Here is a 60,948-nt window from a genome sequence, read left to right on the forward strand (position 1 = left end):
TTAATTTTCTTACAGGACATTTCTATCTCTAATGTCACAGGTTAAACTAGATTTATCTTTGGTTACCTTTTCCGCTAATCCCAATAAAAAATACAATTATAAAGAGAGAATGCAAAGATGTTTTTGTTTCTGTTGTTTTGTTGTTTTTTTTAAATTGGCTTCTTTATTCATAATAGATAAATAACATTTTAAAAAAATCCCTTTGCACATTTTCCAGATCTCTAATTTAAAGAAAAATAAAAGCAAATCACTTTCCTTAATATATTTTGATTTTATTTCACATGTACTTCTTTTTTCTCCATGAAAAAAAGAAAGAAAGAAAAACATTTAGATAGAAAGGAAACATTTATGGACATTTTACTAGAAGAGAAAAACATAGTTCTTTAAAAACTTTCAAAATAAATTTTTTTTTTGTAAATTTTAAAAGAAATTGTGATTCTTTTTTCTTTCCCAATGAGTTTTGTATTTTCAAAATGTAAGTACTAATGAGGCTGTTCTACACTGAAAAATATTAGGGGAAACTGGACACTCCTTCCTGAACAGTTCTACACTCTCTGTGTATCAGAATTAGTTTTTCAGATCCAAAAATGAGTGATAACTATCTATAGACCTGTAAGACCTCCTGAACTAACACAGCTCTGAGAGAATAGCTGTAAAAAAACCCACTGTCAATGTATTTTAGACCAGTTACACCTGTCTATAATGAATGAAATCAACAGAAATACAAAAAATTAAAGGAATGGTATTCAACAGCAGTGACAGAGAGTGAAGGGGGTGGGATGGGGGATGCACAGTGGTCAGCAAGGGCGGGATGTGAAGGGTACAGGGTTGCAGAGGAGCACTGAAGGCCGAGTGTGAAAGGGACGTGGTTGTAGAGGGGTGTCTGAGGAGAGAGGCTGAAGGGTAACAGGATGCCCAGTGTTTAAGATGGGCAGAGTGCTGTAAGGATGCCTCACTCTCTTTCCCTGACCTAATGACTCTCCAGAGTCATCGTGAACGACTGTGAATTGCCACTATGCATTGCAATATATACCCTCTGGCCTGGGTGACAGTGAGTATTGCTCTACTGCATGGTCAGTCATGTGGTCACGTGAGATGTGGGAGACCCAAACTCAAGGTGCTGCTCTATTGGCTGTTAAATTATTTATATAAAAAAAGTTGAACAGCTTCTAGAGGAGAGACTGAGAAGAACTCAACCCAGTCAATCCCAAAGCCCAGTATCAGGAGTGTTTTCCTGTAACAGGGGAGAACATACAGAATAAGAACATGAGTAAATAAGGAAGTGTTATTTACTCCTTCTCATAATACAAGAACTATGTCATCCAATGAAATTAATAGGCAGCAGGTTTAAAACAAACAAAAGGAAGTATTTCTTCACACAACGCACAGTCAACATGTGGAACTCCTTGCCAGAGGATGTTATGAAGGCCAAGACTGTAACAGGGTTCAGAAAAGAACTAGATAAGTTCATGGATGATAGGTTCATCAATGGCTATTAGCCAGAATGGACAGGGATGGTGTCCCTAGCCTGTGGTTGCCAGAAGCTGGGAATGGGCAACGAGATGGATCACTTGATAATTACCTGTTCTGTTCATTCCCTCTGGGGCACCTGGCATTGGCTGCTGTTGGAAGACAGGATACTGGGCTAGATGGACCTTTGGTATGACCCAGTGTGGCCGTTCTTATGTTCTTAGTCCCACATTCAGTTCCTTTTTCATCATCGGGGGTGGGGGAGTGGGGAGGGGGATGAATACAGGTTTATTTGGTGAACGCTCTGACCACTGGGTGAAGCTTATGAGGGAGCACCCTACCCCTACAGGTTAGATCTCTATTCTATTCTATTCTATTCTATTCTATTCTATTCTAAGCACTAAAAAGGATCCCATCCCTGTTGTTGCTAAAGTGCCTGATAAAATTAGGAAGAAGGATGTTCTAACTGAGGTGTTTAGATCCTGTTAACATTTTAATTCCCCAAGTGCCTGCTGAGCCTCAGTACTGATGTTTCAGGTCTCTAATTGTATATTGGCTGCTGAGTCCGAAAGCCGACCAACTTTGGACTTTGATCTTTTAATCCTATTTCGCCAAAAAATTATCGGTCCTTTGGTAGAGCTCTTGGACAATGTCTGTCAAATGAGCCATGAGGGACCCTGAAATACAATTACCCCCTGCTCTAATCCTGGAGACTGTTTCCTATCTAGAATTTGCATGGGGACCAAGACGCCCTGTATTTTTTCTTCCCTGCTCTAACTGCTTGCTTGTCTCTCTCCATCTCAGTGCTGGGAACAAAACCCACCAGCCATGGGATTTCCTTTGCTTTGGAGATCAGTCAAAGGTCCAGTTCTTCCATTGTGTCCCAAACAGCCTTCTTGTGCCATCTCATCACCGGAGGGAATTTGCAAAGGCTCTAACATTGACATGGCTCATGTCAACACACATAGAGACTGAAATGTGCCGTGGAGTTATTAAAGACTCCTCTTGTGGAAGAATCCCCAAATCTCCAAAGCAGCAACTTCCTTGATTGTGCCTATTAAAACCCAAGGGGATTTCAGTGACTCTGCTCCTAGCACCAGTCTTAGTGGGGGTCAATAAGCACATAAGGGGAAGATTTCTGGGGCTGTCTCCTCCTTGGAACTGGGTCTTCTTCCTCTGCTGGCCAGGATTGCAATGGTCAGCTCTGAGGTTTGACTGCCCCAGGCCATCCTTTGGAGGCAGCCGGCTCTGAGGTCACAGACACGGCAGGTCGTGCAAGGTATGGGCTCTTGAATCAAACAATGTGCAATGTGATAGTAGGGGGAAGTATTGTTATTATGAGGAGGGTGGTTGCTCAGAGACCCCACTGATAAAGAAAGAACGACCTGGTTGGGGGCATAGTATTAAGCACTCACAAGTGAATACTTCTCTAAAGGGCTCTACAGATGTTACATGGGGTTTCCAGAGGAGTCTAAGTATGTTAGGAGGAAGAACAGATCACAGATGCTTTGCTGAGGTCTTCCTGTGCCTGGCTCCCTCAGACCAGGTTTCTCCAATGGCAGGGCTTTAAGAGGCTCAGATTGGAGAGAGATGTCACAGGGGCAGGGTGGAGGTGTGAATGAAACTGAGAAAGAGCCCAGGAAAGTGTCCAGATGTGCGGATAAAGCCAGAGTGAGATTCTAACAGTGGGTTTCTTGCTTTTAGAAAAGCTGACATTTTTGTAGTTTTAGTCTGGGATTTCAAAGCTATCAGAATTTCAGAGGGAGCTGGGCATCTAACTCTCTTCGTCTCCATGGAAACTCCCAGCCTAAAGTGCCTGAAATGTTCAAATGTCTGACAGGGACAGTGTGCGTCTTTGTCCCTTCGATTGGCTTCAGCAAGGACAGAGATTTATGAGTCTCCTCCAGCAGTGGTGGTCAGTTAGTTCAGCCATTAGACACTCAGGCTTTTACATCAAAATGTCTTTAGTTCAGTCCTTCGACATATACCCCTTAAACCTCCACACCTTAAAAGCTGCACCAACAGGGAGTCTCTAAGGTTTGCAGGATGGTGGTGGACAATGCCCCTCTGCCAATTTCACTGCTTTTCCCCAAAGTTATCCACTACTTCCTCATTGTTCCCTGAGTGCATCTCAGAGTATTGACCCTCACAGCCCTCTTGCCAAGCTGGGGAGCTGAAGAATTACACCTATTTTAGAAAGGGAAACTGAGGCACAAAGGCTGTGATTTTCAAAAGACACTGGAGTGGTTAGAAATCCACTGATCTATGGGAAGATCAAGGGGAATTGGTCACATAACTCACTTATTTTCCTTGGAAAATCCCAGACAAGTCAGGGATGTGAGTTATCCATGGGCACAAAGATTGTCTGTGGCAGGACAGATATTGGACCTCGCTCCCAAAGGCTTACTCACAAAGCCATTCTACCCCATTGCTCACAGCAGCATCCCACTCTCCTTTAAAGCCGGCTGATATTCTTTTACAGAAACAGACACGTAAATACATTTTGAATTTTTATATTTTCAAGTGGGCAAAAAAGCCATTTTTCTCACCTTCTCACACTTTTTTATCTCCCCTTCCTTCTCCTGTCTCCATTTTTCCAAATAGCAAATTAAAAATGGGAGAGAAAATGCCTGGGAGGATATGGAAAACAGAAAACCAAAAAAAGAAATCTAGAATGTTTTCTTTTTCAAAAGCTAAATCAAAATGAAAATTTCAGTACGAATGGAATCAAAATAAAAATTGGGCAGGAAAAGCAATGAAACGAACATTATCATTTTGTTTCATCTAAAAAAAAATCCCTGTGAAAAAAGTTTGAACCAAAAATATCAGATTTTTCCCTTGAAAGATGTTGCTGGAAATAACATCTTTTTCAAGCAGCTCTAGAGATTTTTCAAATTTTTATGGTGGGTGAGCAAACCATGCCTCCTCACCCCCAAGCTACCAATGCAGACCCCCAGTCAGTACTTTCCCCAGGAGTTGAAATTAGATCAAATGTACAGGGTTGGCTGGACTAAATTGACTACACAGTATGTAACTAGTTGACTACTGCAGTGGGGATGGGAGAGTTCGGGGTGTGTGAGTAGAGAAATCTCTGGCTCTTAGGGTCTGCTGAAGCAGGAGTCCCCTGCAGTGGGGCTGAGGGGATAGTATTTAATTTAGGAAAATACAGACCTAGCCAAACCCAAACCCAAACCCAATGTCTTTCTTAGGGTGCAGTTAAGAAGGAGTCAATATCAGTAATTTAAAGGTGGAAAAATTACAAGAAACTTTTATTAATTATTATTGTCATTCAGTTTCCAGGTATATTTTAAGCACACCAAATGGAGCAGGAGAACCTCACCACCACAGTGACAGATTTTGTCCTCTTGGGCCTCACCCAAAGTCCTGAGCTGCAGCGATTCCTCTTCATTGTCTTCTCCATAGTCTACCTGACAACCTGGCTCGGAAACTTCACCATCATCATCAGTGTGATAACTGACCACCAGCTCCACACCCCTATGTACTTCCTGCTGGCCAACCTGGCTTTCATAGATATTAGTGACTCTACAGTCAGTGTGCCAAAGATGCTCTTGGGTCTCCTCTCCCAGCGCAAAACCATCTCCTTCAATGAATGCATCCTCCAGATGTTCTTCTTCCACTTCATCGCCGGTGCTATGGTATTTTTACTTGCAGTGATGGCCGCCGATAGATACGTGGCTATCCATAAACCATTGCAATATTTGACTATCATGAACTGGGGTGTGTGCATGGGGCTAGTGGCCGGCACATGGCTGGGTGGATTGGCTCACTCTGCTATTCAAATTGGAATGGTCCTCCAGCTACCGTTCTGTGGGCCGAACATCCTGGACAATTTCTACTGCGATGTCCCACAAGTCGTGAAACTGGCCTGCACTGACACCCGCCTGTTTGAGCTGCTGATGGTCTCCCACAATGGGGTGATTGTCATAATTATCTTCATTCTCCTGCTCATTTCATACACCATCATCTTAGTCAAGATCAGGACACACCTTACAGAAGGGAAGCTCAAGGCTCTGTCCACCTGCGGAACCCAGATCATGGTAGTGTGTTTAATATTTGTGCCCTGCATCTTCATCTATGCCCGGCCCTTCCGGAAATTCCCTATGGACAAGGTTGTCTCAGTCCTTTACACTATAATCCCCCCGATGCTGAACCCAATGATCTACACGCTGAGGAATGCCGAGATGAAGAAGGCTATCAGGAGACTGATGAGCAGAATGGTCTTCTCAGGGAGGAAAATAAAGACATAATTTTTAAAAATTATGATTTCCCAAATTATTATGTTTTCAATTTTGTTATTAACACGGTACATGAACTTGTCATACAGTGTTAACGACTCTCAGTAGGCATCTGTGTTTGTTCCCTTTATAGGACCCATTGTGTTGGGTCAAGCTGTGATAATTTTCTGTGGGTTTATTTTGTTCAAATTCTAAAAAATATTATACATTAGAACATGTGGATGACCCTGTGATAGATCTGGCTTCCCTTTTCTTTTATTGGAAGGATTGTTGGGAAGCAGAGTCTGCTGCAAAGCTAGTCTCCAGGCAACCTAATGAGCACAAGAGGGGTGCCTAATTAGAGGCACCACCTATTTGGTGTCAAGAGTGAGCAGACTGGCTTTTAAGCCCAGCAGCCGCAGCAGTTCCACAGCTGCTCAAAGTGTTCACCAGTGGCTGGGAGAGTACCTGTCCTTTCTTGTTCCCAGCTGTTTCAGCCTTAGTCCTGTCTTGGGTCCTGCCTTCCCACACTCCAGTTTTCCTGGTCCTGAGCTGTGCCTACGATTCTTGACTTCTGACTTTGGCTCTGAGCCTTGGCTCTGATTCCTGACTACCGACTCCAGCTGTAACCACTAGGCCTGAGGCCTGCTCTAACCACCGGGCACAACCGCCCACGTCCCAGTCACTGGCAGGATTCCACATAGTTTATTCCTCCAAGCCACTAATGTGGCGGGATCTGTCCTTTTCCGAAAACAAGCTACCACACATCCAGCTACTCGCCGCAACCGTGTTATCAAGGGGTCCTTGCTGAGTCAATAACCAACACTGGAATTTAGCGATGGGCTTTATGCATAGCAGGGGCACTGGAAGGGGGGACTGGGCAAAGGGCCATGCCCCCCCCCACTTTTGGGGAGCTTCCGTGGCTCCTTGTGCATAGTCTTTCTTTCCTCGTTAATGGTCTCCAGAAATCTGGGTTTTGGACATGGGGTTTGACAGAAAGCTTCAGTTGCAAGTACGGCAAATCGGATATATTCATCTTCACCAAGAGTTTTTTTATGGTATCCGTTTCCATAACTGTATCGACTAATGGTTTTACATTCTTTTCCCCTCCGTAACTTCCTCTATTGGATTAGATAACCCAGGCTGAAACTGTGTCCTGTTTTATACAGATGTGAATCAAGAAGCGAAGTGGCTATGCCTCATCTCTGTCAAATGGCATAGCTGGGTGTTCTAACCAAGTAGGTTTGCCAATTTTGGTTGGACGTATTCTGGGAAATTTAATCACATGGTATAATCCTTAATTAAAGATTAATCTTTAATTCCTGGAGATTCCAGGCCAATCCTGGAGGATTGTTAACCCTGCACCCAAGGAGATCAGATACTGAACCCTCATGAAAACAACTTGCTAGTGAATGAATTATAGACCCAGGGCATGAGTCAGTGGGACACGTTGGTGCAAATCAGTGCAGCTCCACTAACACTAATGGGAAAGAGCCTCAGTTGGTATAAATTGGCCTTGCTCCATTGGAATCAATGAGCCACTTCCCCAGGAAGTGATGTATTTCCATTGTAGTCATTGGGGCCTGATCCCCATCTGGAGTAAAAGAACTTTGCCCCATTTAAGTTAATATTGAAAATACTCGGCTGGTGTTAATTTGTGGAGCTCTGTGGAAGTGAATGGGAAAGATCCACAGCAGGTGTAAATCAACATTGTTGCAGTAAAGATGTCCTTAGCTAGGCTAACATATTGCGGTTCAGTGAGTGTCTTCCACCAGGGAGCATGGGTGTTATTGCTGGCTGGGCTATCGCCAGCAACATTATGAGCTAAATTCTCACCATCGCCAGTGACACCTGTGCAAAACTGCTGAGGTCTGCACGAGTGCACAGGAGTACCTGAGAGCAGATCATAAAGGAATGGAATTGCACAGAGGGTGAAGGATGTAAAGGAGTTGGGGCCGCAGAGGGGTCACTGAGGTTGGACTGTGAAAGCAGCATGGTGGGATGGTTTGGGGGGGATCTGTGTTTACAAGTTACAAATGATGGTTGATGTTTTGAAATTGTCACTATTAAAACTGCCATGTTTCTGAATTCCTCCGAGGAAATGGGAAGTCCAGCATGTGCCGACAGGGATGCGTCAAGTGTCCGCAAGACCATGGACAATGATGTGTTGTTAGAAGCCAGTGACAGCCTACTGAAGGCAAAGCAGATTGGTTCCATGGGCTCTCTGGGGCTGAGGGTTTGGAGATGGAAAGTTACTAACAACAGGACACAGAGATAAAGGGGGCAAACCAGGAGGGTCTAAAAAGACTCACACTGAAGGAGATACACGGGAAGTTTTGGGCATGAGAAGTGTACCCCGACTGATCGGGGGAGATATTTATTTTGATACTCTACACAGTGATTTGATATGTTCTTCCTCCAAATCAGGCACCGCAATAGAATTATCAATAGAATGAGGCTCTTGACCAGAGCCCAAGAAACAAGTCACATCCTGTTCTCCCACAAGCAGTGGTGAGCTGGAGCTGGTTCCCACCGGCTCGCGGGAACCGGTTGTTAAATTTAGAAGCTCTTTTCGAACCGGTTGTCCCTTGTGGTTGTCCCACAAGGGACAACCGGTTCGAAAAGGGCTTTTAAATTTAACAAAAGCGCCAGCAGCTACCTGCCCTTCCCCCGGCCCCAGCTCACCTCACTCCGCCTCTGCCTCCTCCCCTGAACGCTCCCCCGGCTTCTCTTCCCCTCCCTGGCTTCCCGCGAATCAGATGTTCACGAGGGAAGCCTGGGAGGGCTGAGAAGGAAGCAGCGGCTTCCTGCAGGTGAGCTGGGGCAGGGGGGCAGGGGCGCGAGCGGGAGGAGGGCTCCAGGCGCACGGCTCCGGCCTGGACCCCGACCCTGACCCCTACCCTGACCGGCGTGTGTCTGGCCCCAGCTCCGACTGCGGCCCGCCAGGCAGCGCAGCTCTGGCCCGGCTCCCGGGCCCTGCCCCAACCTCGGCCGGGCGGCGCAGCTCTGGCCTGTCCCCTGGGCCCGGCCCCAACCTCGGCCAGGTGGTGTGGCTCCGGCCCAGGCCCGGCCAGCTGGGTGGCACAGCTCGAGTCCGGCCCTGGTCCCAGCCAGCTGGGCGCCTCGGCTCTGGTCAAGTGGCTCCGGTCACAACTCCGGCCCCAGCAGAGCTGGCCCGGCCCAGCCCCCACCTCCAGGCGGCCTGGTAAGGGGGCAGGGAAAGGGTGTTGGATAGAGAGCAGGGGAGTTGGGGGGGTGGATTAGTGTCAGGGCAGTCAGAGGGCAGGGAACAGGGAGATTGAATGGGGGCAAGGGCCCCGGGGGGCAGTCAGGAAGGAACAGGGGTTGGATGGGGCAGTGGGGGGCAGTCAGAAGAATACATGGTGGTCCCTTCTGAACTTAAAGTCTATGAGGCTCTGAGTTCCTTGCTTGACATCAGGTATCTCTCCTCTTTACTGTGATATTATAACTTCAGGTCAAACTATCGGCTAAATACAACATATGTAGCAACTACGTGCATCATCTTTTTATACGTAGGCCTTAGTTCTGCTAAGCTAATTGTCCTACAGGCTTGAGGCCTGTGGGCCCTTGCTTTACTCCTGTAGCAGTCTACAGAGGGACAATGGACTGTCCATCCAAGGTCAGAGACCATGAGCTGGAAGGGTGAAGTCTCCTTGTTTCAGAAGTGTAGCCATGCCCGGCTGCAACAGGATTGAGGATAGCCCCAGAGACCCCTAACCCTGGCCAAAAGAATGATAGTGACAGTTGAGGAAACTGAGGCAGGCAAATGTCTGTGGAGTTTATTGTATTGGAATATGTGATGTTGCACTCTATATGATTTTATGGAAATATGCTAATGTAACTGGAATATGCTTCATGCAAAAGCTCTCTTGTAAGGTATCATTGCAAAGCTTATAATCTACTGAGTGTGGTCATCCTATTTGTATAAATGTACCACTCTTGTATCTGAAACTAGAAATATGAAATATAACTTCCAGTCTGTGAAAGAGACTTTTTGAAACATCTTTCAGGGTGAGATTTTATCTGTACTCAGTTGTATTGCAGTATTAGGCTTATATTTGCATTTTTTATTTTATTTTACTTGGTAATTCACTTTGTTTAGTCTGTTATTACTTGGAACCACTTAAATCCTACTTTCTGTATTTAATAAAATAACTTTTTACTTATTAATTAACTCAGAGTATTTATTAATATCTGGGGGGGGGGGGAAACAGCTGTGCATATCTCTCCATCAGTGTTATAGAGGGCGAACAATTTATGAGTTTACCCTACATACAGGGTAAAACGGATTTATTTAGGTTAGACCCCATTGGGAGTTGGGCATCTGAGTGGTAAAGGCAGGAACATTTCTGTGAGCTGCTTTGAGGTAAACCTGAAGCTTTGGGGCAAGTAATTTGGACCCTGGGTCTTTATCGGAGCAGACGGGTGTGTCTGGCTCAGCAGGACAGGGTGCTGGGGTCAAGAGCTGGCAGGGAAAGCAGGGGCAGAAGTAGTCTTGGTACATGAGTTGGCAGTTCCCAAGGGGGTTTCTGTGATCCAACCCATCACAGCATAGATCTGTGTATGTCTCCTGCTGTTAAAGAAAGAGCAATAGCTACTACTGGGCTGTTCACAGTGCTCTACAGGACCTTATCAGGTGACCGATGAAGTAAAAGACAAGGCCACCCTTTTGGGGGAGATTTGGCACGAGTTTGGGCTGAAGCAATGTGGGGGACCAGGGGTCATCACAGGACCTCGGGACAGGGCAGTGGATCATGCAGTCAAACCTTTCAGGAGGGGATATGACATCTACACCCCAAAAGGGTCCCCAGTGGCCCAAAGACAGCAGCCATGCCTGGTCCATTCCAAAGACTGGAAGCTTAAAAGACTGGACAGGGGTCACTGGTGGCAGGGTGTGAAGGGGAGGGGGCTGCACAAGGGTCACTGAGAGAAGGGTGAGAAGGGGACAGGTCTACTTGGGCCTAAAGATTATTTTTTTCTTGGTGATGATGAATGAGGGGAGAAACTGTTTAGATAGATAGATAGATAGATAGATAGATAGATAGATAGATAGATAGATAGATCCTGCAGTCCATGAACTCATCATTAATACTAGAAAGCAGGGAAATAACATTGCCTCTTTTTACAGATGGAGAAATTGAGGGTCAATGTGCTGAAAGGGTTTGCTCAAGGTGATACCAGGAGGGTATGGGAGAGCCAGGAAAACAGTGCTCGGCATCTGTCTCCACTTCTCTAACCACTAGAATAAATTTGCAATATATCGCTGGAGTCTTGACTCTCAGTCCTCTGCAGTGACACCTGGGCTGGGGAGCATTGTCTCTCTAATTCCCTCATTGGAATTGACTATGAAGCTTCCTACTTGCCAGCATACACAGCACATGCATAATGCATGGGGTCCCGCAACATGAGGTCCAGTGTTCCTCTGCGGTGTCTTCAAAGTCCTCCGAGTCAAGGATTCAAATGTGAGGACACCCAAAGTCTGTTGTGTTTGTCTGTCTGTAAATAAACAATACTATTGAAGATTCCACCGACATTTTAATGATTTTCCTTGAGACTAAATCTCCAGATAATTAATCCTCAGCCCTCCAAAGCAGCAGCTTTCTTGATCACACCAAATATTCCTCAGGTGGATTTCTGAATGGTTTTGGCCCCAGTTCTAGTGTCAATGGGAGGGTAAGAATGATAAAAGGGGAAGATTTCTAGGGAAGCCTCCTCTTTGTATCTGTCCTACTTCCCTTGCCTGTTATGGGGAACCACACACAGCTCTGAGATGTTCAAGGAATCCGCTGGTGGTTGGATATGGTCGGGGAGTTATGCACAGAGAATCCGGTGGTAAGGAAAGAGAGCTCCTGTTAGGGGGGATAATCCTTAGCACCGGTAGACAGTTTCCTTTTCTAAAAGAAACAAATATTAACTGGGATTTTGAAAGTAGCCTAGGGGAGTTAGATGCCTAACCTATTTGAAAGTCAATGGGCGTTGGACACATACATCAATTAGACCCCTGTAAAAATACCAGCCACTCTCTTTGTACCCCATCACATGTTTGATTTTAACAATTGCTTCTAGTAGGAAGGGTTGAATGGGTGGTGGCTTTCCAGGTCTTGGCAAGGGCTGCAGACTCATGGAGTGGGATGGTTCTCGGAGTGTATGTCTACACTTACAGTGGCGTGTAGCGGACAGACACTCCATGCCCAGCTAGCATGGGTAGAGTTATCAGGGTAGACGGTGAGGCATGGCTTAGGTGAATAGAGTGCCCTACCTGCCTAAACCCTAGGGTACGTACCCTGCACAGCTCTCTACATGTCCAGCCAGTGCATCCCATGTCTGCACTGCTGTTTTTATCAGTCTAGCATGCCACAGCGTCCCTGCTGCCAGAGCCTTTCCCTGTGGCATGTGGCTTCATACCCCAGTGACAGGTGCCGTTCACTGCAGCCAGTAGCGATATGTGTAATGCCTGTGCTCTACGAACAGCTGCAAGGGTAGATGCAGGCTAAGTTTACGACTAAGGAGAAGGTCCAAGTGGGGATGCTGAAGGGAAGGTTTAGATTCTTCTGAGCTGGGGGAGATGCGGATATGAATGACGTAGACCCTTACCTTCAACACCTAGGCTAGCCCGTAACTGCATGTGTATGGACTGGGGCTAGTGCAAGGGCAGGTAAGGAGAACAAAGACTCTCAGGGCTGGAGTTGGAAGGAGGGGAGAAGTCAAGGGAGTGAATATTGCCATGATTGTCTGGTGCCATAATGTAACTACTCACTACTGAACCCAGTTTTCCAGCCAACACGGGGCACTCATCCCTCTGCTGTAGGTCAAAGTGGACCGAGCCATGTTCTGCTGATATCACTATTGTGAGTATATCAGAAAGGGCTTCTTGTTTGCTTGCTTTCTCATCCATTCCTGTCCATGAATTTCTATCTGAGTCTCTATGTCTCCATTCAGTTAACTGCTTGTTAATGGATGACCTCACGAAGAGAGGGAAGAGCATCTTTGCAGGCAGGCTGGCTAACCTAGTGAGGAGGGCTTTAAACTAGGTTCACCGGGGGAAGGAGACCAAAGCCCCGAGGTAAGTGGGGAAGTGGGATACCGGGAGGAAGCACAAGCAGGAGACTGCAAGAGGGGAGGACTCCTGTCTCAGACCGAGAAAGCGGGACAATCAGCGGGTTATCTTAAGTGCCTATACACTAATGCAAGAAGCCTGGGGAACAAGCAGGGAGAACTAGAAGTCCTGGCACAGTCAGGGAATTATGATGTAATTGGAATAACAGAGACTTGGTGGGATAACTCACATGATTGGAGTACTGTCATGGATGGATATAAACTGTTCAGGAAGGACAGGCAGGGCAGAAAAGGTGGGGGAGTTGCGTTGTACGTAAGAGAGCAGTATGACTGCTCAGAGCTCCAGTATGAAACTGCAGAAAAACCTGAGTGTCTCTGGATTAAATTTAGAAATATGAACAACAAGGGTAATGTCGTGGTCGGAGTCTGCTACAGACCACCGGACCAGGGGGATGAGGTGGACGAGGCTTTCTTCCAGCAACTAACAGAAGTTGCTAGATCACAGGCCCTGGTTCTCATGGGTGACTTTAATCACCCCAATATCTGCTGGAAGAGCAATACAGCAGTGCACAGACAATCTAGGAAGTTTCTGGAAAGTGTAGGGGACAATTTCCTGGTGCAAGTGCTGGAGGAACCAACTAGGGGAAAAGCTCTTCTTGACCTGCTGCTCACAAACAGGGAAGAAATAGTAGAGGAAGCAATAGTGGATGGGAACCTGGGAGGCAGTGACCATGAGATGGTCGAGTTCAGGATCCTGACACAAGGAAAAAGGGAAAGCAGTAGAACAGAGACCCTGGACTTCAGAAAAGCAGACTTCGACTCCCTCAGGGAACTGATGGGCAAGGTCCCCTGGGAGAATAATATGACGGGGAAAGGAGTCGAGGAAAACTGGCTGTATTTCAAAGAAACCTTATTGAGGTTACAGGAACAAACCATCCCGATGTGTAGGAAGAAAAGTAAATATGGCAGGCGACCAGCTTGGCTTAACAGTGAAATCCTTGCTCATCTTAAACACAAAAGAAAAGCTTACAAGAAGTGGAAGATTGGACAAATAACCAGGGAGGAGTATAAAAATATTGTTCAGGCATGCAGGTGTGAAATCAGGAAGGCCAAATCACACTTGGAGTTGCAGCTAGCCGGAGATGTTAGGAGTAACAAGAAGGGTTTCTTTAGGTATGTTAGCAACAGGAAGAAAGTCAAGGAAAGTGTGGGCCCCTTGCTGAATGAGGGAGGGAACCTAGTGACAGACGATGTGGAGAAAGCTAGTGTACTCAATGCTTTTTTTGCCTCTGTCTTCACAGAAAAGGTCAGCTCCCAGACAGCTGCACTCTGCAGCACGGTATGGGGAGGAGGTGACCAGCTCTCTGTGGAGAAAGAAGTAATTCGGGACTATTTAGGAAAGCTGGACAAGCACAAGTCCATGGGGCCGGATGCGCTGCATCCGAGGGTGCTAAAGGAGTTGGCCGATGAGAATGCAGAGCCATTGGCCATTATCTTTGAAAAATCATGGTGATCGGGGGAGGTCCCGGATGACTGGAAAAAAGCTAATGTAGTGCCCATCTTTAAAAAAGGGAAGAAGGAAGATCCAGGGAACTACAGGCCAGTCAGTCTCACCTCAGTCCCTGGAAAAATCATGCAACAGGTCCTCAAGGAATCAATCCTGAACCACTTAAAGGAGGGGAAAGTGATCAGGAACAGTCAGCATGGATTCACCAAGGGCAAGTCATGCCTGACTAACCTAATTGCCTTCTATGATGAGATAACCGGCTCTGTGGATGAGGGGAAAGCAGTGGATGTACTATTTCTGGACTTTAGCAAAGCTTTTGATACAGTCTCCCACAGTATTCTTGCCAGCAAGTTAAAGAAGTATGGGCTGGATGAATGGACGGTAAGGTGGATAGAAAACTGGCTAGATGGTCGGGCTCAACGGGTAGTGATCAATGGTTCCATGTCTAGTTGGCAGCCGGTATCAAGTGGAGTGCCCCAAGGGTCGGTGCTGGGGCCGGTTTTATTCAATATCTTCATTAACGATCTGGAGGATGCTGTGGACTGCACCCTTAGCAAGTTTGCAGATGACACTAAACTGGGAGGAGTGGTTGATACACTGGAGGGTAGGGATAGGATAAAGAAGGATCTAGACAAATTAGAGGATTGGGCCAAAAGAAATATGATGAGGTTCAACAAGGACAAGTGCACTTAGGATGGAAGAATCCCATGCACTGCTACAGACTAGGGACCGAATGGCTGGGCAGCAGTTCTGCAGAAAAGGACCTAGGGGATACAGTGGACGAAAAGCTGAATATGTGTCAACAGTGTGCCCTTGTTGCCTTGTTGTATAAGTAGGGGCATTTCCAGCAGATCAAGGGATGTGATCATTCCCCTCTACTCAGCACTGGTGAAGCCTCATTTGGAGTACTGTGTCCAGTTTTGGGCCCCACACTACAAGAAGGATGTGGATAAATTGGAGAGAGTCCAGCGGAGGGCAACAAAAATGATTAGGGGGCTGGAGCACATGGCTTATGAGGAGAGGCTGAGGGAACTGGGATTGTTTAGTCTGCAGAAGAGAAGAGAAGAATGAGGGGGGATTTGATTGCTGCTTTCAACTACCTGAAAGGGGGTTCCAAAGAGGATGGATCTAGACTGTTCTCAGTGGTAGAAGATGACAGAACAAGGAGTAATGGTCTCAAGTTGCAGAGGGGGAGGTTTAGGTTGGATATTAGGAAAAACTTTTTCACTAGTAGGGTGGTGAAGAACTGGAATGGGTTACCTAGGGAGGTAGTGGAATCTCCTTCCTTAGAGGTTTTTAAGGTCAGGCTTGACAAAGACCTGGCTGAGATGATTTAGTTGGGTTTGGTCCTGCTTTGAGCAGGGGGTTGGACTAGATGACCTCCTGAGGTCCCTTCCAACCCTGTGATTCTATGATTCTATGATTCTATGACCTACCTCATATGATGGAAGAAATGAATTCATTAAAACAAAATCTTCATAGATCTTACAAGTCAGGCTTAGAATATGACTCTGAACTGAAACAAAAGTTCCTGACTACTTGTTATCTAGGTTGCTCTTTGCTCTATGGGTTTAATTAAACCAGTATAACTTTCAGTGGGAACAGAGAAATGCTTTTTCACTATAAAATTCATTTAGGAATCTCTCTGTCTGGCCTTGAACTTTTATGGTGATAAATAGTCTGTTTTTCTTTCTTCCCTACTTTCTAACACAGCAGTCTTCATGAACATGTAATTTCCAAATATCGGTGCCTAGAATTAAACACTAGAGTCTCTACTAGAAAATGACTCGAGGACCAATCTTCAGCAAATAAGCCTATCTCCACATTACAATGTAATTACACTGCAATTACAACCAGGCCTAAGCAGATCTGGTGCAGGCTTTGGCTGGGGGTTTCAATAGGGCATAATGGAATTAGATATCCAAGTTTTGCTATCCTAGATGCCTTGCAATAGTGGCTGAGCACCGACATTCCCTTAGGCTCCTTTCAAAATCTCCACCTAAATTATCTGAATACCCCTGGAGTACAACCAGTGACACTACCTCCTTCAGCCATGCAAGCCCTCGCCAGTCTTTCTAAGCATCTTGGTTGGAGACTAGTTGGAGAAGTTGAGAGGACATTAAATTAAGAATGGCTAGGAAGGGAGCTAAGGAGGCAAATGTGGGAAAAACTCAAACTCAGTGTGTTGTGAACAAATTGAACCCAGGTGCTGAAGGTTGTGAAGAGATTTTTTTTTCAGTTGCCATATACCAGTGCTAGGTAACAAGCAAGAGGGAAGGGAAATTCTCACAGATGAGAAGAGTTGATAGAATTGCCCTTTTTGATAACTGATTGGGATGTTAAAATCATTGGTTATCACCTGCTCAGGAAGGAAAGAGTGAATAAAAAGGGGTGTGGTGGGGGGAGAGATGGGCCTATCACTCCACATTAAAGACACCAGTACCTGTTTTAGCGTTATTGATGATTCAGAACCACTAGAGCTGGAATGTATACAGGCCAGTGTTCTGACTAACAACACTCAGGAGGGGATATTGTTAGAGACCACTGAATCAAATCAGAGACCAGGATGAGTTTCTCCTTGAATACCTGTCTCCCATGTGTGGAAATAAATATGTTGTAATGGAGGAGCTAAGTTTGGGACACACATACTGAAAGTCTCATGCAGCCAGTAGTAAACACCTTTAGAGTTTCTAAAAAATTATAGATGATGATTTTCTAACCCAAAGGTATTCCATCCAACACAAGGTAACTCCATATTGGACCTCATTATGACAAATAAAGATGCATTAATCACTGGACTGGAAGTTGGTGATTTCCTACAGACCAGTAATCATGACCTGATAACATCCATTATGGGCAAAAAAGGGACAGTCTCAACCAGTAACAGATATACTTGGTGCTTCAAAAGAACTAATTTCCCAAAGCTGAGGAAAATTATGGACAAAACTGATTTGGAGGAAAAATTTAGACAGGAAATTGAGAATTCTTAAAGAAGAGTTTATTAGATGGTCCAAAAGCCATGATTGTGCAGTGAAGAAAAAGGACATCTTCTGTTAAAAGACAATTTTGGTTCAATAGCAAAGTGAAGGAAGAAATTAGAAAGAATTTAAAGAAAAGCAGTATGTAACAAAATGGAAAAAAGGGGGAAAATAAATAGCAATCAAGTACATACAATTGGTAAGAGAAGCTAAAGACATATGGGGAAAATCCATGGTTGGCAGGGATAAGGACAAGAAGAAGGATGTTTTTAAAGTGTGTTAGGAACAGAAGAAATCCTAGTAATGATATAGGCTCATTACTACATGGACATAATAAAATCATTAATATGATGCTGGAACGCAGTAGTGTTCAATAAATATTTCTGTTCCCTACGTGGAAAGAAACAGGATGATATATTTGTATGACTTGTGGTTGTTGAATTACTGTCTAGTCCTGCTCATGTTAATCTTTAATAAATCTTGGAATTCTGGGGAAACTCCAGAAAATGGGAACAGTGCTAATTAGAGCTGAGGGAAATTCTGATATTCCAATATTTCTTTTCATGTTAAACAGCGACAAAAAAATTGAAGTTTCAAAAATTTGTATGGAAGGTAAATTCTGAAATTTTCCAATTTGTAAATGTGGGAACACGTCAGAGGAGGAGCCAGGAGGTGATTTTACCTCCGTGCACAGGGTTGGTGAGACCAATACCGGACTACTGGATCCAGGTCTGGTATCCATATTTTAAACAAAACATACTTAAAATTTGGAGATGTTGCAGAAAAGAGAGAGAAAGAAAAAAGAGAGAGATGGAGATAATGCATGGCAGTGTAAGGCTTAAAGAGTTCAATCTGTTTAGTTTATGAAAAAGAAGATTGAGAAGTGATGATTACAGTAAAACAATACCTTTACCTTCTCTAGTGGAGAAAGACAGAAAAAGAACCAATGGCCCGAAGCTGAGGCCAGACAAATTCAAATTAAAACTAAGGCACACATTTTTAACAAGTGAGAGTGATTAACCATTTGGTGCGAAGTACCAAGGGAAGTGGTAGACTGTCCAGCTCTTGATGTCTTCAGATCAAGACTGGATGCCCTTCTGGAAAACGCTTTAGTCAAACACAAGTTATTGGGTTCAATGCAGGGGTATCTGGATGAATCCTCTGGCCTGTGTAATACAGGAAGTCAGACTAAATGATCTTCTGGCCTTAAAATATATGAACCTGTGAATAATAATTAATACTAGTGTTCCCTTTGCAGGCACATTTTAAGGTTGATCAATGGAACAGCAGAATCTCACCCGTAGAGTGAGAGAATTTCTTCTTGTGGGTCTAACCCAGAGTCTGGCACTGCAGAGATTCCTCTTTGTGGTCTTCTTCATAGTCTACATGATGACCTGGCTGGGAAACCTCACCATCATCACCACCGTGATCACTGACCACCAGCTCCACACCCCTATGTACTTCCTGCTGGGAAACTTGGCCTTCATTGACCTGAGCGAGTCCTCGGTCACGGTGCCCAAGATGCTGTGGGACCTCCTGTCCAAGCAAAAGACAATCACGTTTGGTGGTTGCATGTCACAGATGTTTTTTTTCCACTTCACAGGGGGCGCTGTGGTTTTCTTCCTCATGGTGATGGCACTTGATCGGTATGTGGCTATCCATAAACCTTTGCACTACCTCAGAATCATGAACTGGGGTGTGTGTGTAGGGCTGGTGGCTGGGGCATGGCTAGGTGGCTTTGTCCATTCCATTGTCCAGGTTGCTCTGACAATCCAACTGCCTTTCTGTGGACCCAATACACTGGACAATTTCTACTGTGATGTCCCTCAGGTGATCAAATTGGCTTGCACAGACACCTACATGGTGGAGTTGCTGATGGTCTCCAACAGTGGGCTGCTCACCATCATCATCTTCATCATCCTGATTGTGTCATACACAGTCATCTTGGTCAAGATAAGGACCCATGTCCCAGAAGGGAAGCACAAAGCCCTGTCCACTTGCGGAGCCCAGGTTGTGGTGGTGAGCATCCATTTCATGCCTTGTATCTTCATCTACGCTCGACCTTTCCGGAAATTTTCCATAGACAAAGCAATATCTGCTCTCTACACAGTCATCACCCCAATGCTCAATCCCATGATCTACACGCTAAGAAATACTGAGATGAAGAATGCCATCAAGCGATTAATGAACAGGGTCTTCTCATGGAGGAAACCAAATATGTAACATTTTTGTTAGTGGGTCAGTCTTATGTTTGCAACATGTAAAATTAAAGTAGGTGCCCTCAGTTTAATAATGGTTTTGGTTTAGATGAGGGAGCAAGAATGAATAAAATAAAAAAAAATCTTCATGAGAAACAAAAAGCAAAGTGCATTTCTATCTGTTTCCAACAGCCTGCAGCAACTTTGGCAACAAAATGGCTACCATTAGTAACAGAATTGTGAATATACATGATACAGCAAACAACGACTTAACAGTTACATGGTAACAAATTCCATTTAAACATTTTTTTTCTATTGAAAATAGGTTTTAGACATTTTCATCTACAACATTTAGGGTTTTGTCTAAAAACCTAAAATCTGAAAAAAATTGTTTTTGTCAACTAAATGTAGATATTTTTCAGATGTCAGGGTTTCAGTTGCAGTTAAAACCTGGGTGGGTTTGTTTTGTTTGTTTTCCCTGGGAAAAAATAAAGATTTGTAATATTTTAAATAGTCATCAATTGGGGGAGGAGGGAGAGGAAGGGGGAAATATTTCTCAGACAGCCCTGTTAATTGCTATTATTAATATCTCCATATATTATTCTTATTCACCACACAATGGTGGTGTTAGTGTAGTTGCAGGTATTTTCTCTTATTATATGTTTGTAAGAGAGCTTAATACAATGTGGCCATGATCCTGATTGGAGTTTCTAGGCACTATGCAGGGGAAAAAAACAACAACCAATATTCATATTGTTATCCCCTATATATCCAAACTTATCATAGAATCATAGAATCTCAGGGTTGGAAGGGACCTCAGGAGGTCATCTAGTCCAACCCCCTGCTCAAAGCAGGACCAAACCCAACTAAATCATCCCAGCCAGGGGTTTGTCAAGCCTGACCTTAAAAACCTCTATGGAAGGAGATTCCACCACCTCCCTAGGTATCCCATTCCAGTTCTTCACCACCCTACTAGTGAAAAAGTTTTTCCTAATGTCCAACCTAAACCTCCCCCTCTGCAACTTGAGACCATTACTCCTTGTTCTGTCATCTTCTACCACTGAGAACAGTCGAGATCCATCCTCTTTGGAACCCCCTTTCAGGTAGTTGAAAGCAGCTATCAAATCCCCCCTCATTCTTCTCTTCTGCAGGCTAAACAATCCCAGTTCCCTCAGCCTCTCCTCATAAGTCATGTGCTCCAGCCCCCTAATCATTTTTGTTGCTCTCTGCTGGACTCTCTCCAATTTATCCACATCCTTCTTGTAGTGTGGGGCCCAAAACTGGACACAGTACTCCAAATGAGGCCTCACCAGTGCTGAATAGAGCGGAATGATCACATCCCTCGATCTGCTGGAAATGCCCCTACTTATACAACCCAAAATGCCATTAGCCTTCTTGGCAGCAAGGGCACACTGTTGACTCATATTCAGCTTTTCATCCACCATAACCCCTAGGGACTTTTGTGCAGAACTGCTGCCCAGCCATTCGGTCCCTAGTCTGTAGCAGTGCATGGGATTCTTCCATCCTAAGTGCAGGACTCTGCACTTGTCCTTGTTGAACCTCATCATATTTCTTTTGGCCCAATCCTCTAATTTGTCTAGGTCCCTCAGTATCCTATCCCTACCCTCCAGCATATCAACCACTCCTCCCAGTTTAGTGTCATCTGCAAACTTGCTAAGGGTGCAGTCCACAGCATCCTCCAGATCGTTAATGAAGATATTGAACAAAACCGGCCCCAGCACCGACCCTTGGGGCACTCCACTTGATACCGGCTGCCAACTAGACATGGAACCATTGATCACTACCCGTTGAGCCTGACCATCTAGCCAGTTTTCTATCCACCTTACCGTCCATTCATCCAGCCCTTACTTCTTTAACTTGCTGGCAAGAATACTGTGGGAGACTGTATCAAAAGCTTTGCTAAAGTCCAGAAATAGCACATCCACTGCTTTCCCCTCATCCACAGAGCCGGTTATCTCATCATAGAAGGCAATCAGGTTAGTCAGGCATGATTTGCCCTTGGTGAATCCATGCTGACTGTTCCTGATCACTTTCCCCTCCTTTAAGTGGTTCAGGATTGATTCCTTGAGGACCTGTTGCATGATTTTTCCAAGGACTGAGGTGAGACTGACTGGCCTGTAGTTCCCTGGATCTTCTTTCTTCCCTTTCTTAAAGATGGGCACTACGTTAGCTTTTTTCCAGTCATCCGGGACCTCCCCCAATCGCCATGATTTTTCAAAGATAATGGCCAATGGCTCTGCAATCTCATCGGCCAACTCCTTTAGCACCCTCGGATGCAGTGCATCCGGACCCATATACTTGTGCTCGTCCAGCTTTTCTAAATAGTCCCGAACTACTTCTTTCTTCACAGAGAGCTGGTCACCTCCTCCCCATACCGTGCTGCAGAGTGCAGCTGTCTGGGAGCTGACCTTGTCCTCTAAGCCTCAGAGCAACTCCCAAGAAGGGCAGGGATTATGGCATAAATCACATCTCCCCATTAGGCTGGAAACGGGGCTAAATTCCTGGAGTTAGGAGCCTCTTCTGAGGCAGACCACCTCCCTTGTAGCTTTTAATCTATCCTCACCTGGGATGAGGAACACCTCCTGTTCAAGTCATTCCCACTCCTTGAGGGAGAAGATAAAGGTCTATAAAATCTTGACTGGTGCAGAGAAAGTAAATAAGGAACCTAGGGGTCACCAAATGAAATTAATTGGCAGCAGGTTTAAAACAAAGAAAAGGAAGTATTTCTTCACACAATGCACAGTCAGCCTGTGGAACTCTTTGCCAGAGGATGTTGTGAAGGCCAAGACTATAACAGGGTTAAAAATAACTCAATAAGTTCACGGGGGATAATGGCTATTAGCCAGGATGGACAGGGATGGTGTCCCTAGGCTCTGTTTTCCAGAAGCTGGGAACAGGTGACAGGGGATGGCTCACTTGATGATTACCGGTTCTGTTCATTCCCTCTGGGGGACCTGGCATTGGCCACTGTCAGAAGACAGGACACTGGGCTAGATGGACCTTTGGTCTGACAAACAATATGGCCATTCTTATGTGTTCTGAAGAAGGGATTTGACTAGGGCAGTCACCTGAGAAATAGCAGATCCCTTTTCACATCCCTTCTTGCCCTCGGGCAGAGGGGGAACTTGAGCTGGAAGCCTCCCACATCGCAAGGGAGAACCCTAAGCACTGGGCTAAAAGTCAGAAGGGTGGGACCTTGTCTGCAGAGCTGTCTTGTCTGAGCTCCAGCACAGGGACCTGATCCAGTAGGTGAGCTCTGAGCACACTTGCTGGATCAGGCTCTACTGGTGAGCTAGGCAGAGGGATGCTTATCTCCCCCCATTTTGTGCATCTCTCTGGGGTTTAGGCATCCAAGTACCTAGAGGGAGGCAGCAACGCACACGCCCAGAGACCGAAACATAGACTGGTAGCAGAGGTGCTGGAACTAGGGATGCTGGGGTGGGGAGCTGCCTCATTCACTGGCTTGAAGTGGAGTCCATCGTATACAGGGTTTACAGTTTGGTTCAATGCCTCTCAGCACCCCCACAATAAAATTTTAGGTACCTACAGGGTTAGCCAGAAGCTGCTAGAGGATTTTGTGAATCCCAATGGTCAGGGCCAGCTCCAGGCACCAGCCTAGCAAGCAAGTGGCCAACGGAAAGGGGTGGCATGTCCAGCTCTTTGGCGGGAATTCGGCAGTGGGTCCCTCTCTCCCATTCGGAGCGAAGGACCTGCCGCAGAAGACTGAAGCAGCGGCAGTGAAGCAGATCACAGCTTTTTTTTTTTTCTTTTTCCTGCTTGGGGCGACAAAAACCCTGGAGCTGGCCCTGCCACTGGGGTCTGATTCTGGGATGTAGGGGTCTAAAGTGGCAGCACCCCATGCCCAGAGAATTCTCAAGCCCCCTGCTGTGGTTCCCCCTCCCCTTTCCTGTGTCTCTTCTCACAGACAGGTTCTGTACGAAGTCTGGGCACCAAACCTGGCCTACCAGGCCTGGGGAGCTTTGATAAGCACCTCACAGAGGTAGGGGATAAATAGGGCTCCCAGCATTATGTATATGTTCCCTATATTACAGGGAAGGGGGGAAGTGACTCAGTCACCAGGACCATATTGTGAAGTTTGACCTTTATTACACTGCAGGGTACGGAAAAGACATTTCTCCTTCTCCATGCTCAACTTACAATCTTAGAATCCTCCTTGCTCAGCACTACCAAGGACCCTTGTGCAGCCCCGTGTCTGTCACAGCCTGACCTTAATGTCTATCCCATCCTTTATAATTGCTTTCATTTGCCCTGCAAGCCAAACTGTTTTTTTTCTAACCAGCGTAATCTTGTCTCTCAATTGTAGCTTTTGTGTCATCTAATGAAGTGTTCTGAAGCAGTTCCTAATTATCCTTCCATTTTTCTGTTTAAACTTTTTCTACTACCTGATTCGACTCATCTTTGTGAAACTGGCCTTTTAAAGCACTGGGTGCTATTGCTTTAGATTGTATGCTGTTTGCACATAACAAATGTAATTGTGTGCTGATCATTTACACCCATGCAACAATTTTCTTTTAGTTCTCTTTTGCTGTTGAAATTTGGTCTGCTATAGAATTCCCTGCTGTTGGATGCAACATTTTTTGTGTTATGAAATTGTCAGCTATCCTTTTTCAGAAACTCAGAGGACATTTTATGATTAGCAGCATGCAACCTGCAGCATATGTCAGTCAGACTGAAGTAACCCATTGTAACACGGTTTATTTTCCTACACATTATTTGTAATTTTGGAAAAGCACTTGTATTTCCATTTTTGAAAATGTTCCATTTTGTATCCTTAATATATACTGCAAAAAACTAAACAACAAACAAACAAAAAACAAACAGAAATAACAGTAGTGATATTTTTGTCCCTTTAAATTGCCTATATTAAATCAATATTACCTCCACCTTAACAGAGATTTTGGATTGGGAAATTTCCCTTGTTGTCTAAATTCAACACTAGTGGCTTGAAGGAATAAAGTAGGGGGGAATTCCTCCAGTGGAGAAGATGGCAGAGATCCCTAGTCCAGGGTCAATTAGACTATGTAATAAATCATATCTACATTTGGAATTGGACTGTAATGATTAAGAGGTTGATCTCCAATACATATTTTTAAATGTAAAAGAGATTATAAATGAGATTTATTAATATTGCAATGAAAAATGCATGTAGAATAATAATTAAAAAAATAATGCAAAGATAAATTCTGCTGTTATAGTTTCATCCTCAGAACAGGATTCTGCTCCTCACTCTCGTGATGGCCTTTTTCATTTTGGTGTTTCTCAGCATGGAGAACAATGAGCAGCATCCAGGAGATTACAGAGTTAATGACTGAAGCCAGCATTCATGTCGCACTCCCCATCAGTACCTGAGCCAGGGAAGCTAATGATCCAACCAGCAGACCAAGTTCGGGGATAAATCCTGGTCACGCACCACCTGAGGCATGTTGTGGATACGCTATGAAGACTGAAGCCCAACTTATTTGGGGGGAATTTCCAGAAGGGTGGAGCGTAGATGACTGTGATCTAGGTTCTGCAGGAGGACAGTGTATTGTGCTTCCCTTCTGTGATGTCTGTCCTTATCTTGGCTAAAGTGATGATGTACGAAAAGAGGAGGAGTATAAAGATTATGAGGAGAAGCATTGCACCATTGGAGGCCATCAGCAGCTTGTCCAGGAAGGTGTCGGTTCAGGCCAGTTGGATGAGTTGTGGGATGTCTCAATGAAAACTCTAAAGCATGCTCACGCACTAGAGTAATTCTCATTCTCACTCAAGCCAAACCTTATACAGGAACTCCTCACTTAAAGTCGTCCCAGTTAATGTTGTTTCAATGTTAAGTTGTTGATCAATTAGGGAACATGCTCCTTTAAAGTTTTGAAATGCTCCTTTCTAATGTCTTGGCAGCCACCTGTTGTGTCCACTGCTTGCAGGAAGAGAAGCCCATTGCAGCTAGCTGGTGGGTGGTTGGAACCAGGGTGGACCAGCAACCCCACTATCAGCTCCTCCTATCAGCTCCCCACTCCCCTAAGTTCCCTCCCCACATTGTCATGTGCTGCTCCTGCCCTCTGCCTTGGAGCTGCTCCCAGAGACTGCTGCTTGCTGTACGGGGGGAGGGGGAAGAGGCGGGGTAATGTCAGGGTATCTGCCCCGTCCTGCTTCTGCACCCCACTTGCCGCATCTTCCATAGAGAGCGGGGGACACACAAGCCTGTTCAGCCTGCAGTCTGAGGTCTCAGCAAGCTGACTTAATTAACAAGACAGTGTACTTAAGCCTGGGGTCAGCTACTTAAAGGGTGTGTGTCTCTGTCTCTGTCTGCCCTCCCTCCTTTCCTGCTGCTTTGTAGAGTGTGAGAGTTAACCCCTGAGGGCTCAGTCAATTGCTAGTTCATTTAGCAGTAAGGCATTCCCTGGGAAATATCCTACCCTTTGACTCCTCCACCTCAACCAAGCTTCACAATTATCATCACTGTGTACAAGTATTAAATTATTTGTTTAAAACTTATACTCTGTGTGTGTGTATATATATATAAAATATAGTCTTTTGTCTGGTGAAAGTTTTTCCCCTGGAACCTAACCCCCTCATTTACATTAATTCTTATGGGGAAATTAGATTTGCTTAACATCATAGATTATTAGGGTTGGAAGGGACCTCAGGAGATCATCTCGTCCAACCCCCTGCTCAAAGCAGGACCAATCCCCAACTAAATCCCCAAATGGCCCCCTTAAGGATTGAATTTATGACCCTGGGTTTAGCAGGCCAAGGCTCAAACCACTGAGCTATCCCCCCATCGTTATTTTGCGTAAAGTCGCATTTTTCAGGAACATAACTACAATGTTAAGTGTGGTGTTCCTGTATATTGGAACTCACAAGGACAACTCATAGTCATTCATGATAACAATGGATAGTCATGTGGCAAGGGAAAAAAAGTCAGTCTTCCTTATAGCATTCAGCCCATCTTAAACACTGGGTATACTCTTACCTACAACTTCTGCCCTCAGTGACCTGTGTGCAGACCCCACCCTGCCCTCAGTGATCCCAATGCAGCCCCCTCCTCTGCACACCTTCTCCCCAGTGACACACCTGCCCCCCAAAACCCAGCCCTCAGTGTCCTCTGTGAAGCCCCCTCCCCTCCACACCCTGCGCTCAATGACCCCTGTGGAGCCCCATCCCGATCAGCACTGCCCTCAGAGATAATTGTGTAGCCCCTTCAAAATCCTGCCTTCATTGACCCCTTTGCAGCCCCCTCCCCTTCACACCCTGCCCTCAGAGGACATGGGAGGAGGGATAGCTCAGTGGTTTGAGCAGTGGCTTGCTTAACCCAGGGTTGTATATTCAATCCTTTAAGAGGCCATTTAGGGATCTGGGGCAAAAATCAGTACTTGATCCTGCTAGTAAAGGCAGGGGACTGGACTTAATGACCTTTTAAGGTCCCTTCTATTTCTAGGTATATTTCCATGATTTTTTCCCCCTGCCCTCAGTGACCTCTTTGCAGCCCCCTCCCCATCATGTCCTCGTACTGTAAAATTTCATATTTATTCTTTCTTTCTTTCTTAGTATAAAAGGAATCAATATGGAAACATTAAAAAACTAAGAATCATTAGGAAAATTTGTTCTTTTTTTAAATATATATATATATACAGAAAATATTTGAAGTCATTTATTACCCATTATTTATTTGTTAACAATGGAAAGGACACTAAAAAATCCATCAAAAATGTTTTTATATGTTTATAACTCCATGTTCTTGAGATCTTGGAGTTATCGTGGATAGTCATTGTGGATAGTTCTCTGAAGACATCCACGCAGTGTGCAGTGGCAGTCAAAAAAGAAAACAAGATGTTAGGAATCATTTAAAAAGGGATAATGAATACATTGGAGAATATCTTATTGCCCTTATATGAATCCATGGTACTCCCACAGCTTGAATACTGTGTACAGATGTGGTTTCCTCATCTCAAAAAAAGATATATTGGCATTAGAAAAGGTTCAGAGAAGGGCAACTAAAATGATTAGGGGTTTGGAATGGGTCCCATATGGGGAGAGATTAAAGAGGCTAGGACTTTTCAGCTTGGAAAAGAGGAAACTAAGTGGGCGGTATGATAGAGGTGTATAAAATCATGAGTGGTGTGAAGAAAGTGAATAAGGAAAAGTTATTTACTTGTTCCCATAATATAATAACAAGGGACCACCAAATGAAATTAATGGGCAGCAGGTTTAAAATAAATAAAAGGAAGTTCTTCTTCACACAGCACACAGTCAACCTGTGGAACTCCTTGCCTGAGGAGGTTGTGAAGGCTTGGACTATAAAAGAATTTAAAAGAGAACTAGATAAATTCATGGAGGTTAAGTCCATTAATGGTTATTAGCCAGGATGGGTAAGGAATGGTGTCCCTAGCCTCTGTTTATCAGTGGGTGAAGATGGATGGCAGGAGAGAGATGACTTGATCGTTACCTATTAGGTTCACTCCCTCTGGGGCACCTGGCATTGGTCACTGTCGGCAGACAGGATACTGGGCTGGATGGACCTTTGGTCTGACCCAGTATGGCTATTCTTATATGTATTCTTATTTGTTTATATCAATATTAGGAGAAAAGAACACCAGAGATGAGTATAGTTCAGCATGTGCAGTTAGAGATATAATTAGTAACATGATGTAGGAAAATTAAAACCAGTTCCATGTGAATGTAAGGCCTCAATATTATTAAACCATTCTGATGAGAAGCCATTAGGTAAAGACAAATAAGTGTTCTATGTGTAGAAAGGAGAAAAAGAATAAGTTGTAAACAAAAAGAATGTTTTTATTCACCCATTGGAACATTTTATATTAATCTCTTTATCACATTTAGTACATTAGTTATGATACATAATTTATTCAACCAATCTTTTTTTTTGGAAAAGTTTTTGATTTTCATCGATTCCTCATCAGTTGAAATCATTCTTAGGCCTGGTCTACACTAGGAATTTATGTCGAATTTAGCAGCGGTAATTCGATTTAACCGTGCAACCGTCCACACCAGGAAGCTAATTAGTTCGACCTAGAGGGCTCTTTAGTTCGAATTCGGTACTCCACCCCGACGAGGGGAGTAGCGCTAAATTCGACATGGCTATGTCGAGTTAGCCTATGTGTGGACGGAAATCGACCTTAGTAGCTCCGGGAGCTATCCCACAGTGCACCACTGTGTTGACGCTCTGGACAGCAGTCCGAGCTCAGATGTTCTGATCAGCCATACAGGAAAAGCCCCGGGAAAATTTGAATTCCTTTTCCTGTCTGGCCAGTTTGAATCTCAATTCCTGGTTGGACATCGGGGCGAGCTCAGCAGCACCGGCAACGATGCAGAGCTCTCCAGCAGAGGGGTCCATGCAATCTCAGAGTAGAAAGAGGGCCCCAGCATGGACTGACCGGGAAGTCTTGGATCTGATCGCTGTGTGGTGCGATGAGTCTGTGCTTTCGGAGCTGCGCTCCAAAAAACGGAATGCAAAGACCTACGAGAAGGTCTCCAAAGCCTTGGCACTCAGAGGATGCAACGCAGTGCCACGTGAAAATCAAGGACCTGAGACAAGGCTACCAAAAAATCAAAGCGGCAAACGGATGCTCCGGAGCCCAGCCCCAGGCATGCCGCTTCTACGAGGCACTGCATGCCATTCTCGGTGGGTCTGCCACCACTGCCCCACCAGTGACCGTGGACTCTGAGGATGGGATAGTGTCGAGGGGCAGTTTCTCAGCAATGTTCGCGGATGCGGAAGATGAGGAAGGGTTTGTGGAGGATGAGGCAGGCGACAGCGCTTACAATACTGCTTTCCCCGACAGCCAGGATCTCTTCATCAGCCTCACAGAGATCCCCTACCAACCCTCCCCGGCCGTTAACCCGGACTCTGAATCAGGGGAAGGATCAGTCGGTAAGGCTATAAACATGTAAACATTTATTTTTTAAAAAACAGGAATAAAAACTATATGAAAAGAAGGTAAATACATGTAGTGATAGAACAGAAATCCTCTTGGGAGAGTTCCACGAAGCTCTCGTAGAGGTACTCGAAAAGCCTCCGCAGGAGGTTCCTGGGGAGAGGTGCCTTATTGGGTGCTCCGTGGAAGCACACTCTTCCGCGCCAGGCTATCCTCAGGTACAGTGGGAGCATTGCCTCGACGAGCATGGCAGCATAGGGCCCTGGTCTGTGCAGGGATTCACGCAGCATGCGCTCTCTGTCTCTCTTAGTGACCCGCCTCAGGGTGATCTCGCTTGGCGACTGCTGCATCTAATTAGGGGAATTAGTGTAATGTTACTATTGGGAATGCTTCACTTTTCCTTTGCATAACAATGACCGTCGTTTAACAGCCACGTGGTGGAGGCTGCAGAGGGAAAGCATACAGGGATCTTTCCCGGGGACAGCCGCGAAGGGCTGGAACAGGGTCAGACTTTATGCTTTCCAGATTGCCTGCAGCAGGAGGGCACTGCTATCCATTAACTGTTAAGCAGCCTAAAGTTTACGGCTTACCAGGCCTGGCTGCTACACGGATTCTGCTGTTCTGCCCCGCTTGTCCGATCTCCAGTGCAAGACCCCAGGCAATGAAAGCGAATGCCGAAAATTCGAACTTGTCCTGAGAGCACATGAGATTAGGTGCCCTGTATGGTCTTATTCACAGAAACTGAGTAGACTGTGTTCAGTGTTCGCAAACATGTATCTTTGCAAGGAAATCACTTCCTTTTTCCCATCACACAGCTGCGGCTGTTTCCCGACCTGCCCCGGCATCCCCCTCACAGAGGCTGGCGCAGATTAGGCGGCGAAAGAAAAAGACTCGGGACGAGATGTTCGCTGAACTGATGGCCTGCTCCAGAGCCGAGGCGGCCCAGAAGAGCCAGTGGAGGGAGACCCTCTCTCAGCAGCAGCGCTCACACAGCGAACGGGAGGACAGGTGGCGGCAGGAAGACCAGCAGGCGACTCAAACGCTGCTTGGACTAATGAGGGAGCAAACGGACACACTCCGGCGCCTTGTGGATGTTCTGCAGGACCGCAGGCAGGAGCAGAGAGCCCCCCTGAACTGTATCTGCAACCGCCCTCCCCCGCCACAAAGTCCTGTCCCCCCCTCACCCAAACTCACAAGAAGGAGGGGCACTAGGGGCCGTGAAAACTGTCACTCCACCCCAGCAGAGCGCTCATGTACCAAACAGCTCTCATTCCCTAAAGTATGAGAATTGCTTGCCTTCCTGGCTCACCCGATCCCAAATCCCAGTTTCATCCCCCAACTGTGTACTTGAGTATTAAAAATAGTTTGCTGTTCATTACTGTTTCCGTGATGTTTCTTTGCAGAAGATTTTTTGTGAAGGGGAGATAGGGGTTTGTTAATTGCATAGGACAGCCACCATTACCAGGGTAGACATGGGGGCAGGATCAACAGCAGGTCACACACAGAGTGCAGTCACTAGGCACCCGGGTCACTCTGGGAGGTGTCTGCTGCCCCAGGTCAGTCTGGGAGGTGTATGCTGCCCCAGGGTCCGAGCGCCTGGCATCCACAAATGGCAAGGCAGGCTGCCCTTACCATGCCCTTCCACCCTAGCCATGAGCCTCTCCGATGCCCTGAGCCCCAGCCAGAGCCATCATCCCCCTACACCTACTCACCCTTCCCACACAACCCTCACCCCTTCCTGCAAACCCACCCCTTCCGCACACCCTCCTGTAACCGTCCTCCCCCCAGAGACCGTTGTAGGAGCAGGAGCCTGTCATTCCTCGAGAGTAGAAGCGGTCTGTACATCACTGCACACCGTACCCACCGCAGTCTGCGTCCCTGTTTGAACCCTTTAACGCGAATTCGTTAGTAAAGAAAACTTTGTTAATTAACAATGTTCCAATAACTTTATTTTTAAACGTCTGTTGGAAAGGGGGAAACCTGGTGAACGGGGTATGTAACTGCTGAAAAAAGTCAATAGTAACTGAAACAGGGGCAGGTTCAGCTTCTCTGTAAAGAGACTGGACAGTCATAGGTTACCCTGCTCTCTGAGGAACCTAGCTTTCAAAGCCTCCCGGATGCACAGCGCTTCCCGCTGGGCTCTTCTAATCGCACGGGTGTCTGGCTGAGCGTAATCAGCAGCCAGGCGATTTGCCTCAACCTCCCATCCCGCCATAAAGGTCTCCCCCTTGCTCTCACAGAGATTGTGGAACACAGCAAGCTGCAATAACAATGGGGATATTGGGTTCGCTGAGATCTGAGCGAGTCAGTAAGCTCCTCCATCTCCCCTTGAGACGTCCGAAAGCACACTCCACCACCATTCTGCACTTGCTCAGCCGGTAGTTGAAGAGCTCCTTGTCACTGTCCAGGGCGCCTGTATAGGGCTTCATGAGCCAAGGCATTAGCGGGTAGGCTGGGTCCCCGAGGATCACTGTAGGCATCTCCACATCCCCAACAGTTATTTTGTGGTCCGGGAAGAAACTACCTTCCTGCAGGCGTCTAAACAGACAAGAGTTCCTGAAAACACGCGCGTCATGAACCTTGCCCGGCCACCTGATGTAGATGTTGGTAAAACGTCCCCTATGGTCCACCAGTGCTTGCAGCACCATTGAAAAGTAGCCCTTTCTGTTAATATACTGGCTGGCCTGGTGGGCCGGTCCCAGGATAGGGATGTGAGTCCCATCTATAGCCCCACCGCAGTTTGGGAATCCCATCGCGGCGAAGCCATCTATGACGACCTGGACGTTTCCCAGGGTCACTACCTTTGACAGCAGTAGGTCAACGATTGCGTGGGCTACTTGCATCACAGCAACCCACTGTGATTCATCCCAGACCTGCAGCACTATGCGGTCCCACCAGTCCGTGCTTGTTTCCCGGGCCCAGAATCGCCGTCCCATAGCATGAACGTGACCCATTGCCACCATGATGTCCGCGGCGCGGCGTCCCGTGCTTTGTGAGAGGTCTGTGCCACTCTGACACTTCATGTCCTCACCGCGCTGCCGGAGCCTCCTCGCCCGATTTCTCAGCAGCTGACTGTGGAAGAGGTGGACGATAAGGTGCGAGGAGTTGACAACGGCCATAAGTGCAGCGATGATCGCAGCGGGCTCCATGCTCGCAGTGCTGTGGCGTCCGCGCTGTCACTGACCAGAAAAGTGCGCAAACAGATTTCCCGCCGGCGCTTTCAGGGAGGGAGGGCGGGAGTGACGGTTGAATGACGACAGTTACCCAAAACCACCCTCGACACATTTTTCCCCCAGCAGGCATTGGGGGCTCTACCCAGCATTCCAATGGGAAGCGGGGACTGCGGGAACTGTGGAATAGCTGCCCAGAATGCACCGCTTCCAATGTCGACACTTGCCCCGTTAGTGTGGACTCACAAAGTCGAATTAGTGTCCTTAGTGTGGATACACAAATTCGACTTCATAGGGTCGAATCCACAAATTCGACCTAAGTTAAATCGAACTACTCTTGTAGTGTAGACATACCCTTAGAAGAATCTGAATCAAGAATCCTCAATATAAACCCTTATTTACACCATCCACTTTTTCTACTTATATGGAGGTTCTTTCCCTCAGTTTATAACAAATTTGTGAGCAGAAAGTCTGATGAGAGAGCACTATCTGATCTCTTACACATTTCATAGGCCACATACATTTCCTGTGTAATACCTGCTGAGATCAGGTTTTTAACACAAATGGACATTGAAAGATAAATTATGCCTCTATCTTCCTCCCTGAGCACAGCACTTTGCTCATCAGTCTCCTAAGGGCCTTCTTCAACTCGGCATTTCTCAGCATGTAGATCATCAAGTTCAGCATCGGGGTGATTACAGTGTAAATGGCTGAAACCACCTTGTCTAGGGTGAAGTGCTTGAAGGGCTGAGCATAGACAAAGATGCTGGGTATGAATTGTATATGCACCACAGTAATTTGAGTTCCACAAGTGGATGGAGCCTTGTGTTTCCCTTCTGCAATATGTGTCATGATCTTCACTAAAATGAAAGCGTAGGATATCAGCACCATGATGAATGCTATTATGAGCAGTACCCCACCATTGAAGACCATCTGTAGTTCTACCCGGTGAGTGTCAGTACAGGCCAGTTTGATGACTTGTGGGACATCACAGTAGAAATTGTCCAACACATTTTGAGTCAGAGTGGCTCACAAAATGAATATTATTCAACATGATGAAGTGAAAAAGGCTCATATCATACTGGGGTGTACGTAAGACACAGGAGGTAACTGTCCCTCTCAGCTCAACATTGGTGAGGCTTCAGCTGGTGTATTGTTTCCAGTTCTGGGTGCTGCAATTTAGGAAAGACATGGACCAACTGGAGAGATCCAGAGGAGAACATCAAAAATGATAAAAGCTTTAGAAAACCTGACCTATGAGGAAAGGTCAGAAATAAAGGACATGTTTAGTCTTGAGAAAAGAAGACTGAGGGGGACCTAAGAGCAGTGTTGCAATTTGTTAAAGGCTGTTATACAGAGGATGGGGATCGATTGTTCTTCACGTCCACTGACGGGAGGACAAGAAGCAATGGGCTTATTCTGCAACAAGGGAGATTTAGGTTAGTGTAGTGAGTCGGTGTGGCTCCCCTCCTGGCCAGTAGAGGGAGCGCTCTTGCAGACACCCAAGTGGGCGGAACCACTGCCACCTGTCCCCGCCCCCCAGAAGTCAAGGGGCGGGACAGGAAGTAGAAAAGCCGGCTGCCAGAGCTCAGTCAGAGCCCAGCCACCGCAGGGAGCAGACGTGCCGCCGGGAGCTCGCGACTGAGAACCTGCCAGGACCCAAGGCAGCTGTCCTGACTGGCCGGAGCTTCCCCGCGCCCGCTATGAGGAGGAGCCACCGGAGCTCCCCCATGGCCAGTACTGGGAGGAGCCGCTGGAACTCCCCCACGCCCGCTACGAGGAGGAGCCGTCGGAGCCTCCCCGCCCCTGCTGTTACCCGGAGGAGCCGCCCGAGCACGCCTGGCCAGACTTTCCCGAGGAGCTGCCGGACCTGCCTCCAAGCCCTGGTCGAGAGGAGCCTATGCTCGTTGACTGGCCTGGAACCGGTGCCACGGACGAGGTAGGCCCTGAGGGGGAAACTGGAAGTAGCCCGGGGGTAGCCGACCCCTTTCAGGCTGCAGACACAGATGTGCCGATGTCAGTGTGTTGCGGTCAGGACCCCACTGACCTGCAGCGGTGATAGCCGCTGCTAGGGCCCTAGGCTGGGACACAGTGGAGTGGGTGGGCCTGCGTCCCCCCTGCCACCCCACTCACGGGTGGCAGTTTTCCCCCTCACCCAACGCTCAGGTGTAAGGACCTGGGCCTATATACCTACTGTTTGCTGCTCAGACCCTGCTCCAAAGGGCCTGAGCTCCTTGTACTGTTTGCTGCTCAGCCCCTGCACCAAAGGGCCTGAGCTCCCTGTACTGTTATCGCTGCTCAGCCCCTGCACCAAAGGGCCTGAGCCCCTTTTGTACTGTTATTGCTGCTCAGCCCCTGCACCAAAGGGCCTGAGACCCTTTTGTACCATTGATTGCTATTCAGCCCTTGCACCAGAGGGCCTGAACCACCCTGTACTGTTATTACTGCTCAGCCCCTGCACCAGAGGGCCTGAGCCCCTTTGTACTGTTAATGGCTGCTCAGCCCCTGCACCAGAGAGCCTGAGCTTTCCTGAACTCTTTGTGGGTGCTCAGCCCCCTGCACCAGAGGGCCTGAGCCTCCTTGAACTGTTGAATTGAGGACGTGTAGTGAGCCGGTGTGGCTCCCCTCCTGCCCAGGAGGGTAGAGCCCCGGCATGAACCTTCTTACAGTTAGATATTAGCAAAACCTTTCTAACTCTCAGGGTTGTTAAGCGCTGGAACAGACTTCCAGGGGAGGTGGTGGAATCTCCATCACTGCGGGTTTTTAACAACAGGTTGGGCAAATACCTGTCAGGGATGGGCTAGGTTCACATGGTCCTGCCTCAGTGCAGGGGGCTGGACTTGATGACCTCACGAGGTCCCTTCCAGCTCCACATTTCTATGATTCTATGAAAATTTCATTTCCCCCAATGTTTTTGTTTCAATTGTAAATATTTTTTACTTTCAAATTTTCAAATTTTGGCTCCTTTTTTGGGGAAACAAAAAATATGTGTCAATTTTAACACTTAGCCCTGTATAGTGGGGTTCATTCATGGATCTCAAAGCACCTTACAGAGGAGGTCACTATTGTTAATTCTATCCAACAGATGGGAAATTGAGGCACAGAGGGGATGTGAGTTAGACAATGACACTTGCAGGCTATCGGTAGAGCTAGGAATATAACAGAGATTTTCTGTGGTCCAGTCCAGTGCTCTCTCTGCTTGGCCATTCTACTTTTAATGTCCCCTCAACCAATTTTTTCCCTTAACTTTTTTATGTTACCTCACCTTTTCCAAAGGAAAAAACAAAAGGGGAGGGTATAAAACCATGTGAGAAAATGTTGTGTGCATGGCAGGGGGTGGGCGGGGGGACCCTTTCTCTCATTCTTTTTGCATTTGAAAGAGTAAGAAATAAAACTTCCAATTCAATTTTTTGGTAACAAAATGAAAGAAGAGATTTTCCTATCTGCAATTTGGATTTCGAGGGAAGCTCATTCTTCAGCAGGATGTCCCACCACCTCCCCTGCACAAGAATGTCATCCAGCCCTAAAAATCTCATCCTTAAAGGACCGTGCTCTGTTTCCATGAGGAAAGCAGGAGGACGGCTACAGTTCTGTCACAGAAATTCTGCCCTACTGCAGACATCTTTCTGGCACCCTGGAAAACTCATGTCACCTCCCATCTGGGAGTTCTAAAGGAGAATAAGAAAGTTAGATGCAAGGAATCGCACTCAGGTTTTTTCCACAGATCACGGCACTTCCCTGGGCTATTCCCAGTTTTCACTTCCATGCTCCAACCTGCCTCAGACAAAATGTCTTTCACATCAGAGCAGCATAGAGCCATAGGAGAAGCCATAGGAGAAGCTTGGTCAGACAGAGATAGTCTCACGGAAGGTCTCAGATAGGCTCTGTTCTCAGTTCTCTTTCTGACTCACTTAGGTTCCTCTAAATATCCAAGTCAATATCAGCAGGGACGCCCAGAGGATTCAGGGGGTCTGGGGCAAAGCGGGGAAGCCACGGCGCTTGTACTCACCCGGCAGCGGTCCAGGTTTTCGGTGGCAGGGGGCCCTTCAGTCGCTCCGCGTCTTCGGCAGCACTGAAGGGCCCCCCGCCAGCCAAAATGCCGGCCAAAGACCCGGACCACTGCCAGGCCAGAGCTCAGGGGGCCCCGGCGGGGCCCGGGGCCTGGGGCAAATTCCCCCACTTGCCCCCCCCCGCCCTGGTCGGCCCTGAATATCAGAAAAGCTATCTTCCCACCTCCATCACCTGCTATCACAATGTCTAGAGCTGGGTAAGGAATGGTGTCCCTAGCCTCTGTTTGTCAGAGGATGGAGATGGATGGCAGGAGAGAGATCACTTGATCATTTCCTGTTATGTTCACTCCCTCTGGGGCACCTGGTATTGGCCGCTGTCAGTAGACAGATACTGGGCTAGATGGACCTTTGGTCTGACCCGGTACGGCCGTTCTTATGTTCTAGTAGCACATCGAAGATGTTCTGCAGTAAAAGTCTGCTTTCTGCTTTCAGAGCCGGCTGCCTCCAAACGACTGAGGATGGCCAGGGGAAGTCATATCTCAGAGATGCTCATTGCTCTCTTGACTGACAGGGGAAGTGAGCGTGGTTCCAAAAATGGCACATCCTCAGAAATCTTTTCCATGTATAATATCTGCCCAGGCGCTGGGCTAAAAGATTCCCTGAAATCCCCCTGAGCTTTATGGGGCCTGATTGTGAAGTTGCTTCCCTAGAGGTGTGGAGATTGCACCACAAAGAGAATCCTTAATAAGTTCCTGGAGTGTTTCATTTAGTTCATGTTTATTTCTGGCCATCCAAACTCAACAGGCTTGTAAACTTTGCGGAGTTGTCTGGGGCTGACACAAGGAGGATAGTCGGGACACAGTGGATGAACTGGGTGTTTGTCTGGCCTGCAAAACAGCAGAAATCCCAGGACTCCTGGGTGCTTCTCCTGGCACTGAGAGATCAGTCTGCTCCAGGGGTCAGAAATGGAGACTTGTGGGTTGTATGCCAGGTCTAGGAGGGGAGTGAGGTGTAAAGGTTAGAACAAGCAGGCATGGTCATGCCAAGTCCCTTACGCCCTCTTTAACATACTTGAGCTACAAGCAAGGCTGAAGATCCAGATTATCTTTTGGTGAGCACTGCCTGAAAGGTCAAAGTTCAAATTCGGTCCCCTTTTGCACTCAGCAGCCAATGGACAATCAGTGTCCAAGAATTTCAACATTCCAGTTCAATAGGAACATGGGAATGTATGGCATCAGTGAGGGACCTGGGACCCACATCTCTGCCAGAATGATCTTCTCCCGAATTTGCCAGTCACGTCAGGAAAACAGGGAGAGGATCGCTTGTTATGTGTGGGGGGACTGAGCAGCACATTAGACTGATGCCCAGATGTGTGTAGGCAGCAGCAGGGGCGTTCAGAGAATTAGTGAAAGATTTTTAAAGGTATTTAGGCACTTAATGGGATTTCCAAATGCACCTGAGTGCCTAAACCCATTGAGTACAAAGGCACCTAGGTGCTTTTGGACATTCCACTGGGCCCCCTAAATACCTTTAAAAATCTCGCCTTGAACAGAACTGAATAGACCCACCTGGGCCGGCTTGCAAGAGACAAGAATTCTGATCTGTTGGGTTGGGAGCAGATCAATCACTTACCATTTTCCCCAACACAACCCAAGTCTGCTGACCGCATGGGCATAGAAGCAATTATATTTTTCTCCCCGCCTCTCTCACTCTGTCTTTCTCGGGTTACCTAGATGGTCTCCATCACTGAAAAGCTGCCCTCACTGTGGACCCCTGTGGAAACCCATCTTCTTGACACCTTGCCCTCAGTGCCTCTCAGTAGTCCCCATCCCGGTCACATGCTGACCCCACTGACCTCAGTTGAATACCAAACCCTTAATTTTTTATGTTCTTGTTGACTTCATTCATTATATATAGGTGTGATTGATTTGACATTGATTGACAGTTCTGTTCTAAAGATATTACAGTCAGAAATAGTGTGTATGCAGTAACTGTGTCAGTCTGAGGATACTGGAGAGACAAGGTGGGGGAGGTAATATCTTTTACTTGACACATCTGTTGGCAAGAGAGGCAATCTTTTGAGCTTACCCAGTGTTGTGCAGGTTTCCTTTGAGCATGAGGACTGACAGGTCAGATTTAGAATGATCACTTAGTGAAAAGTGTTCACCCAGGTGTGATGAGGTGTTTTGGGCCATTATCGTTTTCCTGTGTGAGTTCATTGGAGAGAGTTGTGATTGTCTGGTTTCACCCATTTAGTTGCTATTTGGGCATTTAGTGTCCCCCCCACACTTTCTTTCCAACCTATGACTGAAGCATTGTTAATGGGCAACTTCACCTTGAATGATCCCTTAAAATATGTGCTAACTCTAGATGCTAAACTATCAGTTCCATCTTGTATTTAGCTGTGACACTCTAAGTAAGTTTCCCAGACCAGAAGAAGAGCTCTGTGTAAGCATGAAAGCTTGTCTCTTTCATCAACAAAAGGTGGCACAAGAAAAGATATTACATCACGTACCTTTTCTCTCTAGAAATAGTATGAAGCTGTTGTTGCAGAGCAATGTTTGTATTGGAGGTCTTAGGAGTATAGATAGTTATAATTCATTTCTGGATCTGAAACTCAAGTTCTGATACACAGGAAGAGTAGATCGGTTGTGGAACAGGTGCCCAGTTTGATCTAAATAATTATAACTGTAGAACAGCTTCTTTAGCTCTTAAATTTTGAGAATATAGCACTTTTTGAGAAAGAAAAAAGAACCACAATATTATTTGAAAGTTTACAAAATTATTTATATTTGGAAAACAACTCTGTTTTTCTCTTATTGGAGAATTTCATAATTGTTTCCTTTATAACAAAATATCCACCAATTTTACTTTTTCTTTCTTTCTTTCTTTCTTTCTTTCTTTCTTTCTTTCTTTCGAAGTAAATATGGAAACATCAACATCTTTTTTTCCTCTTGACAACAAAAATCTGGAATATGTACGGAAACTTTTTTTAATATTATTTATATATTATCAATGAAACTCTATCCTTTACTGCACTCTATATAAGGATTAACAGAAAAGACAAGCAAGTCCAAGTTGTGTTTTGTTTGTTTTTGTCTTTCTACCTGTGAAGTCAGAGATAGAAACAGAAATAGCATGTATGAAAATTAAAATCACTTCCTTGTGAAAGTAAGGTTTGATCATTCTTAAATCACTTTGATGGAAAGTCACATGACAAATACAGGTAAGGGTTGTATATGTAAAAGGGATAAAAATATAAGCCATAAAGCAAAAGATTGTTCCTAATCACTTCTTGCAATACTCTACAGTAATTTCCTCACCACAACCAGTACATTATTTATGACACTTAATATACTGAACAGCTCTTTTCTCAGAGAAGATATTGATTCCTCATGGATTCCTCATTGGTCAAAATCATTCTTAGAATAATTTCAACCATCAAGTCTCAGTGTCAAAGCCTAAGCTGGTGGAAGGAATTTAGGGAGATGCCCCCATTTCCTCTAGCTGGGGATCTGGTCTATTTACTCGGATGGAGTCATATCGATTGCTTTTCTTCCCTTTATGGAGGTTCTGGCCCTCAGTCTATCACTCATTTGTGAGCACAGTTTCTCATGAGTTCACTGTATGACCACACAATACATTCCACATACCCCATACATCTTCTCTCTGCTATGCTGAATTCAGTTTTTCAACACAAATCGACATTGAAAGGTAAATTATGTATTTATTTCCCTCCTTGAGCACAGCACTTTCCTCATCAGTCTCTTGATGGCCTTCTTCATCTCAGCATTCCTCAGCGTGTAGATCATCGGGTTCAGCATTGGGGTGATTACAGTGTAAATGACTGAGACCACCTTGTCCAGGGTGAACTTCTGGAAGGGTCGAGCATAGATGAAGATGCAGGGTATGAATATTAAACACAACACAGTAATCTGGGTTCCACAGGTCAACAGAGCCTTGTGTTTCCCTTCTGTGAGGTATGTCCTTATCTTGACTAAGATGGTAGCATAGGAAATAAGCAGAATGATGAATATCATTACAAGTAGCACTCCACCATTGAAGACCATCTGCAGTTCGAGCAGGTGAGTCTCGGTACAAGCCAGTTTGATGACCTGTGGAACATCACAGTAGAAATTGTCCAGGACATTTGGCCCACAGAATGGTAACTGGAGGAGCAGTCCAATCTGAACAGCAGAGTGAACCAATCCACCCAGCCATGCCAGTACCACTATCCCCACGAGCACACCAGGGTTCATGATTGTCAAATACCGCAGTGGTTTATAGATGGCCACGTACCGATCGACTGCCATCCCCACAAGGCAAAATGAAATTGCTCCGGCGATGAAGTGGAAGAAGAACATCTGCAGGAAGCACTCATTGAATGAGATGGTTTTACGCTGGCTGAGGAGACCTGCCAGAAATTTTGGAGCATTTACTGATGAGTCGCCAACATCCATGAAAGCCAGGTTGGCCAGCAGGAAGTACATGGGGGTGTGGAGCTGGTGCTCGGTGATCACAGTGATGATGATGGTGAAGTTTCCCAGCCAGGTTGTCAGGTAGACTATGGAGAAGATGATGAAGAGGAATCGCTGCAGCTCAGGACTTTGGGTGAGGCCCAAGAGGACAAATTCTGTCACTGTGGTGGTGAGGTTCTCCTGCTCCATTTATGAACCTCAAAATGCTCCTGCAGAGGGAAGAGTGATGATAATAATCATTATGTAATCCCACTACATGTTACTGACATGAAATGAGCATTAACTGCACCTTAAGAAACATATTGGATTATGAATTTCGTTTGTTTGCTAAATTCTATATAGCTGTCCCCAGCCGCAGTGTTCAGTAACCCTGCTTCAGCAGACACTACAATCTCCACCAGTGAATAGGAGCGATCTGCACACCCAAAGAAGCCTCATACTAACCACCATATCCATTCATCTTCCTGAAGTCCTGATGAGGCACACCACCCATCGTCCACAGATTCCTGGCTGGGCCTAGAGGTTCTGGTTTGGGAAGCAAGTGGATTTGCAGGGAGTGCATTTAGGCGGCGATTCTCAGAATCCAGGGGCTCTCATCTTGGGGATCATAGATGCTAAATCGGAGGGGGATCCTAGCTAGATCCTCACAAGATGGGAGGAGAATTGCAATGGAAAATCTGTGAACCACTGATACATGGGATTCTGTTGCCCAGTTCCTGGCCTTGATATCAGAGGTACTGAACACCTGTAACCCACCTTAACATGATGTTGGTCTTTGGCCTCTTCAAGTGGCTCCAAGAAGAGAAGGAATTTTGTCTAGTTTACTTGAGCAGGACTACCATGTGCTCAACCTCTCTGAAAAATGCCATTGCTTTATTAAGGTGCCTATGAATTCTGGTGCTGAACTTTAGACACTCACATTAAAAAAGTGTGAACTCATAAATGTTTCCAAGTGTGAATCTAGAGTGAAATATTCAGAGTTACTATGGAATAATGGATGCTGAACTCTCATTTAACAGTTTTGAAAATCTTTTGAGGTCGTTGAAAAAAATCACTTTTTCCCAACAAAAAATGTTCAATTAAAATATGTGAGAAATATGTGAGAAAATGATGTGTATGTGGCGGGATGACAATTTCTATTATTTTATTTACATATGAAAAAGGAAGAAATTAAGCATTCCATTAAAAAAGAGAGAAAAGAGATTTTTCCAGATGAAAGTCTGTTTTTTTGGAAAAGCTCAAATTTCTGGGGCTATTTTGTTTGCTTGTTTTTGCCAAAAATGTCAACCAGCCCTAAATATCTCACTATTAAAGCACAGTGTTCTGTTGCTGCGCATGATGAGGGAGAGTGTATTTGTGGGTAACGCATGGATCTTGGATTCTGAGGAGCTGGATTCAATTTCTGTCCTACTTCGGATGCTTTCTGGGACCCTGCCTAATTCATGTCTCCTCCCTATCTGGGAGTTTCAAAGGAGAATAGGTGCAGGAAATCTCACTGAAATTATATCCACAGATCAGGGCATTTCCCTGGGCTTTTTTCAGTCATAACTTCCCAGTTCCAACCTGCCTCAGAGGAAATGTCTTTCACCTCAGAGCGGCATAGAGCCGCTGCCATAGGAAAAGCTTGTTCAGACAGAGCTAGTCTCATGAAGGTCTCAGACAGTTGTACTAAAAGGGTCTGTTCACTCCTCATAATTCACATAAGAGCCTCTAAAAATCCAAATAAATATCAGAAAAGTTGCCCCCCCACCTCTCCCCCCACTGCCCTGCAATCACAACGCCTATCCCTGCTAGTAGTAAATGGCAGCTTTTGCGCAATGAAAGTAATTACCTCACACAGACTGCTGTGTCAGTGATCTCAGAGCTGGCTGCCTCCAAATGACTGAGGATGGCCAGGGGAAGTCACATCTCAGACATGTTCATTGCTCACTGACAGGGGAAGTGGAATTTGATTCCAAAAATGGCACATCCCCAGAAATCTTTTACATGTTCCATATCTGCCCAGGCACTAGGATCAAAGACTTTCTGAAATCCCCCTGAGCTTTACAGGGCTTGATCGAGAATTTGGTTCTCCAGTGATTTGGGGAGCCAGTCCCAAGAGGAATGATTAATAAGTTTCTGAAGTGTTTCATTTGTTTATTTTATTTGTTTATTTCATGTTTATTTTTAGCTATCCAAACTCAACAGGCTTTGAAACTTTTCAGAGTTGTCTGGAGCTGATGCAAGGATTACATTCAGGACACTGCGGATGAACTGGGCCTTTGTCTCACCTCCAAAGCAGCAGAAATCCCAGCACTCATGGGTGCTGCTTTTGGCACTGAGACATCAGTCTGCTCCAGGGGTCAGAGCCAGAGATAGGAATGGGGACTTGTGTGGTGTATGGCAGTTCTAGGAGAGGAGTGAGGTGCAGTGATTAGAACAATCAGGCATGCTCATGCCAAGTCCCTCTCGTCCACTTTAACACATTTGAGCCAAGAGCACGGTTGAAGATCCTGATCATCTGTTGGTGAGCTCTGACTGAAAGGTCAAAGTTCAAATTCGGTCTCCTTTTGGACTTGACTTAGTCAACGGACACTCAGAGTCCAAGAATTTCAACATTCTAGCTGAAAAGGAAGATGGGGGAGGGTTAGCTCAGTGGTTTCAGCATTGGTTTGCTCAACCCAGGGATGTGAGTTCAATCTTTGAGGGGCCCATTTGGGGATTGGTCCTGCTTTGAGCAGGGGGTTGGACTAGGTGATCTCTTGAGGTCCCTAATAATCTGTGATTCTATGGGAACATATGGTGTGAGTGAGGGACCTGGAATCAACATTTCTGCTAGAATGTTCTTCTCCCTGGTTTTGCCAGCCATGTCGGGGACAGCAATGAGGGGATTTCGCCTGGCCATTGTTGCGTGTGTAGGCTAAGCTATTCACCCAATGACTAAGAGCAGCACCTTGAACCAATGTCTGGGTTTATGTTGGCAGCAGCAGAAGGCATTAGAGAATTGGGGCCAGATTCTGAAAGCTATGTAGGCCTCTAGTGGGATTTTCAAAAGCACATGGGTGTCTAATCCCCACTGATTACAAAGATGGTATTGAAAATGATTCTAGGTCGCTAAATAGCTTAAAATTCTGGACCGTAGGTTAGAATAACTGTACGTATCTGCTCTAATTTATTACATAATAGAATTCCACTATGTTGGGTTGGGGGCAACTCATTTCCAGCAAATATCCCCGGATTTTGGAATTGCTTACCATTTTACACAACACAACCCAAATCTGTTGATCTCATGGCCATGGAAGTAGCCATATTTGTATTCCTGCTTCTTTCTTTCTCTCTCAGGTTACCTGGATGATTTCCACCACTGTAATACTGCCCTCAGTGACCCCTCTGCATCCCCGTCTCCTTCACACCCCGCCCTCAGTGACTTCAGTTCAATGCCATTCCTTATCATTCTGCCCTCAGTGTCTCCCGTCCCCTTCTACTGTCATCAATGGTTTTGCACAGGTGACATGAGTTACAAATGAGTTGTCTATTCTTTTGATGTTCCAGCTGGAAGTAACATCCACCCACTGTCCTACTGCTCTGAGGCAGTTGGGTGGGAGATTGGTTGGGTATTACTTAGCCAGATTTCACAGCTGATCAACAATTTACTACTGCAAAGGTATAAAAATAAAGTTGATTGGGAAAGAAATAAAATATTTCACAAAATTGCTGAACAATTTCAAAGCCATTTTTCATTTCAGATGTTGTAAAGAACTTGTATTTTAAAATAAATATTAATAGCATTTTTATCTAAAAATGATGATTTTTTTTTTGGTTTTTCATTTTTTTGCCTACTTCTATCCCTGTTCTCTTTTTTACTTTCTTCTGATTTTCTAAGGAAAATGTTAATAGAGGAGGAGAAAAGAAGGAAGAAAAGTAAAACCTACTCCCCACCCCCCACCAAAAACAAAACAAAACAAACCTTCTCTGGATAATGTATGATAACATTTTTCACTTCATTTTCAAAGTGTCTAAAAAGCCACTTTTAACAGTAACAACATTCCGTAAAAAATGATTGATTGCCTCAGTAAAAGTCAGGATTAGGGATAAAAAAACAAAACAACCAAAGACCTGTAGTTTAACCTGTAAAGCTAGAAATAGAAATGGAAACATATAAAAGAATTAACTCTTATCCTCTATGAAAATAAAGACTCAATTTTATTAACTCATACTGATAACTAGTCATACGGAAAATACAAGTAAGCTGCAAATGTGTATGAGTAAAAAGTCTAAGCCATACAATATTAGAATACCATATTCCTCTCCTGTAATATGTTATAAAATAATATTTATGCTAATTAAGGACACCATTTTTTCAACATATATGAAATTGCATATTGCTCCTTTTGAGAAGAAATTATATGTTTCAGGAATTGAAAGCATTTGTAGAATATTTTTTTTAACCCAAAAATTTCAGAGTCAGAAAATCAGCTGTTTGTGAGCGAAACCATTTTGCATCAGCTGGGGATCTGGCCCACTGACTCCAGTGGATCTGTGTACAGAAGTTAGGGATCTTAGCCACTGATGCCAATGGATCTATAAAGATTTAAACAAGCCTGGGATCTGGCCCATTGACTCCAATGGAGGTACGCTGATCTAAACAAGTGGGCCCCATGAACTTCAATGGAGATTTGTGACCCTGGGTGTGTAATTTATTCATTAACACAATTTCCCATGGGTATGTAGTATGTGTTCTCTTCGATGGGATGCACATTTCGCATGGTGTGTGCATCCACCCTCTGATGTGTTGAGGTTTGGTTTCTAACAGAAATGATCATTCAAAGATAACCGATGTCCTTCGTTTCTTCCATGACAACAGCATGCTGCTCATCAGCCTCTTGATGGCCATTTTCATCTCTGCATTTCTCAGGGTGTAGATCATTGGGTTCAACATTTGGGAGATGACCGTGAAAAAGACGGAGGCTGCCTTGTCCAGGGTGAACTTCTTAAAGGGCCGAGCGTAGATGAAGATGCCAGGAATGAATATTAAACTCACAACCAAGATTTGGGCTCCACAGGTGGACAGAGCCTTGTGTTTTCCTTCTGTGACATGTGTCCTGATCTTGACTAAAATGATGGTGTAGGAAATCAGCAGACTGATAAATAGTATGATGAGGAGCACTCCACCATTGAAGACCATCTGCAGTTCAATCAAGTAGGTGTCAGTGCAGGCCAGTTTGATGACTTGTGGGACATCACAATAAAAATTGTCCAGGATGTTAGGCCCACAGAATGGTAACTGGAGGAGAAGTCCAATTTGAACAGCAGAGTGAGCCAATCCACCTAGCCATGCCAGTACCACTAGCCCCATGCACGTGCCCCGGTTCATAATAATCAAATATCTCAGGCCTGGTCTACACTAGGACTTTAATTCGAATTTATCAGCGTTAATTCGAACTAACCGCTCAACCGTCCACACCAGGAAGCCATTTAATTCGAACTAGAGGGCTCTTTAGTTCGAATTTGGTACTCCACCCCGGCAGGTGGAGTAACGCTAAATTCGCACTTGCTAGCTCGAATTAGGCTTGGTGTGGATGCTAATCGAACTTAGCAGCTCCGGGAGCTATCCCACAGTGCACCACTCTGTTGACGCTCTGGACAGCAGTCCGAGCTTGGATTCTCTGGCCAGCCACACAGGAAATGACCCGCGAAAATTTGAATTCATTTTCCTGTCTGGGCGGTTTGAATCTGACGTTCTGGTTGCACATCGGGGCGAGCTCCGCAGCACCTGCAACGATGCAGAGCTCTCCAGCAGAGGAGTCCGGGCAATCCCAGACTAGAAAGAGGTCCCCAGCATGGACTGACCGGGAAGTCCAGGATCTGATCGCTGTGTGGGGCGAGGAGTCTGTGCTCTCGGAGCTGCGCTCCAACAAGCGGAACGCGAAGACCTTCGAGAAGGTCTCTAAAGCCATGAAAGACAAAGGATACAGCCGGGATGCGATGCAGTGCCGCGTGAAAGTGAAGGACCTAAGACAAGGGTATCAAAAAGTCAGAGCGGCAAACGGACGCTCCGGAGCCCAGCCCCAGACATGCCGCTTCTACGAGGCACTGCATGCCATTCTAGGTGGGTCTGCCACCAGTGCCCCACCAGTGACGGTGGACTCCGAGGACGGAATAGTGTACCGGGACAGTTCCCCCTCCCTGTTCGCCGATGGGGAAGATGAGGAAGGGTCTTTAGAGGACGGCGCAGGCGACATGGAACCCACTCCCGCTTTCCCTGACAGCCAGGATCTCTTCATCACCCTCACAGAGATCCCCTACCAACCCTCCCCGCCCGTTAACCAGGACTCGGAATCAGGGGAAGGATCAGGCGGTAAGTGCAACACACGTATAAACATTTATTTTTTATAACATTGTTATAGAAAAAATAGAAACAGTATTTACAAAATTCTAAATATTAAACTATAATATATATTAAATTATATGAAGAGAAGGTCCACACAAATGGACTTTAAGAAATTCTAAATATTTACAAATTAAAACATTCTAAATATTAAACTATAATATATATTAAACTATATAAAGAGAAGGTCCACACAAATGGGGATAGAAAAATAGTCCTCTAGCGACATTTCTACGAAGGTGTCATTCAGTTCCTCGCAAAGCCTCCGCATGAGGTTCGTCGGAAGAGGTCGCTTGTTGGGCGCTCCGTGGAAGCAGACTCTTCCACGCCAGGACATCCGAATATAGAGTGGAACCATCGCCTCTACTAGCATTGCTGCATATGGTCCTGGTCTGTGCAGTGCGTCCCGTAACATGCGGTCTTTCTGGGCACGAGTGACCCGCCTCAGGGTGATCTCGGTCTGCAAATACTGCATCTAAGTAGGGCAATTAGTGTAGTGTTACTATTGTTAATGGTTTACAATTAGGTTGCATAACAATGACCCTCGCCTAACAGCCACGTGCGAGAGTCCACAGAGAACAAGCATGCATTGATCGTTCCCGTGCGCTGGCGGGAGGGGCTGCTAAAGGCTTATCCTTTCTGCTTTGCACATTGCCTTTAGCAGGAGAGCACAGCTAACCAGTAACTGATAAGCAGTATGTACTGTAAGGCTTACCAGGACTTTGTGCAAGAGGGATGCAGCTATCTTTCCTCGCTTGTGCGCTCTCCAGTGCAATGGCGCCGCCAATGAGAGCGTATTCCGAAATCTCGGACTAGTTCTGAGATCTCCTGAGACTTGGTTCCCTCTTTGGTCTTGTTAACTGAAACTGACTAGACTGTGTTTACTGTTGGCAAACATGTATGTGTTCAAGGAAATCACCTACTTTTTCACATCACACAGCTTCGGCTCCTTCCCGGACTGCCCCGCCATCCCCCTCGCAGAGGCTGGCTCGGATTAGACGCCGAAAGAAAAAGACAAGGGACGACATGTTCCAGGAACTGATGGCCAGCTCCAGAGCGGAGGCGGCAGAGCAGAGACAGTCGAGGGAGAGCCTGTGTCAGCAGCATCGCACACACCTGGAACGGGAGGATAGGTGGCGGCAGGAAGACCAGCAGGCGACTCAAACGCTGCTTGGTCTAATGAGGGAGCAAACGGAGACGCTCCGGCGCCTTGTAGATGTTCTGCAAGACCGCAGTCAGGAGGAGAGAGCCCCCCTGCAGTGCATCTGCAACCGCCCTCCAACGCCAAGAAGTCCTGTCCCCCCCTCACCCAAAGTGACAAGACGGAGGGGCGGTAGGGGCCGTGAGAACTGTCCCTGCACCGCAGCACACCGATAATGTTAGAGACAACTGTCGCGCTGTAAATTTGTACAAGCTCTTTCTTTACAGCATCAACCAGTCCCAACTCCAAGTTCAAACCCCCCACTGTGTATTACATTATTAAAAGCGGTTTGGTGTTACTGACTGTTTCCGTCACGTTTCTGGTGTCAGAAGACTGTCTGTTGTTCTGTGGGGGGGGGGGGGAATTGTAATGTCACTGCATAGCCCACAGTGCCATGCTACAGACTTGGCTGCAGGGTCAACTGCAGGGCACACACAGACTGCAGTCACTAGGCACCAGGGACAGTCTGTGTGGTGTATGCTGCCCCGGGTCTTTCCTTGATGTGTATGCTTGTGCAGGGTCCTGGTGCCTGACATCCCCGAATGTAAAGGCAGGCTTCCCTTCACATGCATTTGGACCGTAGTCACGATCCTCCCCGGTGCCACGAGCCCCAAAAAGAGACCTCATCCAGGGGCAGATACTCACCCTTCCCCCACACCCCTCCCCCCTTCCAACGCCCAAACCCACAGCCGTCATGGTAACCCCTATCCAAGGACAGCACCCCTCGCCCCTTCCTGCAAACCCACCCATCAGTGCACACCTTAACCAGCACAGAATGCTTCCATGTTTCAACGAATAAACAGAAATGCAAAGTCAACGAAAGATTTATTATTAATTACTAAAACATGTCCTTAGTTTTAAAACGTCCTTGGGAAGTGGGGAAAACTTGGTTTATGATCAGGCTCTCTTAAAATCAAGTGGACAGTCACAGGTTACCCTGCTCTGCGAGGAAACTCGCTTTCAAAGCCTCCCTGATGCATATCGCTTCCCGCTGGGATATTCTCTCAGCACGGGTGTCTGGCTGATCGTAAACAGCAGCCAGGCGATTTGCCTCAACCTCCCAAGCGGCCAAAAAGGTCTCGCCCTTGCTCTCACAGAGATTGTGGAGCACACAGCAAGCAGCAATAACTACGGGGATATTCTTTTCGCTGATGTCCGAGCGAGTCAGTAAGGTCCGCCATCTCCCCTTGAGACGTCCGAAAGCACACTCCACCACCATTCTGCACTTGCTCAGCCGGTAGTTGAAGAGTTCCTTTTCAGTGTCCAAGGCGCCTGTATAGGGCTTCATGAGCCAGGGCATTAGCGGGTAGGCCGGGTCCCCGAGGATCACTGTAGGCATCTGCACATCCCCAACCGTTATTTTGTGGTCCGGGAAGAAAGTGCCTGCCTGGAGGCGTCTAAACAGACCAGAGTTCCTGAACACACGCGCATCATGAACCTTGCCCGCCCACCCGACGTTGATGTTGGTAAAACGTCCCCTATGGTCCACCACAGCTTGCAGCACCATTGAAAAGTAGCCCTTTCGGTTAATGTACTCGCTGGCCTGGTGGGCTGGTGCCAGGATAGGGATGTGAGTCCCATCTATAGCCCCACCGCAGTTTGGGAATCCCATCGCGGCGAAGCCATCTATGATGGCCTGGACATTTCCGACAGTCACTACCTTTGAGAGCAGTTGCTCAACGATTGCGTGGGCTACTTGAATGACAGCAATCCCCACGGTAGATTTGCCCACGCCAAAGTGGTTCGCTACTGACCGGTAGCTGTCTGGCGTGGCAAGTTTCCAGAGGGCTATGGCCACTCGCTTCTGCACAGTCAGGGCTGCTCGCATCCTTGTGTCCTGGCGCTTCAGGGCAGGGGACAGCAAGTCACACAGTTCAAGGAAAGTGCCCTTACGCATCCTGAAGTTTCGCAGCCACTCTGTGTCATCCCAGACCTGCAGCACTATGCGGTCCCACCAGTCTGTGCTTGTTTCCCGGGCCCAGAATCGCCGTTCCACACCATGAACTTGACCCATTGCCACCATGATCTCCACTGCCCGGCGTACCCTGCTTTGTGAGAGGTCTGCGCCACTCTCCTCACCGTGCTGCCGGAGCCTCCTCGCCCGGTTTCTCAGCATCTGACTGTGGAAGAGGTGGACGATAATGTGCGAGGAGTTGACAACGGCCATAAGTGCAGCGATGATCGCAGCGGGCTCCATGCTCGCAGTGCTGTGGCGTCCACGCTGTAACCGACCAGAGAAGGGCGCGAACAGATTTCCCGCCGGCGCTTTCAAGGAAGACAGGGAGGGCGGGATTGACGGTTCAATGACGACACATTTTTCCCCCCAGCATGCATTGGGGGGAAATCCCACAATTCAAATGGGCAGCGGGGAGTGCGGGAACTGTGGGATAGGTTCCCACAGTGCACCGCTTCCAAAGTCGAAGCTGGCCCCGTGAATGTGGACTAAGAAGTTCGAATTTGTGTATTTAGTATGGATACACAAATTCGACTTATTAAGGTCGAATCCACAAATTCGACTTAAGTAGATTCGAAATAGTCCTGTAGTGTAGACAAGCCCTCAGTGGCTTATAGATGGCCACGTACCGATCAATGGCCATCCCCACAAGAAAAAACACCATTGCACCCGCGATGAAGTGGAAGAAAAACATCTGGAGGATGCACTCCTCAAAGGAGACTGTTTTATGCTGGGAGAGGAGACCTGAAAGCAGGTGGGGAGCATTGACTGAGGAGTCGCTGACATCTATAAAAGCCAGGTTGGCCAGCAGGAAGTACATGGGGGTGTGGAGTCGGTGGTCGGCAATCACGGTGATGATGATGGTGAAGTTTCCCAGCCAGGTGGTCACGTAGACTACGAAGAAGACCATGAAGAGAAAATACTTCAGATGCTGATTCTGGGTGAGGCCCAAGAGAATAAATTCAGTCACTGTACTGGTGAGGTTCTGCTGCTCCATTTCGTGTCCTTAAACTATACCTGCAAATTGAAGAGAGCTAATAATAATTATATTTTTTCAGCTTCTCTTTAACTTATTGATATTAAATCTATTTTCAATCCACATTAAGAAGCACACTTTGTTTGGGGCTTTTCTTACTAACACAATGTCCTCAGCCTCACTTCAGGAGAACCCTGATTCATCAAACCCAAGTCATCCTACCCTTGCTCACCACAGGATGGGGTGCTGGGAGGGAAGTGGAATAGTCTACTCACTAGAAGAGCTCTCTGCTCACCACAGGGCCCTCCCCGATTCAACTGACTGCCAAATGTTGGTATTCACTGTCAGGGTTTAGATTTTCAACCTCTTTCCTCCTAGTCTCTCACTGCTTTACTTTACCCCACCTTTTCCTACTGTATGGGGAAATTTAAAAGAAGGTGAGAAAGTGTGAAAAAAATGGCATCTCTCACAATTTGCTTTGTGAAGATTAAGAAATGAATCCAAATGAAATGACAAGTTTCACTTTGTTTTGAAATTTTCTAATGGAAAAAAACAGATTTTCATCCAAAAAGCCATTTTCCCGTCAAATACTTTGAGTCTGAGAACCTCCTCCCCCCCTTTTTTTTGGACAGTGACATCTTTTGACAGAAGAAAATTTTGATTCAAAATTAAAGAAAAAAACCTTTTGATTGAAGTTTTCTGATGAAAAATTGAAAAAAATATAATACAAATCAGAATTTTCCCATCCACACTCTCTTGTGAGGTATATGCCAGTTCTAGGAGGGAAGTTTATTGCCAAAGCCTGTGGGGTGATGGCTTCTATTTCTGCCTTGCTGTGAACAGCCTCTGTGACCCTGGATAACTCACACTCTGTCTTGGATTGGGATTCCCAAGAGACAGGAAGATAGTTGGATGTCCAGTTCCCATAGAACTTGATAGGGAGTTGGATACCTGAATTCTTTCAAAAGCTGAGGCTCCCTGCATCTAGTCCCTGTCTCAAAAATGGAGTGACCAATTGTTCCCTACTCTGCAGGAGTGTGAAAGCACCAGCCAATATCTTAGAACTCGTTAGAACAGAAAATAATACAAGGGCTCATTGTGATCTCCCCAACCAAATCTCTCCTTGCTTCTCACCATGGGCTCTGAGCATCCCACCTGCAATAAAAAATAGGTTATCGCAAGTATCATGCTGCACATTTCAAGAGTCAATACCTCCTCTAGCATGCTGTCAGAGTCAGCTGCCTCCAGACAAAGCGAGGAAGCGCTGGGAGAGTCACATTGCTGTTCTGCCAGGCAGGGGAAGTATATCTCATTCCAAAGCCGACACAGCCCCATAAATCTTCCTCTTACTATAGTGTCTGACTCTAGCATCAAAGACTCTCTAATGAAAACCCTCTCAGCTTTCCTGGGCAGGATCAAGAGAGCTGCCTCTTGGGAGACTGAGAGAGTCTGCCACAAGGGGAATCATTAATAAATTCCTGGGGTGGTTCAGTTTGGTTACGTATTGATGTCAGCCACCAAAACTCATAAGTGATCTCTCTCCTGCCATCCGTCACCACCCACTGACAAACAGAGGTTATCAGCCAGCTCTGGATTCCCCTGCTGGGCTGGCAGACACAAGAGGGATATTGGGGATGCATGGAATGAAATGGACTTTTGGGTGGCCTGTGAAGAAGAAGAAATCCCAGGAGCCCCGAGTTTAATTCTCGGCACTGGGAGAGAAATGTGATCACTGGCCCCAGAACCAGGGGGTCCCAGGGGCCATGGTTTTAACAAAAGAAACATGTGATTAAGAAAAAACAGAAAGCGTACAGGGAGTGGAAGATGGGAGGGATCAGCAAAGAAACCTACCTTATTGAGGTCAGAGGGTGTAGGGATGCAGTGAGAAAAGCCAAAAGCCGAGTGGAGATGGACCTTGCGAAGGGAATTAAAACCAATAGTAAAAGGTTTTTTAGTCATATAAATAGGAAGAAAACCAAGAAAGAAGAAGTGGGACCGCTTAAAACTGTAAACGGAGTGGAGATCAAGGATAAGCTAGGCATGGCACAATATCTAAATGAATATTTTGCCTCGGTCTTTAATAATGATAATGAAGGGCTTAGGAATAGTGGCAGAGTGACTGATGGGAATGAAGGTGCGGGGTTGGAAATTACAGTATCTGAGGTAGAAGCCAAACTTGAACAGCTTTACGGTAGTAAATCAGGTGGCCCGGATAATCTTCATCCTAGAATATTAAAGGAATTGGCGAGTGAAATTGCAAGCCCATTAGCGATAATTTTTAATGAATCTCTGAACTCGGGGGTTGTACCGTTTGACTGGAGATTAGCTAATATAGTTCCTATTTTCAAGAAGGGGAAAAAAGGTGACCCGGGTAACTACAGGCCTGTTAGTTTAACATCTGTAGTATGCAAAGTCGTGGAAAAAATATTAAAGGAGAGAGTGGTTACGGACCTTGAGGTCAATGGCAATTGGGACAAATTACAACATGGTTTTACGAAAGGTAGATCGTGTCAAACCAACCTGATCTCCTTCTTTGAGAAAGTAACAGATTTTTTAGACAAGGGAAATGCGGTGGATCTAATATATCTTGATTTCAGTAAGGCGTTTGATACGGTACCGCATGAAGAATTACTGGTTAAATTGGAAAATATGGGGATTGAAATGAAAATCCAGAGGTGGATAAGGAACTGGTTAAAGGGGAGACTGCAGCAGGTCGTATTGAAAGGTGATCTGTTGGGTTGGAGGGAGGTTACCAGTGGAGTTCCTCAAGGTTCGGTTTTGGGTCCGATCTTATTAAATCTATTTATCACTTATCTCGGAATCAAAAGTAGGAGTGGGCTGATAAAGTTTGCGGATGACACGAAGTTGGGAGGTATTGCCTATTCGGAGAAGAATCGGGATATCCTCCAGGGAGATTTGGATGACCTTGTAAACTGGAGTATTAGTAATAGGATGAAATTCAATAGTGAGAAGTGTAAGGTTATGCATTTAGGGATGACTAACAGGAATTTTAGTTATAAGCTGGGGACGCACCAGTTGGAAGTAACAGAAGAGGAGAAGGACCTCGGAGTCCTGGTTTATCGCAGGATGACTATGTGTCGGCAATGTGATGTGGCCGTTAAAAAAGCTAATGCGGTCTTGGGATGCATTAGGCGAGGTATTTCTAGCAGAGATAAGGAGGTGCTTGTCCCGTTATACAAGGCATTGGTGAGACCTCATATGGAGTACTGTGTGCAGTTTTGGTCTCCCATGTTTAAGAAGGATGAATTCAAACTGGAACGGGTACAAAGAAGGGCCACTAGAATGATCCGAGGAATGGAAAGCCTGTCGTATGAAAAGAGACTTGAGGAGCTCGGTTTGTTTTCCTTAACCAAAAGAAGGTTGAGAGGAGATATGATTGCTCTCTTTAAATATATCAGAGGGATAAATACCAGGGAGGGAGAGGAATTATTTCAGCTCAGTACTAATGTGGACATGAGAACAAATGGATATAAATTGGCCGTCGGGAAGTTTAGGCTTGAAATTAGACGAAGGTTTCTAACCATCAGGGGAGTGAAATTCTGGAACAGCCTACCAAGGGAAACAGTGGGGGCGAAGGACCTCTCTGGCTTTAAGATTAAGCTTGATAAGTTTATGGAGGGAATGGTTTGATAGGATAACGTGATTTAGTCAATAGGTCAATAATGTGCCGCCACTGGTAATTAGTACCAAGGGTCAATGTTGGGATATTGAAAGTCTTTTTCCCTAGTGTCTGGCTGGAGAGTCTTGCCCGCATGCTCAGGGTTCAGCTGATCGCCATATTTGGGGTCATGAAGGAATTTTCCTCCAGGGTAGATTGGCAGTGGCCCTGGAGGTTTTTCACCTTCCTCCGCAGCATGGGGCAGGGATCGCTTGCTGGAGGATTATCTGCTACTTGAAGTCTTTAAATCAGGATTTGGGGACTTCAACAGCTGAGTCAAGGGAGAGAATTATTTCAGGAGTGGGTGGGTCAGCTTTTGTGGCCTGCATTTTGCGGGAGGTCAGACTAGATGATCATAATGGTCCCTTCTGATCTTAAGTTCTATGATTCTATGATTCTATGTACATTGTGGGGAAAAAAAGACGATACTGCTAAAAGCCAAGATGCACTGTGAGATTGGGTCAGATGCATTCCTTGGTATCCACTGCTATCTAGGGAGACCATATTTCCCAAAGGGAAAATGAGACACCACACAGGGCCGGCCTGAGCCCCCTGCCCCTTCCCTCCCATGTAAGCCACCCCCGTAGCCCTCCCTGCTTCCTGCCTGTGGGGCCATCCTAAGCTTCCTGCCACCGACCCAGGACCGGCCCAAGGGCCCCCTCTCAACCCCTGTAGGTGTGGCAGCCCAAGACTCCCTGACACCTGCCTGAGTGGAGCTGGCCCGGCCCGAGCTGCTCATTTACTCCTGCCCCCTGCACATTCTTCTGCACCCCACTAGGGGTCGCACCCCACTTTTTTGCTCTTGCCAGATGATGATCAGTGGATCATAAGATGATGATGAGATGATCCTGGGATGACTGGGAGAAACGGGATCAAAATTGCATTAAGTTTACAATTTTTGCTTAATAGATATTGTATTGCTCTGATCTGCTACAGCCTGTGGATGGTGTTTGTTAGGTTTTCTACAAATATAAAAATATATTTTTGATTTTATTTTATTTTTATAAAACAGAAAAAAAATCATTTTATATGGTAGGCCTTACATGGGGACACATTTACCTCCCTTCAAAGTTGTTTGTTTTTATTATAATTTATTTTGCCAACACCTTTTTCCAAGGAGATTTTCAATTTAGAGTTACAATTGCTAAAATACACATCATATGTAAACAAAGATGATTTGATTGTAATGTACAGAATTGTAAGTTACAGTTCGATAATAAAAATGGTGCAGTATTAATAGTGGCGTCTACCCACTAAAATGATAAATGCAAGTGAAGCACAATACATAAAGTGCAAAAATAAAATGCAGTCTGATTTTTAGAACTGAAGTTGTCATATTTTTTCCAATTGTTCGTACTGTAATTATAGGTTAAATATTATAATGTGGCTACGTTTTGTATTCTGGTTATTTGTACTAGGTGTACTCTGTGGGATATTATTTCCATAAGACACAGGCCTAAATAGAATCCATCCCCCCTTCCCATTTCTGAGTATTAAAAAATAGGGAAACATTATTTTTCTCCCTAAGTGTAGGAGGTCGGACTCTGGACACATGCAAGGAGAATACGTGCGGAATAAGAAGCAGCCATTCTTACACACTGACTCTTCAGAGTAGATCACTTTGACAATTAAAAAAAGGCTGCTTCTGTCTGAGGAAAAATAGTTAATTAAAGATAGGGGAGGCTTAATAGTGGGATTTTGAAAGGTACCCAAAGGGATATATAAACCGGGAAATAGTGATTTTAACAATGTTTAAAAAGGGACTGGATAAATTCATGGTGGCTAAGTCCATAAATGACTATTAGCTAGGATGGGTAAGAATGGTGTCCCTAGCCTCTGTTCGTCAGAGGATGGAGATGGATGGCAGGAGAGAGATCACTTGATCATTGCCTGTTAGGTTCACTCCCTATGGGGCACCTGGCATTAGCCAGTGTCGGTAGACAGATACTGGGCTAGATGGACCTTTGGTCTGACCCAGTACGGCCATTCTTATGTTCTTATGTTCTTATGGGGTAGGAAGGTGATTTTACCTCTGTATGCAGCGTAGGTGAAACCAATACCGGAATCCTGCATCTGGTTTTGGGGAGGGTGCAGAACAGAGCCACAAAAGTGATTCATACGCAGGAGAAAATGCTTAACAGCGAGAATCTTCAAGAGCTCAGTATGCTCATATTATGCATTTTTGACAGTGACATGACAGGAAATAATATAAAAGTAAAGTATCAAAGATAGAAATAGAACAGTGCAAAAAACCCCCAAAACAAAACAAAAAAACCCACCCACCCCACGCACATTTCAAATGCAACCAATGTTAACCTTGGGAAGTGTTATGAGCTTCCAAGAACTAGTTGAAATAATGTGCCAGACAAGAATGAATGACTGGGACAAACAACATTTATTTCCCAGGAAATCTCTAAGGGGAGGTGCTGCAAATGTACCAGCTCATGTCATGCAAAAACTCTGCCTCTTAAGCTGCGCCCTGAGGCGGAATCTTTGTCTGCTGATCACCTGTGACAGGAGGACAAAATCAAAGGTTCCAAATACATAAAGGAATAAATAAGCAACTCATATGGTTGCTTGTTCTGAGCTAACAGCTGTTCCCAACTTGTAACCACAGAACCCCCACCGCAGGGGTTCGAAGGACTGATCACCAACCAGATCCCTGGTGGGAGCTGGAGTCAGTCCACTAGGGTAGACAGAGCATGTACCCAGAAGAAAATTTTCTACTGGAGTAGGACCACGTCCTCCCCAAATGATGCTACCCGTGCCAGCAAAGCCCCTCTGAAACAAAATTCCGAAACTTTCCTAAATGGCAATTTCCTCAAACTGAAATTTTTCATAATTTTCGTTTCATGGGAAATTTTGAAAATGTTTGTTTTTGTTCCAGCTTGGAGTTCAGATTAGATGGTTTCTTCAGGCCTTTGGATCTATTATACTAATCTTCCTTCGTTGTGGGCATTCCTGAAGTTCACACTATCTTCTGGTATTCCATCTTCAGGGTGTTCCTACCCTACTGAGATGTTGTTGCCGAGCTCAACCCCTATGTATCAGTTACTGAGGGAACTTAGCAGCTTAAAATAGCACAATATACGAAGGGACAGTTTCTCAGCCAGTTTACTTCAGTCAAGTGTCTGGCCCTCAACTCCCAGTGTTGCAAGTGCTCACTTGAACTAAAGTAAACTCTCCATTAAATATCTGCAGTATGGGCTTGTAGTGAGGCGGCCTGGCTCCCAGCCGCACCTGAGAGGGACGAGCCAGAACAGCCGCCTTAGTGGGTGGAGCCACCGCCGCCTGTCCACGCCCCCCGGAAGTCAAGGGGCAGGACAGGAAGTATAAAGGCCCTGGCCCAGCGCTCAGTTGCAGCCCGCCCGCTGGAGAGGACAGACGCTGGTGCCCGAGCTCCTGCTGAACCAAGCCTGCCCCGAGCCTGGTACACAGAGGAGGAGTCGAGCCCACCTGTGCACCCGTCTCCTGAGGAGCCAATGCTGGTGGACCCCCCTGCCGAATCCACGACGACACAGGTACCAACGTAGGGGGAGATTGGAAGTGGCCCGGGGATAGCCGACCCCAGTCTGGCTGCCGCCGACCCTGAGCCTATGTCAGTGTGTTGCGGCCAGGATCCCCACTGACTGCAGCGGATCCCCGCCGCTGCTAGGGCCCCGGGCTGGGACGCGGTAGAGTGGGTGGGCCCGCGTCCCCCCTGCCACCACCTACTCATTGGTGGCAGTCTCCCCCTCACCCCAACGCCCAGGCTTAGAAGCCTGGACTTACCTGTTTGCTGCTCAGCCCTGCCTGAGGGTCTGAGCCCTGTACCTGTGTTGCTGCCCAGCCCTGAGCCAGGGCTTGGGCTCTACAAACTGAACTGCTGCTCAGCCCTGCCTGAGGGCCTGAGCCCCTGAACTACTTTTTGTTTGCTCAGCCCCTGCCTGAGGGTCTGAGCCCAGGGCTACTGCCTGCTGCCCCGCCCTGACCTAGGGCTCGGGCTTAAAGTACTGTTTGTTTGCTCAGCCCCGGCCTGAAGGTCTGAGCCCAGGACTACTGCCTGTTACCCCACCCTGATCGAGGGCGTGGACTGTAAGACTGAACTGCTACTCAGCCTCCTGTAGTGAGGCGGCCTGGTTCCCAGGCACCCCGAAGGTGAAGAGCGACCCCTCACCTGACAAGGGGGCCCGGACACAGACCCCTACAGGGCTCTATGACACACAGGGTCCGTGCCTCACAATTGAAGCCATGGGGAGCTGAGGGAGTGCCTGTCCTTTCAGGATCACATACTCATACTGAACAACCAGGGAAAGCAAAATCCCAGTAGGAAGGCAGAGTTAAACTATTGCTCACCCTCCCTCCAGTTGTGACAGGCTAAACCATTTTTGCCCTAATCCACAAACAGATGGCAGACTGTAAAACTGGTGATGTTGCAAGTTACAGAACCCAGTTGTCGGTGCCAACCCTGGGAATAAGCTCCTGGACTCTAGACACTCAGGGTATGTCTACACTGCAGAGAACCCTCACATCAGGGAGTCTCAGAGCCTGGTTCTACTGACGTGGGTGTGCGGGGCTCATGTTACAGAGCTAAAAATAGCAGTAGGTACTCTCATTCAGGCCACAGCTTTGCATCTGGAACCCGTCAGTCTCAGCATCTGAGCTCCAGCCCCAATGTAAATCAGGAGTAACTCCACTGGAGTTATACAGTTGCAAGAGAGAGGAGTGTTAGGCTCACAGACTCTGGGGCTTGCCATCATCGACTGGATAGGGCACTGGCCCTGTGTTCAAGAGACCTGGATTCAATTCCTTGTTCCCCTTTAGACAGCCTCTGTAGCCTGGAGAAATCACTTAATCTCTCTGTCATTCAGTTCTCCATTGTAAGGCTAGAGTAATAGTTCCCTATTTCACAGGGGTGTTGTGAGGGTACCATCGATTCACAATTAGAAGGGGCTCATATGGTGCTGAGGACCATATGAGTAGACAGACAGAAGGCTGAATTTGTGATTTAGCTAACAACATGTCCTTGAGAGCCCAGGAGAAGTCTGATGTGTGGATCCCAGCCCAATGCTCAGTCAACTAGACTGGTGCCTATTGTTCATTGCTGATTTCACAACACAGGAGAGCTCCTAGGTTGGCTTGCCCTAGAAAAGGCATTTTAAAAATATGCTGGGTGTTTTCCACTGGTGTGTGGTTTCCAGTCTCCGTGACCCCTGGACAATGGAGTTCACAATTATGACCAGGGAACGGGGCATTGTGGGACAGCTGCTGGAGAACTGCTAGGGTCACACAGTGTCTACACTCGCACTGCATCAACCTCAGTAGGTTAACCAAGGGCTGGTCTACACTGGTGGGGAGGGGGTTTCAAACTAAGAAACGCAACTTCAGCTATGCTATTTGCGTAGCTGAACTCGAAGTATCTTAGTTCGACTTACCTGGCCATCCTCACAGCGGCGAGTCGACTGCTGCAGCTCCCCCATCGATGCTGCTTACTCCTCCTGCTGAGGTGGAGTATGGGCGTCGATTAGCAGATCGATTTATCATGTCCAGACGAGATGCGATAAATCTATCCCCGACACATCGAACACTACCCACCGATCTGGCGGGTAGTATAGATATACCCCAAGACTCAACACCATTTGGAGAGGTGATTTCACTGTTTCACTGTAACGGGGTACTTATGTCAGCCAGAGACAAATTAGAGGGTAGACCCATGCAGAAATAGGTTGATGCCATATGGATTATGTTG

General features: G+C 46.3%; 3 protein-coding genes and 1 pseudogene across 3 annotated transcripts; 2 read left to right on the forward strand and 2 right to left on the reverse strand.

Moving 5' to 3' along the window:
- The first annotated feature begins 4,790 nt into the window (after positions 1-4,790).
- On the forward strand, positions 4,791-5,738 carry LOC123347799 (olfactory receptor 4D2-like). The gene has a single exon (XM_044984994.1). The coding sequence runs from the start codon at positions 4,791-4,793 to the stop codon at positions 5,736-5,738; it is 948 nt and encodes a 315-aa protein (XP_044840929.1).
- Positions 5,739-18,545: 12,807 nt separating this feature from the next.
- Positions 18,546-25,240, forward strand: LOC123347800 (annotated as a pseudogene).
- A 15,044-nt stretch (positions 25,241-40,284) lies between these two features.
- Positions 40,285-41,232, reverse strand: LOC123348801 (olfactory receptor 4D2-like). Its single transcript, XM_044986442.1, has one exon. The coding sequence runs from the start codon at positions 41,230-41,232 to the stop codon at positions 40,285-40,287; it is 948 nt and encodes a 315-aa protein (XP_044842377.1).
- A 4,609-nt stretch (positions 41,233-45,841) lies between these two features.
- On the reverse strand, positions 45,842-51,562 carry LOC123347801 (olfactory receptor 4D1-like). The gene is made up of 2 exons (XM_044984995.1): positions 51,163-51,562; positions 45,842-46,416 (listed from the first exon to the last, which is right to left on the reverse strand). The coding sequence occupies exons 1-2, from the start codon at positions 51,560-51,562 to the stop codon at positions 45,842-45,844; spliced, it is 975 nt and encodes a 324-aa protein (XP_044840930.1).
- Between the last annotated feature and the right edge of the window lie 9,386 nt (positions 51,563-60,948).

This window comes from Mauremys mutica, chromosome 13 (genome assembly GCF_020497125.1).
Source record: "Mauremys mutica isolate MM-2020 ecotype Southern chromosome 13, ASM2049712v1, whole genome shotgun sequence".
In the NCBI taxonomy this organism is placed as follows: Eukaryota; Metazoa; Chordata; order Testudines; family Geoemydidae; genus Mauremys; species Mauremys mutica.

Coding starts and splice junctions, on each gene's coding strand:
- LOC123347799 (XM_044984994.1), top strand. CDS start 4,791: ATGGAGCAGGAGAACCTCACCACCACAGTGACAGATTTTGTCCTCTTG.
- LOC123348801 (XM_044986442.1), bottom strand. CDS start 41,232: ATGGAGCAGGAGAACCTCACCACCACAGTGACAGAATTTGTCCTCTTG.
- LOC123347801 (XM_044984995.1), bottom strand. CDS start 51,562: ATGGAGCAGCAGAACCTCACCAGTACAGTGACTGAATTTATTCTCTTG. Junction 46,417..51,162: donor CTATAAGCCACTGAGGGCTT/GTCTACACTACA, acceptor AGTGTAGACCAG/GCCTGAGATATTTGATTATT.